Source organism: Sorex araneus, chromosome 4 (genome assembly GCF_027595985.1).
Source record: "Sorex araneus isolate mSorAra2 chromosome 4, mSorAra2.pri, whole genome shotgun sequence".
Taxonomy (NCBI): domain Eukaryota; kingdom Metazoa; phylum Chordata; class Mammalia; order Eulipotyphla; family Soricidae; genus Sorex; species Sorex araneus.
The window spans coordinates 195,051,321-195,123,409 of NC_073305.1; the positions used below are offsets into that span (position 1 = coordinate 195,051,321).

Consider the following 72,089-nt stretch of genomic DNA (forward strand, 5'->3'; position numbering starts at 1 on the left):
CAAAGATACCATAAAGAAAGAGAATTACAGACCAATATCCCTGATGTAAAACAGACGCAAAGATCCTCAACAAAATATTAGCAAATAGAATCCAACGACTCATCAAAAAGATCATTCACCATGACCAAGTAGGATTCATCCCAGGGAAGCAAGAATGGTTTAACATTCGCAAGTCAATCAACATAATTCATCATATCAATAAGAGAAATAATAAAAACCATATGATCATATCAATAGATGCAGAGAAAGCATTTGATAAGATTCAGCGCGCATTTATGATGAAAACTCTCTGCAAAATGGCATCGAAGGAACTTCCTCATATAGTCAAAGCCATCTACCAAAACCCCATGGCAAGTATAATTCTCAATGGGGAAAATCTAAAAGCCTTCCCTCTAAGATCGGGCACAAGGCATGGTTGCCGGCTTTCACCACTCCTATTCAATATAGTACTGGAAGTCTTGGCCATAGAAGTTAGACAAGAAAAAGATATCAAGGGCATGCAGATAGGAATGGAAGAGATCAAGTAATCACTATTTGTAGATGATATGATACTATACTTGAAAAATCCTAAAGACTCTAGAGAAGTAGGCAGGCTACAAAATCAACACCCAAAAGTCCATGGTTTTCTTATATACAAATAATGAAAGAGAATAAAGAGACATTTAAAAAAATCCCATTCACAATAGTACCTCAGAAAATCATGTACCTTGGAATCAGCTTAACCAAAGAGGTGGAGGACCTATACAAGGAAAATTACAAAACACTACTTCAAGAAATAAAAGAGGACACTAGGAAATGGAAACACATCCCCTGCTCATGGACAGGGAGAATTAGCATTATCAAAATGGCATTGCTGCCCAAAGTACTATACAAATTTAATGCAGTCCCTATCAGGATACCCGTGACTTTTTTCAAAGACATAGACAATACACTCCTGAAATTCATATGGAACAATAAACCCCCACGAATAGCTAAGGCAATCCTTGGAAAAAAAGATGGGTGGCGTCACCTTCCCCAACTTCAAACTCTACTACAAAGCAGTAGTAATTAAAACAGCATGGTATTGGGATGAAAACAGACCTACCCACCAATGGAACAGAGTTGAATATCCTATCATAGACCCCCAAATATATGGCCACATAATCTTTGAGAAAGGAGCAAGAAATGTGAAGTGAAACAAGGAAAGCCTATTCAACAAGTGGTGCTGGGAAATTTGGATAGCTACCTGCTAAACAATGAACTCTGACCTTTGTCTAATGCCAGGCACAAAAGTCAGATCAAAGTGGATTACAGACCAAAATATTAGGCATGGATCTATAAGGTACATAGAAGAAAATGTAGGCAGAACTCTCCATGACATTGAAGCTAAAAGCATCTTTAAGGATGAAACAGCACTGGAAGTGGAATGCAAGTGGAAGCAAACATAAACAAATGGGACTAAATCAAACTAAGAAGCCTCTGCACTTCAAAAGAAACAATGACCCAGTAACTCAATTAAAAAAAAAGAAACAGTTACCAAAATACAGAAAGAGCCCACAAAATGAGAAAGAATATTTACCGAATATTCATCTGATAAAGGATAAATATCCAGGAAACACAAGACACTAGAGAATTGTATAAGAAAAAACCCTTCAATTCCATCAAAAAATGGGAAAATTGGAGACACTGTGGAGGCAAGGTGGAATGCTGGTTGGATGCTGTTGGAATATTAAGTACCTGGGACAAATATTATGAAAAACTTTGTAAACCACAGTGTTTCTATAAAGTGCAAAGGGAAGATAATTTTTTAAAGACTATTTAAATACAAGACATTGGGGATTAAGAAAAAAGAAAAAAGAAATGTATACACATATATTACAGGTGTTCACGGAAATGCAACATAAAATACACAGACATGCTCATCTATGTATAACTGTGCGTATAAACTGGTGTATACCCATATATAAGTATATTTGTTGAAATACTATTTAGGCTTCTTATACCTGAGGGATTTAATCAAAACCAAACCATTAAGATTAAGAACACATGTACTTGATGGAACGTTACAGAAACCTGGCATTAACTATTTTGAAACCAATGAGTAATCTATGGAAATATGACATCTTTCAATCTTCAATTTTTGTGGTGCCAGAAATGAACCCTTGTTTTACTTGATGCCAGAACGTGTAGCCCCGGGACAAGCAGAGTCAGGAACAGACGACGTCTGTGTAGTCTAGAAGGAGACAGACTGGACCCGCTATCTGAGCTGGATGCCCACCAGGAAGACAGGAACACACTTCAGCTCTTCATGCCTCTGGAACACTCAAGACTGGGGGGTGACTGCGAATCTGGGTCTTTCTTGAAGGAGCAAAACACACACATCTGACAGGAAACATCAGGAACTGAAGGTCTCGGGGTGGGGGCTGCTACATCGTGGGGCAGCTGGGAAGGGCAACAGCAGATCAGCAAAAACGTGGTAGATGCAGGCCGGCACTGCAGTGCACTCGCACCCTGCAGCCCTGAGTCATCCACATGGACCAGAAACGTCTAACACGGACAGGGAAAGTTCCTGGTTCATCCTGGCCACTGCGACATACTGCTCAGTCACCAGAGTCTGTCCATGTTTATTACACACACACACACACACACACACACACACACACACTCTCATCTCCTTAAGCCGTGCTTCATCTAAACACATGCACAATAGGTTTTCCTTTGGCCTAACATATTAAACTATTCCAAACAGGCGCCCGACAGGCTGTACCGTGAATAAGGTATTTTTCTTGCGTATAGACTCGCAACAAAGTTGAATCCCTGGCAACCCATATGGTCCTCTGACACCTCCAAGAGTGAACCCTGAGAGCAGAGCCAGGAGTAGCCTTGAGCACCCCAAGTGTGGCCGAAAATAAATAGATAAAAAAATAATCATCCCACCTAAAACTGCAAATATCTTTCTTTTCCCAGAACAAATATAAATTTCTGTTCTCCTGTCGGGTGATGTTCATTCTCCTGAGCCTTATGCAACTTTTTATAACCTATCACTAAATACTAAAATAATTGTCACACACATATAAACAAAATTATCTTGGGACAAGATTTCCATGATAGGTTAGGAGAATTAAATTATATGGAAGAAGACTGTGTAAGTTAGATTAGGAGAGTAACTCAGTATTGTCTTCATTTGGAGACAAGGAGAAATGGGGGAGGTCACCAGAGGCATCATTACCTCACTCAGAAAACAAACAGAAATGTGTCCTGTATAAACAGAGCTGAGAGTTTTTAAACCATGGATCGTGATGATAAAAGCAGGATTGTAACAATTACTCAGGCAGGTTTCTGAATTAAATTGCTTTCTCACTCTCATGAAAACAGGGATGAGAATGAGAAACTACATGTGTAAGGAGGCCCAAAAGAAAAAAGTAACCATCAAAATGGATCACCAAAAGATTAACTTGTTCCATTACCTTCTCACAGACTGAGAGCTCCATTCTCCATGTGATCCCATTACACATCACCTCTAACCTGCGGAGAAGTCCACCCATGTCCTTTTGCTTAGGAAACAGGGGCTACCTTCTCACCACACTCTGCATTCCCTCTTCCCACATTAGCAAAAATTTTCTTTTACTACCATCAGATTCATGCCTCTCTTTCTCCCAAGACATACTTCCTGCTAATCTCATGTTCTTCCTTTGAATTCCCCACCCCCCAGGTGCTTTTACAACACCCAGTCTTCTGCAAAATTTATCTCCTAGATTGGTCCAATACTGCTCTCACGTAAGGGATGAGAAAATGAGCTGATCATTCCACATGATACTTTGTTCCTAGGGGAGTCTCCTGGATAAACTCACAAGCCAACAAACTTACCTGGCCTGAGTTTTCCGGAGAGACTGTGGGAAAAGCAAGTATAAAAATGGAAAGGGAATGAGAGAGGAACACACTCGGTGAGTTCAATGACTCCCGTATTGGATACTGGTCATCCAAAGTAGCTTTTTCTGAGACACTGTGAGACATCCTTCTCCAACCCAAGAAATCCCCACTTCCTGGGAGACTGACAGAGAGGACACTGACCACACAGGTATTGTTTACTCTGGTCCTCCAGAGCAGCAGCAGCAACAAGGCAACACACAAAACTGTGCGATGCTCTTACAGTCCCTGGAGGTCACACACACTCTGGTGTGTGACCTCCAGCGACACCCAGCAGACAGATCTAGTAACTGATCTTTAACCTTTCTAAGTAGGGACTTGGAGACCTGCATCTCCTTGCTCTGCTCTGAGTAGGTATCTGCATCCCTCTCTATCCCCATCGTCCATCAGAGCTGGGGCGATGAGGGTCTCCATGAAATTAAAGGCCTCTTTGAAAGACAGCTTTATCATCGAAAGGGGCAGTCAAAGATGGGAGCTAGAGCAAAGTACAGCGGTTAGGGCATTTGCCTTGCACACAACCAACACCCCATATTGAGTTCAATCCCCAACACCCCGTATGTTCTCCTGAAACATGCAGGAGTGATCCCTGAGCACAGAATAAGAAGTAAGCCCTGAGCACCGACAGGTGTGGCCAAAGTAAAAAAAGAAAACCTGTTGTGGATTTGCTGAGTTGGGATCACTCACGGCATCTTTGGATTTATGTCTCCATCGCGATTTGCAAAAACAAGAATTTGATAGTGTTGGTCTTCTCGATCCCTTTCTAGTTACAAGTATGTATCCAGAACAGAAATCACACATCTGGCATGATGCAAGCTATTAGTGAGAGAATAGGAGGGGCATGTGTGTATATGAAACAACCGCTAACCCAGGGGAACGATGATGTCAGCTGAGGCAAACTGAGGCACTAGGGATTTCAACCCAGGGGACCCATTCTGCATCTCTTCCCAACACCAGGGATCAAGGTAACACTGAGAACAGCAACCCCAAAAGGATTCCATTTTGATTACAGGGTCAGGGGACTGAGATACTATGAGCTGCGTGACCCTGAGGACAAGGACTATCTTCTCCAAGGACCCATTAGCCTTGAATACACACACTTCTTAGAATGCTGGCTATGTTTTTGTCTGGGAACTCGATAGCCCCAAATTGCCCAATCCTTTAGAGAACGCAGTGTGAGGAATACCCAGCCTCTGTGCCCACAAGACTCTCATTTCCCCAAGTGCCATAGCGTAGAACAGATGATGCCAAAGACAACATAAACACAGGCCTCAACTGCAGTAGGAACCTGCCACTGGGGAAGTGTTGAGGAGGGAATTGGAACCCCGGGGAAATAGTGGCTGGAAGCAGACACTGCTGGAGAGTGTGGTGCTGGGGTAGGTTCCATTTCATTGTGTCTTCTGTTTCAGCAACATCTTGGTGCTTTCAATGTCGAGGTCATTTTCTAGTATGGTGACATTTATTCCGTGGTATTTAATTCTCTTTTGTACATTTCAAGCACACATTTTATTTTCATTATTTAATAAACACATAATGCCATGCATTGTGATATTATGTGCTTTCATACATGCTGATTATTTGGGCTTGAGGGGTTTTTGTTTGCTCTTTTGGTTTCTGTTTGATTTGGACCACACCAGTCAATGTGGGGGGTGGGTAACTGCAGGCTCTTCACTCAGGAATTACTACTGATAGTGCTTGGGAGACTATATAGGATGCCCAGGATCAAACACACCTTGGTCACATGCAAGGCAAACACCCTAACCACCGCACTATCACTTATGCCCTACGCATGCTGATTATTCGTCATGTTTCAATATATATATATGCACCTCAATAAATCTCTGTATGCTTATTGTAGCATGATAATAAATATACTATGGCATAAAAATAAATCATTCCCTTTTGAGTTGAATGGATTTGTTTTCATGCTTTTATTTTCTTTTAGCTCATCACTTATATATAAGTTCATTACTGATTTTTAAACTGGTTCATAATTGGCCAACAATCCTATAAACTCACAGGTACCACTTTACACTGCTCTCTGTATAGCCGACTCACTGACCCACAGCTGAATTTCCAGTGCAATCACACCTTCTCCGATAGGCCAGCTGCTGATATAATACACCCACACAATCTTTCCTCTATGACCACTGCAGAATCACCAAGTCTTGCAGAATACCAAATTTTGATGTTTTTTGCCGATGTACTTTCTTTTCACTTATGAGTGAAACTATTAAATAATTTTTATTTCTTTTCTTTTTATTGTAGGAGTACTGTTTTTTACTTGGCCGTTGATTAAGCTGATTGAATTGGGCATGAACTCCATATTAATTTTTTAAATTCAGAATGTTGATTTTATTATTTGCCCATGTACTTTCTTTTCACTTATGAGTGAAACTATTAAATAATTTTTATTTCTTTTCTTTTTATTGTAGGAGTACTGTTTTTTACTTGGCCGTTGATTAAGCTGATTGAATTGGGCATGAACTCCATATTAATTTTTTAAATTCAGAATGTTGATTTTATTATTTTATTATTATTTCCCCCTACTTATTGATTCACCGTGAGATACAGTTACAAAGCTTCTATGTTTGAGCTTCAGTCATACAATCATCAAGCACCCATCCCTTCACCAGTGCACATTTTGCACCACCAAATCCCCAGCATTCACTACCCCCGCCGGAATTCAAAACCTTCCCCAGCCTGTGTGGCAGACAATTTCCCCCATACTCTCGACCGACTTCGACCACGAGTGTGGAAAGGTCGGATTGCATCTGAATCTCAACAAGATGACGTTCATGAAAAATGAACTGGGGGCAGTCTCAGGCCAGGGCCAATACCGGTTCGTGCTCCGCCGAGATTCGACCCGGGTGGCCAGGCTTTTGCAGGGCCGCTTTGCTGCTGAACGACCAAAATCCAGAGCCAGGTACATTACTTCTGGCCCCAGCAAGTGCTTGCAGCCATGTCTCCAGACTGTGAACTAAGCTTTTGCTCCATACTACCTCAGGAAGGGAAATGATGCAATTTCTAACATAAATCTCCCTGGACTTAATTACTAAAATACAGAAATCCTAAACTGCGCGACTTTATATCTCTTCATTCTCATCCGTGGAAAACTAATTTTCAAATGCTTCTTTGTCAGTAAGGCCATATTATGGGGGGATAAACTCCAACAAGAATAGTGAGTTCTGTGTTGAAACTCCAACAATAATGAGTTTTGTGTTGAAATATGGAATGTAATCAAGGTAAAGAGAAAATGAAGTGAAATTTATCAGTTATGCAGGTGGGGGAGGGGATGGGGGATGGGAGGTGGGAGGTATACTGGGGTTTTTTTGGTGGTGGAATATGGGCACTGCTGAAGGGACGGGTGTTTGAGAATTGCACAACTGAGACATAAGCCTGAGAACTTTGTAACTTTCCACATTGTGATTCAATAAAAAAAAATTTTTAAAGAAAAAAGAGAAAGAAAAACAAACTGGTCCCTGAAGCTCCATTTGCTCTTAATGGAATGAACATCTCCGAATGCAGCAGCTATGTGTACCTGGGTTGAGAAATCAACATGAGGAACGACTTGGTGCCAGAACTGCACAGTAGGAAGAGAGCAGCGTGGAATGCATTCAAGAGCGTCGAAGAGGTGGTTAAGAGAACAAAGAACCTCCAACTCCAGGCACATCTTTTCGATTCCACTGTTCTTCCTGCACTAACATATGCCTCAGAGACTTGGGCCCTACGCAAACAGAATGAGAATGCTATTAGGGTATCCCAAAGAGGAATTGAAAGAGCTATGCTGGGAATATCATGTCTCTCTCAAGTGAGAGAAGGAATCCGGAGTTCTGACCTCCGTCGATGGTCAAAAATCAGGGATGCTGTCTCATTTGCGAAGCCATCAAAAAACAGTTGGGCTGGTCATGTAATGCGATTCAGATATGACCACTGGACTAGAGCTGTTACCGACTGGATTCCACAAAATGTCAGAAGACCTCATGGCCGCCCACCAACTAGATGGTCAGAATTCTTCGTCAAATCTCTGAATGGACGATTTGAGGCTCTTCCTGTTCCTGGAGCTAGCAGGTATCATTGGGCTGCACTAGCTCGCGACAGGGACAAATGGAGACGTTAATGGCGCCCGCTCGAGAAAATAGAAGATCAACGGGACTACAAGTGATACTTGTAGAGAGAGTTATACTCTCTCTACTTTGGTTACATTTGATATTTCGACACCGGTCCACCACTACTCAGCCTGCCGAAAAGGCAATGCTAGACATCAATTTGTTTTGTACTGCTTGTTATGGATAGAATATAATTTCCAGGAAATTCTGTGTCATTCTCATCTGAGAGCATTAGTTTATAGTCTCTGGGTCTTGGCCAGAGAATCTCAACCCACCCACCTCCAAGATGCACCAGTGAAGACAGCCTGCACTTCTCACTGGGTTCTAGAAGCTGGCAGCTGCCGGGATTTTTAGGTGACAGGTGTAGGGATGATGCCTGCCCCTGTCTGACGCACCCCTCAGACTTGGTTTGGAGATTCTTTTGTATGGCTTTGGAACATGGCTCTTGTTTCCATCTTTCCCAGGGAAATAAACTGTTGGATATGCCCTGCAGGGTGTGTCTGCTCACCCACATTGCTCCACACCACCAGCCCTAACCGGGGCTTTTGGTCTCTTTCGAGATTTGTGGGTCTCTGAAATAAGGCCAATAAATATGCCTGTATAGCTGAGCTGGAGGTGGTTTGTGGGTATCACTCCCACATACCTAACTTTTGGCCATTTAATTTCTGGGTAAGTGTGGCCCCAAGTTGTTGGGGTCTGGCCTAAGTCATAGCAGCAATTTTGGGGTTTTTGGAGGTCTGAAGGAACCATCAGGCTGCTAGTATTTTTTATTTCTTTGGGTACTTTTCCTTCTATTATTATTGATGCGATGTAGTTTAGAAAGTCTTGTACTGACTGAACCAGGTTTGATACCCAACACCATAATGTGCCTTGAGCTTGCCAGAAGTGATTTATAAGTTCAGAGCTGTAAGTCTTTCTCTTCTGTGATATCCCTCTTGGGAGCATATCTAAAGTACTCCTTGAATAAAGGCACACAAACATAAAGCATGGAGATGTGTGTTCACAGGATTGTGTGCAGGGATGTGATTGTGTGCGCTGGCGTGTCTATATTCAGATATGCATGCAGGGATGTGAGTGTGTGCACGATGGCCTGTCTATACTCAGGATTGCGTGCAGAGATGTGAGTGCATATGCACTGGTGCATCCCAATTTAGTCTTTTTTTTTAATTTAATAGTTTATTTTTAATTAGTGAGTCAACGTGAGGGTACAGTTACAGATTTATACATTTTTGTGCTCATGTTTCTCCCGTACAAAGTTTGATAACCCATCCCTTCACCAGTGCCCATTCTCCACCACCAGTAAACCCAACATCCCTCCCCCCCCTCCCCAGTCCTGTCTCCCCCCATCCCACAATGCCACTATGGCAGGGTATTCCCTTTTGTTCACTCTTTCTGATTAGGTGTTGTGGTTTGCAATAAAGGTGTTGAGTGGCCCCAATTTAGTCTTGCTCTCAGATACAACAATCATCGTCTTTGATGATCTCTCCCTAGCACTTTCTTCAGTGCCTTAGCCACATCCTTATTGTGAAGAGTATAAATCAGAGGATTCAAGGCCGGGGTGATGATGCTATAGAACATGGAACCAGCCTTGTCTTGCAGTGGAGTGCACTGGGACCTGGGTCTCATATATGAGAAGATGCAGGTACCAAACCAGAGAGAAACCACAGTCAGATGAGAGCTACAAGTGGCAAAGGCATTTCTCTTACTCCCAGCAGATCGCATCTGAATGATGCTGGAGGATGAAGCCATAGGAGGTAGAGACCAAGAAGATGGGGAAAACAAGAGCCAGAACGGTGCTGATGTAAACCGTCTTCTCATAAATAGTGATGTCTCCACAGATTGATTTCAGAAGAGCTGGAAACTCACAATAGAAGTGGTGGATTGTTCGAGACCCACAGGAAGGGAAGTGCATCAAGATCATGGTGTGAATGAAAGAGTTCATGGATGCTTCCAATCATGACGTGACAGCCATCATCAGAGCCACCCTCTTGCTCATGATAACAGCATAATGCAGTGGGTGACAGATGGCAACATAACGGTCATAGGACATGAGAGTCAGGAGCCACACTTGGCCCCTCCCACTGCCAAGTAGAGGATGTGCTGGGTAGCACAGCCCACGAAGGAGATGGACTTCCTGCCCGACAGGTCGTTGGACGCCATCTTGGGGATGGTGGTGGTGAGGAACATCAGGTCCATGAGGGACAGCTGGCTGAGCAGGAAGTACATGGGGGTTTGCAGCCAGGCGTCAGCACAGATGAGGAAGATGGTCAGGGAGATGCCACTCACAGCAACAAGGGGGACCACCAGGGTCAAGGAGAAAAGAAAGACATGGGTGAGGGAGTCATAGAATAGCCCCCCGAGGATGAAGTCAGCCAGTGAAGACTGATTGATCTGCCTCATCACCCTGCCCAGTCAGGAAGTGAGCATGGATATGAAAAATCCTGAGTTCAGTAACTTAACAATAAGCACTTTTTGATCTAAGAAAGAATTTTTAGAAAGAAAACTGTTCCACCTCTTCTCTCAATTCTAATTATTAAAATAACATTAGCAAGAGAGATAGATCTTCAAAACACATGAAATTCTGAAATGACACTATTCATGGTCTATTTTAATTAATGCCTGGGCCATACCCTGAGAATCTCAGTCCTGACTCCTGTCTCTGTGCTCATGATCACTCCTGCGAGGCAAAGGGTCCATATGAGGTGCAGGGGTCTAAAGGCAGGTCATCACCTGCAAAGTAGGCATCCCATTGGATACACTATGACCCCAGTCCCCTATGGTCTACATATATAGTTTTGATCTTGAGTCACATCACCCTCTGTGTTTGGGCTAGGTGCATGGAGTTTGCTCTGGCAGTGCTAAGGGGACCATGTTTTTGCAGGTGGAACCAGGCATTACCCAGCAAATAAGCCATTCCTTCTGCTCTTTGAGCCAAGATTATGGACTCAGCAAGTTCAAACTCAACACTTAATATATGTTAAACATCAAAAAATTTCTTATCATTAAGTAAGAAATACAGAGGTACATACTCTCACATATTAAAATGAATGAGTTTCTAGACATACTGACATTAACTTTCATATGTATTAAAGTAATCTACAGATAAAATGTAATAGTTATGGGCATTAATTCCTTTTTTTTGTTTTTTTTTGCTTTTTGGGTCACACCTGGAGATGCACAGGGGTTACTCCTGGCTCTGCACTCAGGAATCACCCCTGGCCGTGCTCAGGGGACCATATGGGATGCTGGGATTTGAACCCGGGTTGGCCGCGTGCAAGGCAAACGCCCTACCCGCTGTGCTATCTCTCCAGCCCCATTAATTCCTTTTGATAAAAATTAAAGGGCCTGGGGCTGGAGCAATAGCACATCGTGCAAGCTGTTTGCCTTGCACACGGCTGACCCAGGTTCTATTCCCAGCATCCCATATGGTCCCCTGAGCACCGCCAGGAGTAATTCCTGAGTTCATAGTCAGGAGTAACCCCTGTGCATCACCAGGTGTGACCCAAAAAGAAAAAAATAAGAGAATTACAGAGCCATAGTGATAGTACTGCAAGTAGGGCATTTGCCTTGCACATAGCCAACCCTGGTTCCATACCCAGCATCTCATATGGTCCCTTGAACACCACCAGGAGTAATTCCTGAGTGCAGAGCCAAAAGTAACTCTGAGCATCACTGGGTGCGACCCAAAAATCCAAAAAATATTACAAAAAGTACATACCAAGTATTTTGATCTCTCCTCCTTAACCATAATTTTTTTTTTTTGCTTTTTGGGTCACACCTGGGGATGTGACCCAAAAAGCATAAAAAGCACAGCGGTTACTCCTGGCTCTGCACTCAGGAATTACTCTTGGCGGTGCTCAGGGGACCATATGGGATGCTGGGAATTGAACCTGGGTCAGTCATGTGCAAGGCAAACGCCCTACCCGCTGTGCTATCGCTCCAGCCCCAACCATAATTATTTTTAACATAAATTTAGAGTCAACCTTATATCTGAGTATTTAACACAAGATATGAAAGAGGAGCACAAGTTAGATAGTTGCAGAATATATCTCAACAAAGATAAATAAGAGACTTTATTGATGTCCTCTTATTGTTACTACCTCTTGTTGTTTTATATCCTCTTCTTGGGATAATATTAATATGTTTGGAGTTTTAGACATGAAATTATTGTTTCATCTTAGATAAAAGAAAGCTGGTATTGTCCTTATTAGGCAATTTAGTGTAGTCCAAAAGGTGTGTGTATAGGAAAAAGAGATAAAGAGAGACAGGGGCAGCTGAAGGGGAGGTAGAAAGAGTGAGAAGGAGAGACAGAGACAGAGAGAGGCAAAGAATCAGAATCAGGCTGAAGGGGGAGTTGGTGGTGAGAGGGAAGCTGGGGATGTGGGAAATGTACATTGGTGAAGGGAAGGGTGTTGGAACATTCTATGACTGAAATCCAATCATGAACAACTTTGTAACTGTGCATCTCAGGGTGATTCAATAATAATAATTATTATTATATAAATGATATTTATTATACAATTATTATGTTTTATATATTATATTATCATTACTATTAAACGTAATTATATATATTGTTCATTGTAAGAATTAACCAGACAACAAGCAATAGATATAATTATATTTACTATCAATGATAATATATATAATATATAAAACATAATAATTGTATATTGGAGCGAAAGCACAGAGGGTAGGGCATTTGCCTTGCATTCGGCCAACCTCGGTTTGATTGCTTCATTCCTCTCAGAGATCCTGGCAAGCTACAAAGAGTATCCCACCCATAGAGCCTGGCAAGCTACCCATAGCATATTTGATATGCCAAAAACAGTAACAACAAGTCACACAATGGAGACATTACTGGTGCCTGCTCAAGCAAATCGATGAACAATGGGACGACAATGCTACAGTTGCTATGTCTATTATTGTTATATTATGTTATTATGTAAATTATTATATATTATATATAATAAAGTTATTGTCATTATATTACATATAATATATAAATTACTTATCCAATTATTATATAATGTATATTACAGAAAGGTTTAAAAAAGGTGTATATGAATGCCACATAGACACATATAAAAGCATACACTTATATACTTAAAAGCAAATTAGAAATGAGTCTCCAAATATGAATCAGACAAATAAAATCAAGATTAGAAGGTTTAACTAGGGTAGTAGCTATAGTACAGCAGGTGGGGTACTTTCCTTGCACACAGCCAAGAGAAGTTAGATCCATGGCATCCCATATGGTCCCCCTGAACCCTCTCATAACTGATCTCTGAGCACAGAGTCAGAAGTAAGTCCTGAGCATTGCTTGGAATGATAGGGAAAAAAGCAAATAACAAATTAAAAATAAAACATTTTTGAAATAAAATGTTTAATTAGAAAAATTTCTCAATGGTATTTATTTCAATTTTCACATGAGTACTAATCAGGATGAGAGCTATTATTTATGATGAAACCCACCCAAAATTATTACCAAAATCTCTACCTTCTACCCTCCAAAGAAAATCACACTTCTTGGTGGTTGTTCTTATAAATGTCAATCTCAAATGTCTCTTGAAATTTCAAACATTTCAGATTATAGATGTACATTTTGAAGCAAATAAAAATAGAAGTAAATACATATTACAAAGTGCAATTTTGATCAATAAGAACCAATTATCATATTTCAATCTTTTGGCTCTAAACTCAGCTTGTGAATACTTAAGGCCTAATTTTTTATTAGTTTATTTTTAATTAGAGAGTCATCGTGAGGGTACAGTTACAGATCCATACATCTTTGTGCTCATGTTTCCCCCATACAAAGTTCGATAACCCATCCCTTCACCAGTGCCCATTCTCCACCACCCGTAAACCCAACATCCCTCCCCCCGTCCCCAGTCCCATCTCCCCCGACCCCACCCTGCCACTATGGCAGGGAATTCCCTTTTGTTCTCTCTCTCTGATTAGGTGTTGTGGTTTGCAATAAAGGTGTTGAGTGGCCATTGTGTTCAGTCTCTAGTCTGTATTCGGCCCACATCACCCTTCCCCCACATGACCTCCAACCACATTTTACTTGGTGGTCCCTTCCCTGAGTTACCCAGAATGAGAGACCAGCCTCCAAGCCATGGAGACAACCTCCTGGTACTTATTTCTACTATTCTTGGGCGTTAGTCTTATAGTCTATTATTCTATATTCCACAGATGAGTGCAATCTTTCTATGTCTGTCTCCCTCTTTCTGACTCATTTCACTTAGCATGATACTTTCCATGTTGATCCACTTATATGCAAACGTCATGACCTCATTTTTTCTAACAGCTGCATAGTATTCCATTGTATAGATGTACCAGAGTTTCTTCAACCAGTCATCTGTTCTAGGGCACTCGGGTTTTTTTCCAGATTCTGGCTATTGTAAACAGTGCTGCGGTGAACATATAAGTGCATATGTCACTTCGACTATACTTTTTGGTTTTTCTGGGATATATTCCCAGCAGTGGTATTGCTGGGTCAAATGGGAGCTCAACCTCTAGGTTTTTGAGAATCGTCCATACTGTTTTCCAAAAGGGCTGAACTAGCCGGCATTCCCACCAGCAGTGTAGAAGGGTCCCTTTCTCCCCACATCCTCTCCAACAGCGGTTGCTTTTGTTCTTTTGGATGTGTGCTAGTCTCTGTGGTGTGAGGTGGTATCTCATGGTTGTTTTGATCTGCATCTCTCTGACGATTAGTGATGTAGAGCATTTTTTCATGTGCCTTTTGGCCATTCGTATCTCTTCCTTGGGAAAGTTTCTGTTCATTTCTTCGCCCCATTTTTTGATGGGGTTGGATGTTTTCTTCTTGTAGAGTTCAACCAGTGCTTTATATACCATTGATATTAACCCCTTATCTGATGGGTATTGTGTAAATATCCTTTCCCATTCTGTAGATAGTCTTTGTATTCTGGTCACTGTATCTTTTGCAGTGCAGAAACTTTTTAGTTTAATGTAGTCCCATTTGTTGATCTCTGTTTTTACTAGATTGTTTAGTTCCGTGTCATCTTTGAAGATACCTTTATCTTCAATATCGTAGAGGGTTTGCCGACCTTGTCTTCAATGTACCTTATGGTTTGTGGTCTGATGTTGAGGTCTTTAATCCATTTTGATCTGACTTTTGTGCATGGTGTTAAGACCTAATTTAACTCCTGTCATTCTAATGTAATACTAAGAGCCACACGTGCCTCTTTGACTTTAGTACCACATCCTTCCCTCTCTCCCCTTCACTTATCTACACTTATTTATGCCTTTCTTCCTCTTTAGGATGTGCCCTTTTTCACAATCTTATCTGGAATCCTCGGTTTTCTCTGCCTTCTCAGACACTCTGCTCCTGGACTGACCAACATCAATTTCTAGCGAAAATGACAAGGGAACAAACTGACAGTGCCACCACATACTCTAGTTCTAAAACACTTCCTGGATCACTCATCCCCTGACCTTCACTTACCTGGCAGTCACAGTGAGCAGAACAAGCAGAAAAGTGAAACCAGAGGAGGATGGATCCACCCTGAGTCACATATTGCCTAGTGATCATGCTAAGAAGCCTTTTCCCAGGCTGCTCTACTGTCTTCCTTCACTAAGCCCAGAAATCTCAACTACTGAGGGCATTTCAGAGAGGAGATTGTCCACACAGCCATTGTTTCATGTGACCATAAGAAGACCAAGAGCACCATATGGAACTTTGTGATGCTCTTATAATCTGAACTCAGATTTTGACCTCTCTCAGCACCCAGCAGGAAAGAGGAACTAACTGAACTTCTTTACCCTACTGATAGGAACTTGGAATCATACATGCCCTTCCACTGACTCAACATAGATCTGCATGCCCACTCTCTCCGAACAGAGCATAAAAGCTCAGTCACGGAGAAGATCCATGAATGTCACCTAAGAGTGCCTTGATGCCAGATCAATTCGTGCAGACTCAAAAAAAGGTTTGTTTGAGTTTTCAGCTTTGTTGCATCACTGAGGGTTTGCTCTGCTTGCTTAGCTTAGTCTAGAATAAGACAAGAATTGGGCTCGAGCCCTGCGGACTTAGAATAAGTTCCTTGCATACTGCATGGATGTTTCCTTAGCAAAACTCACAGAGTTTCCAATGAGGACAGACTTAGCTGGACTCAGTCAAGAAAGGGAAAGAGGGGAATCACTTGTGAGATAGGAAACATCTGCTTACCCAGAGCACCAGGCTGTCAGCTATTGCTAATTGTGGACACTAAATATCTGACCAGAGGGATTCCAGCGCAGGGACACATCCTGAACCTCTGCTGGAGACCCAGTCCTCAAGATGCCAATTAGACTTGCCCTGGGCACTGAGCTAAGCATTCCCAAAGGGCTTTTTCTGCAAGTTTTTCTGGGAGCTGGGCGATGAGACATTTTTGTGTGTGACAAGAAAAATAACATGGGAATATCTTTTCCAAAGTCCATTTCTCCATGGAGATAAACAAATTACAATGTCCCTGGTTAGATTTTCATCCTGAGATTAACGGGGAAGATGTGAGGTGTCTATCATCTTAAATTACTGGTCATGTTTTTCCTCTAGAATTTTTGTTGGTTTGGGGCCACTTCTAAAGATACCTATAATTTTTTTTGCCTCTCTGGATATATTCTCAGAAGTAGTGTTGCTGGGTCAAATGGGAGCTCAATTTCTTATTTTTTGAGAAGTGACCATACTGTTTTCTAAAAAAGCTGAACCAGTCGGCATTCCCACCAGCAGTGTAGGAGGGTCCCTTTTTCCCCACATCCATGCCAACATCGGTTGCTTTTTTCTTTTGGATGTGTGCAAGTCTCTGTGGGGTGAGGTGGTACCTCATAGTTTTTTTATCTGATTTCTCTGATGGTTAGTGATGAAGAGCATTTTTTATGTGACTTTTTGCCATTCATATTTCTTCCTTGAGAAAGTTTCTGTTCATTTCCATCCCCCATTTTTTTATGGGGTTGGGTGCTTTCTTCTTGTAGATTTCAACCAGTCAAAATGACATCTGCACTCGAATGTTCATTGCAGCACTGTTTACAATAGCCAGAATCTGGAAAAAACCTGAGTGCCCGAGAACAGAAGACTGGTTAAAGAAACTTTGGTATATCTACACAATGGAATACTATGCTGTTGTTAGAAAAGATGAAGTCATGAAATTTGCATATAAGTGGATCAAGATGGAAAGTATCATGCTAAGTGAAATGAGTCAGAAAGAGAGAGACAGACATAGAAAGACTGCACTCATCTGTGGAATATAAAATAACAGATTAGGAGACTAACAGCCAAGAATAGCAGAGAGAAGTACCAGGAGGTTGCCTCCAAGGCTTAGAAGCTGGCCCCACATGCTGGAGGAAAGGGCAGCTCATATCAAGAAGGGAAAACCAGGTAAAGTGTGGTTTGAGGACCTGCACAGAATGGGAGATGCACTATGAAAATAGAATATAGACCAAACACGATGGTCACGTAGTGCCTCTGTGGCAAACCACAACACCCAAAAGGAGAGAGAGAGAGCAAGGGGGAATGCCCTGTCACAGAGGTGGGGTGGGGGAATGGGAGGGTGGGAGGGATACTGGGAATGTTGGTGGAAGGGACTGGGAACTGGCGGAGGGATATAAACAAAATGCAAACATGAAAGTTTACAAGTTTGTAACTGTAACTCATGGTGATTCACTAATACAAAAAAAAAAAAAGATACCTATACTTTAGTCCTTGCTCAGGGGTCACTCCTGATGGGTGCAGTGGGGCTCAGCGAACAATATGTGGAGTCTGAAATTAGACCCAGATTGGACACTTGCATGACCAACAACCTACCCACTGAGGTACATCTCTGGCCCCAGGTTTTACTCTAAAGACCTTCAGGAATCTTTAGCCTTTACTTTAATGAGCACACAGTTAACATCTCACCAACAGCGTGAATTTTCTCTGCATCCTCACCTATAGAGTGTTAGTTTTTTTCCTTTTTGATGTAAACTATTTAACAGGTCTGAGATAGTTGCTCATTAGCAATTTTGTTTGTGTTTTCCTGATATGTGGCAACGAATATCTTTTCAAATACCTGTTGGCCCCTGTGTCTTCTTTGCAAAAGTTAAGATCATGATCTAATTGAATTATTTTGCTTGTTGCTGTCGAGTTTTCTTAAGAGAATTTAATGAAGAGGACACCCTTTTTCTCTTGGATAGTTTAGCCTCCTGTGTAAGCTGTTCATGTGTGTGTGTGTGTGTGTGTGTGTGTGTGCGCGCGCGTTGATTTCTGGACTCTCAGTTCTTTTCCTTTCATCTGTGTGACAGATTTCTTGCAATTTTCTTTTATCTGTGTTACAGATTTCTTGCAATAACCATATTGTTTGGATAACTGAAGGGAGGGTCTTTTAGAATCTTGAATTCTAGGCATAGGAAATCTCTATTTTCGTTTCTTTGCTCAAGATGGCTTTGACCAATTGTGTTCTTTTTATGTCTGCATACAAATTGCAGTACTGTTTGTTCTGTTCATGTAAAAATTAAATGCCACTGAAAATTTCATAGAGATTCTACTGACTCTGGTTACGGACAGAAGGCTACTTTAAAATGTTCATTCTGGGGCCAGAGCGATAGCACAGTGGGTAGGGCGTTTGCCTTGCACGCGGGTTCTATCCCCGGCATCCCATGTGGTCCCCCAAGCACTGCCAGGAGTGATTCCTGAGTGCAAAGCCAAGAGGAACCCTTGAGCATCGCTGGGTGTGACACAAAAAGCAAGAAAAAAAAACTAAATAAAATTAAATGTTCATTCTTTCAATCCAAGAACACAGGCTGTCCTTTCATTTCTTCACTTTCTTCAGGTTTTTTCAATAGATTGTTAACTCTTCGAGGTCCATATATTTTACTTTCCTGACGAAATTTTGTTCTAGGTGTTTAATTTTTTTAAATAGAAATGGAATTGTTTTGTTTTTCTTTCTTCCTCCAATATTATGTTTCTGTGTAGAAATGCAGCAGATTTTTGGCAATTGATTTTGTAATCTGATACCTTTCTGCACTTGTCCATCATTTCTAGCAGCTTTTACGAGTTCTTACATTTTACCTCTGCATATTATCATGACATTTGAAAATAGTGAGACATTCACTACTTTCCAAATTTTGCATAATTTATATTTCCGTTTCATTTGGTTAGGACTTACAACATATTGAATAATAGTGGTGAAGTGAATATCCTTTTCTTTTTTTTTCCTTTTCTTAATCTGAATTTGAGAGTACAATTTTCAGTAGGTTTGTCACAAATGAGTTTTATTATGAGGAATTATGTTTCTTGTCTTCCCGTGTTGGGCTGGAGAGATAGCACAGTGGTAGGGCGTTTGCCTTGCACACCGCCCACCCGGGTTCGAAATGATTACATAATTTTTATTCTTAACTCTGGAGATTGAGTTGTGAGGTTGGCACTGGGGGCTGGGTCTCACACATGAGTGAAGTCCCACGGAACCCAGGTAATGAGGAACTTTGTGACTTTAGACTCTGGGCTCAATGGGACCCAGGAGCAGAGATCCTCTGCCTGCTTCCCCCGTCTCCAGCGACCCAGGGATCATGGCCACAAGTCACCTCCTGCTGGCACCAGGTAATCTCCTCATCGGCCACCGTCCAGAACTCATGGCTGCTTCTCCTTGAAGGGAGCATAAAATGAGGCACAGATAACCATGCCACTGGACTCTACACCAGGTTGTTTTCACTCAGAGTGTCCCAGAGGGGGACGGGTGAGAGCCTTCCCCTCCCCAAGGCACAAGCCCCACCAACTTACCTCCACAAGCCAACCACCACCATGCTCCAGGCCACTTTCCACAGGCTCCAGCTGAGCTTCACATATGAGTGAACATATTTCTGCACACATCATAAGACACTCCCTACTCATTTTTCCATAATTACCACACCATATTTGATGGGGTTCAGACAGTATCAACAAATCATAGAGGAAAATATATATTATGCCTGACTGGGAACACCTGTAAAGGTGATTAGAGGCCACCCCAAAAGCCTCCATCCCTCTCAACCCAGTAAGCTACCAAGAGTATCCACCCGCACAGCAGAGCCTGACATGCTACCCATGGCGTACTCGATATGCCAAAAGCAGTAACAATGATGGTTCTCATCCCCTGGACCCTGAAGAGCCCCCAATATGCCATCGGGCTACACTAGCATGTGACAGGAACCAATGGAGATGTTATTGGCGCCCACTCCAGCAAATCGATGAACAACAGGATGACAGTGATACCATGATACTGTGATATACTCTGGAGATATATAGTGCACTACACTAATTGATGTACTTGTGTTAAACCATACTTGCATCCCTAGAATAAGTTTCACTTATTTTTGGTGTATTATTTGTGGTGATGGTGCGCAGTCATGTGACTATACTTTTTATTTATAATTTTTGGGGGTTGGGGCAATACCAACTGTCCTCAGGGCTTACCCTTGGCTCTGTGCCCAGAGATCACTCCTTATGGGGCTCAGGGGACTTTATGGGGTCCCGGGGATTGAACCCAGGTTGAGCACATGCAAGGTAAGTACCTTACATGCTGTACTATCTCTCGAACCTCTATTTTTAAAATAAAGTTATAAACATAGGAAAATTTGAGATGATATTCATATCAGTAGCATTATCAGGGTGATGAGAATCAAAGCCAATGAAAATGCAAAGAATAGAGAGGAGGGCACACACATACACATGCATAATGTTCAGTATGGGGCTGGAGCTATAATACAGCAAATAGGGTGCTTGCCTACCTTGTGGTCACCCAGGGTTTAATACAAAGCATGTTGGATGGTCTCATGAGCACCGGCAGGAGTCATTTCTGAGCACAGAGCCAGGAGTAACCTCTGAACGTCACCAGGTGTGGCCCAAAAAACAAAAACATGCTAAGTTTAACAAAGACAAAAATCATTGTTTTTTGTTCACTGATAAATACCTGGTAGAGCAGGAACTCAATAATTATTGAAAATATAACACATGAATCATTAATGTGCATGTATGCAAACTATATATTCCCCCTCCTGAACCCTATGATTCACAACATTTTGAAGATCTAACACATTTTAGTTCAGACCTACAAATATTCTCTGATTGCACATCTTGAATATGCTTTTACTAATGAAAAGAAACATGTGGAAAGATTCCAACTGCTGCTAGTAATTCACAGACTGTTGGGATCTCAGAAGCCAGCCTGAGACCCTGGCCAAAGTCCCTGCCCTTACAAGCAGGAGCAGGCTCTCTTCAAACAGAGTCCTAAGTCCCTGTGCCAGCACTCCACCCAGAAAGGTGCCCTGGTTGAGGAGATAATGGGATGAAACTTGAAAGTCACCACTCGAGAGCCACCTTCTAAGACTCCTAACCCAGAGGTATGCTTTTTGCAGTTTTGTGGCTCATAGATAATCATGGGAAGCGGGCATTACTGGCACACCCTAGGCCCAGGTAAGATCTGGAGCTTCTGAGTGCGAAACGGACCCTCTGCTCCTAAAGACTTTGATTACAGAGGTCTTCTAACCCATTTTGGCACCCAAAGCTGCTTCTTACAGACATGCATCTAGACTGTGAACTGAGCTAAAATATCAGAAATCCAAAACTGCGCGGCCTCGAGAGCAGCCGCACAAGTTTATAGAGTCTTCATTCTCAGCAATGAAAAGAAATTATTAAATGATGCCTTTTCAGCAGGCCTGATTGTTGGGGGAAATTCCAAACAATAATAGTGAGTTCTTTATTAAAATATTGAATGTATACGAAGTATAGAGAGAATAAGGTGAGGATCATCAGCCACTTAGGTGGGGACTGGGTGGGAGGGGGGTATTTGGGGGTTTCTGGTGGTGGGACGTGTGCACTGGTGCACTGGTGAAGGGATGGGGGTTCAATCATTATATGACTAAGACTTAAACCTGAAAGCTTTGTATTTTTTTTCACGGTGATTCAATAAAATAAAAACTTAAAAAAAAGAGAGAGAGAGTCAGAAAGTTAGTACAGTGGGCATATGGTTTCCTGTACCTTGCCAGGAGTGATTCCTGAGCACAGAACCAAGAGTAAGCCCTGAATATAGATACATGTGAACCAAAAACAAAAAATAAACAAAGAAACAAAACTGATCATGGGTTTTTAATTTAATTTAATTTAATTTTTATAAAGTTGTTCACAGTAATCCATCACATTCAATATTCAAGTGCCAATCCCACCACCATTGCACGTTCCCACAACCATATTTCAAATGTTTCCACCCCAAATCCCAAATCCTACCCCCAAAGCAGAACCAAAATAATTCATTTTGTATTGTTCATTATGAATTATCTGCTAACAGTGGTCCCAAAAAATTTCCTTAGAGGAAAGTGTGTGAAAAGTGTTGTATTCCACCCTGCAGTCATTAAGCCCTTGTATAAGAGATTACCAACATGTTTGTTAAAGGTTGAACCTTGTGTGCCCATAAATAAATAAATAATATATACACACATATGTGTGTATATATGTAGAAAAATAATAACAAATAAATAAATTAAATGTAGGCAGATGTTAGTTCTTAGCAATGGAAAACAAATTATCAAATGCTTCCTTTTCAAAAAAGGTCTGACTTTACGGGGGAGAAACTCCAAACAATAATAGTGAGTTTTTTGTTGAAATATTGAATGTAATCAAAGTAAAGTGAGATGTATCAGTTACACAGATGGGGTGGGGGTCTGGGGAAGTGGTGGGGAGGAGGGGAGGTATACTGTAATTCTTGGTGGTGGAATATGTACATTGGTGAAGGGATGGGTGTTCGAGCATTGTATAACTGAGACTTAAAACTGAAAGCTTTGTAACTTTCCACATGGTGATTCAATAAAAGTATAAATTATTTTTTTTAAAAGTCACCACTTATCTGAAGCTAGCATGCCCGACCTTGAGACGCAGGGAACATAAATCATTAGCTAACGTCTGTAAAGGGCCCAGCAAAATGTTTATGTCAAGAGTTGATAATCAGGTGTCCATAGTATCCACACCACTCTAAAGTTTGACTATAAAAATCAGTGTGTAAGAGCCAATAAAATGAGAGTTGCTTGACCTCCAACTCTCCTTCCTCTTTGTGGCTCTTTCTCGGTGGCAGCAGTGGGGGCGGCCGCGGTGCGCAGTGGGTCAGGGCAGAGGCTTCTCCCTCTCCCACTCCCTCTCCTACAGAGAGTAAGTCCGATGGCTGGGGGATCCTACCCCAGTTTGCCAGGGTCGACTGGCCAGGACCCTGACATCTGGCACACTGAACAGGGACGGCATGGACGTGGACAGCACGGACATCGTTGGAACAAGGTATGATCCCCTGATAACCCCGAATCCATGCAATAAATAGGCGACTGCATTGGAGACACCAGGCTGGTAATTCAGGCAGAGGGAATGAACTGGAGCTAGAGCTCTGCCCCCAATAGTAAGGCAGACTATCAGAAGAGTCCTCCTCGGTGGTGAGCAACGCGGCCCGGAAAATGCTCCGGACCCGAATTGGGGCCAGCAACACCAGGGAGCCGGACGGAGGAGGTGCAGCCCGCACACCTTCTACAAATGGAGCCCTGGAGACACTGAGCAGCAACTAACATGGCTCCAGGATTCGGGACTGGGACACATCCGAGCCGTGCGGCCGCGTACACGGCCGCGCAACCTTTTCTAAAACCTGAAAACATACAATCTTTTAATGGAAAACTAATTATCAAATGCTTCCTTATTAGGGTTATCTTGTTTGGGGGTATAACTCCCACAACAATAGTGAGTTTTGTGTTGAAATATGGAACGTAATCAAGGTGAAGAGAAAATGAAGTGAAATTCATCAGTTATACAGTTGGGGTGGGGGGGTGTATACCGGGGATTTTGGTGGTGGAATATGGGCACTGGTGAAGGGATGGTGCTTGAATACGGTATAACTGAGACATAAACCTGAGAACTTTGTAATTTTCCACATGGTGATAAAATTTTAAAATAAAAATAAAAAAAAACAGAAGAGTCCTCCTCGGGCCAGGACTGATTTGGTCAGTTCTTTATTTTTCGCTTCTCCCCCTGCCTATGGGGTACCAACATCTGTCTCGTATATCTGTATTTCGCCACACGATTTTGGCTTACTTATCATCTTTTTCCTGGCATATTTTTTATTATTGCTGTGTGTATTTTCGAATGTTGCTTTCATTAGGCCAGCAGCAACTGCCATTCTCCCCACGGGCACGGGTCGAGCACTTAAATGCCACTAGGGCACTTATAGCTAGAAGACTCCCATGATAGAATTTGGGGGTCAGAGCCATGAGCCCCAGATGAACTCGCTTCCCCAGCAGAAGAAAAACTGTGCAACTGGCAGGAACTCATTAACAAGCATCCATCCGTCACAATTTATTGCAGCCACTGCTGAGCCTCTCCTCTATATTCTTTCCTCTGCCTCAGTGGTCTCCTAGTGGGACCATCATCTATCCTAAACTTCTTGACCCTACTAGATTCCCTAATATCATGGGCAACTCCATTCAGAAAGTGCATCACCCGGCTCTGAAAACTCTACATTATCTGCTAAAGAGTCGGGGGCTAGAATTCTCTGAAGATAGGGCAGCTAAGATCTGGGGCGCTATCCTTGAGATAGCTCCATGGGTGCCTCTTCTCCTGGGGACCTCTTCTCCTGGGACACCTGGGATCAGGTAGAAAAGCTTTTCAGGGGACACACAGAAAAAAACAGGCAAAATTCCCCCACCAGGTTTGCATGCAACAATAGCAGCTTTATTTTTTTTAATTTATTTATTTTTTAATTAGTGAATCACAGTGAGGGTACAGTTACAGATTTATACATTTTTGTGCTCATGTTTCCCTCATACAAAGTTTGAGAACCCATCCCTTCACCAGTGCCCATTCTCCACCACAAGTAAACCCAACATCCCTCCCACCCACCCCCAATCCCATCTCCCCCCACCCCACCCTGCCACAGTGGCAGGGTATTCCCTTTTGTTCTCTCTCTCTAATTAGGTGTTATGGTTTGCAATAAAGGTGTTGAGTAGCCATTGTGTTCAGTGTCTAGTCTACAATCAGTACGCATCACCCTTCTCCCACGTGGCCTCCAAACACATTTTACTTGGTGTTCCCTTCTCTATCTGAGTTGCCCTCTCCCCAAACTGTAAGGCAGCTTCCAAGCCATGGAGTCAACCTCCTGGTACTAATTTCTACTATTCTTGAGTGTTAGTCTCCTACTCTGTTATTTTATATTCCACAGATAAGTGCAATCTTTCTATGTCTGTCTCTCTCTTTCAGACTCATTTCACTTAGCATGATACTTTCCATGCTGATCCACTTATACGCAAAGTTCATGACCTCATTTTTTCTAACAGCTGCATAGTATTCTATTGTGTAGATGTACCAAAGTTTCTTCAACCAGTCATCTGTTCTAGGGCACTCGGGTTTTTTCCAATTTCTGGCTATTGTAAGTAGTGCAGATGTCATTTCGACTATAATTTTTTGCTTCTCTGGGATATATTCCCAGAAGTGGTATTGCTGGGTCAAATGGGAGCTCAATTTCTAATTTTTTGAGAAGCGTCCATATTGTTTTCCAAAAGGGCTGAACCAGTCGGCATTCCCACCAGCAGTGTAGAAGGGTCCCTTTCTCCCCACATCCTCTCCAACAGCGGTTGCTTTTGTTCTTTTCGATGTGTGCCATTCACTGTGGTGTGAGATGTTATCTCATGGTTGTTTTGATCTGCATCCCCCTGATGATTAGCCATGTAGAGCACTTTTTCATGTGCCTTTTGGCCATTCGTATCTCTTCCTTGGAAAAGTTTCTGTTCATTTCTTCGCCCCATTTTCTGAAGGGGTTGGATATTTTATTCTTGTAGAGTTCAACCAGTGCTTTATATACCCTTGATATCAACCCCTTATCTGATAGGTATTGGGTAAATATCCTTTCCCATTCTGTAGATTGTCTTTGTATTCTAGTCACAATATCTTTTGCGGCAAAGAAGCTTTTTAGTTTAATGTAGTCCCATTTGTTGATCTCTGTTTCCACTTGGTTGGCCAGTGCATGCAACAATAGCAGCTTTAAAAGCATGTATCTGGGGGAAAAGAGAGTGGGCCTCTCCAGATACTAAACAAGCAGCTGTCACAGGGCCGCCCCTTACTGATCAGGACATAGAAGATGAGATAGCTGGAGAAATTCATGGGGGAGATAGACCTGAGCCTGTTCGCCCCACTGCCCCTCCTGCCCCTCCAGAAGGACCCTCTATTACCTTTTTCCACCCAGAACTGGAGAGGGACTATTGGAAACCCCGCTGAGCCTTCCCGGTTAATCTCAACCCCAGGTAGCCCGGCCGTCAGCTTGGTATCCATGGGAACCTGGGGACTTGAAAGAGCTAAAAAAGGCAGTGGCTGAGGATGGGCCCAACTCCCTGTGGGCTGACACCATCCTTCAAGGGCTAGCCCATCAGCCCTGCACTACTGCTGACTGGAGAGCTCTGTATAGAGCAGTGCTCCCCAGTTCCCAGTTCATAAGGTAGGGCCAGATGAGAGATATGAATGGACAGTACTGTCCCAAGGCATGGCATATAGCCCCTCCTTTTGTCAACAGTATGTGGCATCATTATTGAGACCCATACGAGAGATGAAAGACATAGTTCTGTACATCTACATGGATGATGTCATCCTAGGGAGCCCCAACGAGGCCACCGTTAGCCGGACTTATCAGAAACTCCAGGAGCTCTTGAAAGAAGGAGGTTTGGACATCGCCCCTGATAAGGTTCAGAAGGTGGCCCCTTTATCCATCCTTGGCACTATGCTCTGGCTCTACCATGCTACTCCTCTAAAGCCCCAGCTCAGTGTACAAGAAACCTATACTCTCCCTGAGCTGCAAAGACTCTTAGGAGAGATTAACTGGCTCCGGGTGTGGATCCCTATCTCCTCAGGACAGCTTGCCGCCTTGTTCTCAGTATTGAGAGGAAGAGAGCTGGCAGATGTTATTGAACTTGGGAGGGCCTGGAGAAAGAGCTGTGCTAGGAGAGGTTCAGAGGGCTTTGGACAGAGCTTCGCTAAGCAGGTTTGACTCCAAAAAAAGAGCTAGAGCTCTGGATAATTGCAGGCAAAGGAACTCTGTTAGCAGTAATCGTCCAGGAAGGAGACCCCCTCCAGTGGGTACACCTGTCACTTGGGGGATGTCCCAGAGTTTATTCCCCTAGGGATCAGATGGCTGACCTAATCCAATGAGGCAGGGACCTAGTACTTCGGCATTATGCCCAAGAGCCAAATACAATAATTGTTCCCTCCCGGTTTGGAGACCTGCAATGGGTAATGCGTAACAATGATAGGGTGGCAGTAGCCCTTGAAAGGTTCAAAGGAAAGATCGATTGCCACTATGGGCCATATAGATGGGTATCCGCCTTTTCCCGCCTAGACTGGAAAGATCCTACTTTATTTCAAAACAAACCCATAAAGGGTGGTATAGCAGTGTACACAAATGGTGGACAGAGAGGAGCAGCCATTATCATTAGAGGGGCTGAGGTTATCTCTTACTTACATGAGTGCACTGGCGCAGCACAATTCAAAGAACTCTTTGCTGTGGTCATAGCCTTACAGAAAGTTCCACAGCCTATGAACTTGTTTACAGATTCTTTACATTTAGCTAATTTACTGCCAGGCCTACCATTTTCTTATATCAGGCTAAATGACAAACCCATTACACCGCTTATGATCCAGGCAAGTACTGAATTGCAAAAAAAAAAGAACACCCTCTTTTCACCTGAGAGAGCACCAAGGACTGCCTGGGCTGTTATCTGAGGGAAACTCCCAAGCTGACCAATTTGCCTCGTAAGTGAAGTGGCAAGATAGGCCAGGAGATCAGGCTGAGGCCCTACATCAACTTACCCACGTTAATTGGAGAGGGCTGAAGGCACATTTTCCAAATATAGCTTTGTCAGAGCTAAAGCGAATTGTCAGGACTTGCCCCTCCTGCAAGCCCTTTTTACAAATCTCGCCTTTGCAAGGGCCCGTGGTCAACCCAAGTGGGTTCAAGCCCAACACCCTTTGGCAAATGGATGTTAACTACTATGCATCATATGGCAAACAAAAATACATCTTTGTGAGTGTGGATACATGCTCTAAGGTCTGCTGGGCTACTGCCCACACCGGAGAAAGGGCAAAGCACACCATCTCCCATTACCTATAGTGCTTTGCCACCCTGGGGCTACCAGCTAAAGTTAAAACTGATAATGTCCCCTGCTTCACTAGTAAAACATTTCAGAAATTCCTGAAAAAAATGGGACATCCACCATTCTACTGGTATCCCATACAACCCACAGGGCCAAGCAATTGTACAGTGATGTAATCAAATCCTGAAAAGACAGGTTTTAAAACAAAAAGGGGGAGCCAGCCCTCACCAGGAGTTAGGGCTTGCACTCTTCACACTAAATATATTTCATTTTTCAAAAGAAGATTCCCGCACGCCTTTTCACTGGCACTGGCAACAACAGGAGGCACAACCAGAGATTCTGGTCCAATGGAAGATCGATTCACAGGGCAATGGAGAGGCCCAGACCCACTCATTACTTCGGGTTGAGGTTTTGGGTGTGTGTTCCCTCTTTCTGAGCCCCAACCTATCTGGGTTCCTGCAAGGACCCTCAAATATGTAGATCCAGACAATACCCAGGGGTGTGATGGCGCCCCGGAGGAAGATATCCCTTCTGCTTAAGCTCTAGATGGCAATCCCCTTCTGGACCATGATATTCCTTGTGGTCACCGTGGATTCTGTGGGACATCAGCCGTACAATCTCACCTGGGAGCTCAGCCGATTGGGGAGCGACAGCGTGGTGTTCTCAATCACAGAATAACATCCGGTTGGGACCTGGTTCCCCAAGATTAGATTCGAACTATGTGACCTGATAGAGCACGAGTGGGATATGTCTATCCAAAACCCAAGACCACTGGACTATGGGTGCCAAGGTCCAGGGCCTAATGTGGGGATCCAGAGGCACTATTTTTATGTGTGCCTTGGAACAAGAAACCATGGGAAATGTGGGGGTGTATCAGACTACTTTTGCAAAAGCTGGGACTGTGTTAGTACTGGACATATAGGCTGACAGCCACCATACAAGGATGACCTTATTAAGGTTACAAAGAAATGGGCTGGAACAAATTGGGGAAAATGTAGGGGAAAGTGTTTACCTGTAGAAGTGAGCTTTATTGAGATAGGGAAGAAGGCTACCAGCTGGTACTCAGGAAATACCTGGGGACTTATATTGTATGCCACAGGTACTGACCTGGGTGTGGTGTTTATGCTGAAATTTAATGTTACCGCTTGAATTGCCTGCTAATGTTGGCCCAAATAAGACACTCCCTGTACTTCCTGCACTCCCTGCGTGGTTACCAGCACCCTCTGCATAGCCACCCACTCCCAGACCTACCCCAATCTTTGCTACAAAGCAAATGCAAATACCTACTCCCAGGCCTACCCAGACCCCTGCTATGAAGCAAACGCAAATGCCCACTTCTGAACATACCCCGGTTCCTGTTACAAAGCTCGAACATTAGCACCCACCTCAAATCTTATTTCTAAATCAACCACCCCAAAACTCTCCTCTCGAGACCCCATGATTAACATCATAGAAGGTAGTTATGAACTCCTTAATGCTTCTGCCCCAAACTTACCCTGTTCCTGCTGGCTATGTCTTACTGCACGTCTTCCCTTTTATGAGGCCATTGGATTGAACAGCAAAGTCATCTTCTCCAGTGAGCCTAACCCAAAGCAATGTGCTTGGGGAGGTGATAGAGGGGAAAATCACCATACAGGGAGTTAGGGGGAACAATCCCAATAGAACAGCAGCATCTGTGTGCCAATGGGGTAGGAACCAATATTGAGTCAGAAAAATGGATAATTCCACCTCCATCTGGATTTTGGGCATGTTCTTGTACTGGTATAACCACTTGTCCGTCTACTGCTGTTATTGAAAATTTGGATGAATTTTGTGTGGCAGTTACTGTGCTCCCCCGAATCCTTTACTATGAAGGAGACTCTCTACCCCCACTGATAACCTCAGAAGAGGGAGGTGATAACCACACTAACCATAGCCACGCTGTTTGGAATTGGACTGGCGGGAGCCAGGACCGGTATCGCTTCACTCGCGACCCAGTAGAGCAGATTCTCATCCCTCCTAGCAGCCATCGATGAGGACATGGAGAGGATCGAGACCTCCACCAATCATCTTGAGAAATCCCTGACGTCCCTGTCAGAAGTGGTGTTGCAGAACAGGAAATGACTGGACTTATTAATGTTGTAACAGGGGGGTTGTGCGCCGCATTAGGGGAAGAGTGTTGTTTTTAAGATGACCACACTGGAGTTGTACATGATTCTATGGCTATGTTGAGAGATGGATTTGCTAAGCAAAAGAGGGAGCGTGAGGCACAAGAAGGATGGTTTGAGAGATGGTTTAGCATGTCACCCTGGCTTACCACACTTGTGTCTTCCCTGCCTAGACCAGTCATTTTGCTATTGCTACTTGTAACACTTGGGCCATGTATTATAAACCGCCTTGTTCAGATGATAAGAACCCGATTTGGAGCCGTGGTGATGCTCAGCCATGCAATAGATAAACTTGCAGACCCTCGACCAGAAGATGCAGCTTGGGTGCATGTAGCCATGGAAGGAGTGCGTGAGTGTGCCACATAGCCACCACAGAGGTAGCAACACTAGGTCAGAGAGCCAGAGATGGGTAAGATCTCATGGAGGCAACCTAAGACAGGCCCGACCCCTAAGGCCCTGTGCCAGCCCTCCACCCAGAAAGGCGCCCTGGTTGAGGAGATAATGGAATGAAACTTGAAAGTCACCACTTGTGTGAAGCTAGCATGCCAGATCTTGAGAGGCAGGGAACATAAATCATTAGATAACATCTGTAAAGGGCACAGCAAAATGTTTATGTCAAGAGTTGTAACCAGAAAGAAAAAATGAAGTGAAATTCATTAGTTATACAGTAGGGGGTAGGGGGTGGGGGCGGGGGGTATACTGGGGTTTCGGGTGGTGGAATATGGGCACTGGTGAAGGGATGGGTGTTTGAATATTGTATAACTGACATATAAACCTGAGAACTTTGTAACTTTCCACATGGTGATTTAATAAAAATTTTAAAAAAAAATGAAAAAAAAAGAGTTGTAACCAGGTGTCCATAGTATTCACACCACCCTAAAGTTTGACTATAAAAATCAGTGTGTAAGAGCCAATAAAATGAGAGTTGTTTGACCTCCAACTCTCCCCCTTCTGTGTGGTTCTTTCTCAGTGGCGGCGATGTGGGTGGCCACGGTGTGCAGAGGGTCAGGGCAGAGACTTGTCCTTCTCCCACTCCCTCTCCTATAGAGAGTAAGTCCGGTGGCTGGGGGATCCTACCCCAGTTTGCCAGGGTCAACTGGCCAGGATCCTGACAACAGACTATCCTTGCCACTGTAAATTCTCATTCAAAACGATCTAAATTATTTCTATATTGCCCTTTCTGAACTGTTCACTGAATCTTTGTGTGACAGAAAACTTTTATGGGTTTTTATTTGGGGTGTTTCTTTTATCGGTTTTGTTTTGTTTGCGGCCAACCTGGCAACTACTCCTGGCTCTGCACTCAGCAATGAAGAAATTATTCCTTGTGGTGCTCAGAGGACCACATGAGATTCCTGGGATCAAACCTGGGCATACGCAAGGCAAGCGCCTACTCACTGTACTACATCTCACTAAATCTTATGTCTTAACCTAACCCCCAATATTGGAGGTGAGGGCCCTTGGAAGATGATTAAGTCATCAGTAGAATTAGGTCCTTGGAAGGGGATTTTCTTGGGGCTGGAGCAATAAAACAGCAGGTGGAGTGTTTGCCTAGCACGCAGACAACCTGGGTTCAATTCCTAGCATCTGCATCTATTATGGTCCCCTAAGCACTGCCAGGAGTTAATTCCTGAGTGCATGAGCCAGGAGTAACCCCTGTGCATAGCCAGGTGTTACAACCCCACAAAAAGGGGGGCTTTTCTCATTACTTCAACCATGAGAGAGATGTCCAGGTTGAACCATGAGTTTACACTCACGAGACACAATACTCAGACTCCAACTTTTAAAAAACATAACTAGTATTTTCTGCTTCACCTGTCTCTCAAGATTTGTAAAAGCACTTGTAATAAAATATCTGAAAACTTTAACTTTTGGTATGGCCATAGATTCATATGTGTCTAAAGAGCTACAGAAAAAACTGTGTGTGACCCTACCCCCAGGTTCTTTTGGGTTTTCCAACCTTAAAAATTGTTTAGAAATAAAAAAACGGGGCCAGAGCAATAGTACAGCGGGGAAGACATCTGCCTTGCATGCAGCTGACCGGGATTTGATCCCCAGCATCTCTTGTAGTCTCCTGAGCAAAGCCAGGATTAATTCCTAAGTGCAAAACCAAGAGTAATACCTGAAGATCACTGGGTGTGACCCAAAAACAAAAAACAAAAAGAAGTGAAAACTAATTGTGCTTTATGCTGCCAATATAAAGGACAAGTTTAGTATAATGGCACAACAAATAACATGATAGTCTATGAGACTGAGATCCCCAAAACCAAGTTAGAATACAAGAATTGTGTATTTACCACCTTACTTTTAAGCAATTGGAGGACATCTTGATACCAAACTCTAAAATCTTAAGGCTTATCCAGATTGAGAATCTTACAGTATTCTACTCAGTACACAAGGCAACTACAACTATAGTATTTAAACGACCACATGTCTCCCCAGCACCCTCTTCACAGCCTTAGCCACATCCTTGTTGCGGAGAGTATAAATCATAGGATTCAGGGCCGGGGTGATGATGCTATAGAACACGGAACCAACCTTATCTTGCAGTGGAGTGCGCTGGGATCTGGGTCTCATATATGAGAAGATGCAGGTACCAAACCAGAGAGAAACCACAGTCAGATGAGAGCTACAAGTGGCAACGGCATTTCTCTTACTCCCAGCAGATCTCATCTGAATGACACTGTGTATGATGAAGCCATAGGAGATAGAGACCAAGAGGATGGGGAAGAGGAGGAGCAGAACAGTGCTGATGTACTCTGTCTTCTCATAAACAGTGATGTCTCCACAGACCAATTGCACAACAGCAGGAAACTCACAGTAGAAGTGGTGGATTGTTCGAGACCCACAGAAAGAGAAGTGCATCAAGATCATGGTGTGAATGAAGGAGTTCATGGATGCTGCCAACCATGATATGATAGCCATCATCAGAGCCACCTTCCTGCTCATGATAACAGCATAATGCAGTGGGTGACAGATGGCAACATAACGGTCATAGGACATGAGAGTCAGGAGCACACATTCAGCCCCTCCCACTGCCAAATAGACAAAGTGCTGGGTAGCACAGCCCACGAAGGAGATGGACTTCTTGCCCGACAGGTAGTTGGCAGCCATCTTGGGGATGATGGTGATGAGGACCATCAGGTCCATGAGGGAGAGCTGGCTGAGCAGGAAGTACATGGGAGTGTGCAGCCGACGGTCAGCACAGATGAGGAGAATGGTCAGGGAGTTGCCACTCAGAGCAACAAGGGCAACCACCAGGGTCAAGGAGAAAAGAAAGACGTGGGTGAGGGAGTCATCGAAGAGCCCTTCGAGGATGAAGTCAGCCAGCGAGGACTGATTGCTCTGCCTCATCGCCCTGCCCAGTCCTTTGGACACAGGAAGTGGAGATAAAAATTATACATATCAGAAATCTCAGATTTAGTATACTTAACACCAGGTACTTTTTATTCTGAAAGTTTTGAAAGGAGAGTGTTTCTATTATTATCCAACAATTCTAAATTAAAACATCATAAAGAGACAGAACCTAACTTGTTTTTCTCACAGGAAATTCAGAAATTCCAGTGTTTATGGACTCCTTATTTAAGTCTCAGGTCACACCATCCAGTGTTTGGAGGATACTCTCAGTTCCATGCAGAGGGATGCTCTACCAGTGCTCCAGTGTTCCTGCTGTTCCCGGTGCTGGAACCTAGGGCTCTAGCAATCAAGAGCTGCCCTCTAAACTTCCGCCCAAGTTTATAAACTCTAAAGTAGCAAGCTACAACTAGTTCCTTATCATTAAACATGAACTATATATATACACACATATGTACACATTGATACATGCAGAAACCCATATATAATATAATTTCTAAGCATATATGCATGTTAATTTTATATGTGTTCTGTGCATTAAATCTACACACATACATTTTTGCTTATTATATCAATCAGGACTCAACCTGAAAATTGAACCACTAAGAAATCTTAAATATTTGTGACTGGAGGGATAGTAGAGTGGATATGGCACTTGCCCTCCATGTAGCCAATACATGTTCAATTTCCAACAGCCCATCTAGTCCCCCAAACACCATCAGGAGTGATCTCTGAGCACAAAGCCAGGAATACTCACTGAGCACAGCTGTGTGTGGCCCAAAACCAAAAAACAAAGTAAATATTCATTTTACATATTCATTTAATAGTATACACTGAACGTTACCTCTAGGGACTGTGATCTGGTTAAGAATCTATGTAATGCAGTCTACAGTCCTCCGCTCTACCAGCTGAGCTATTAAAGGGGAAGGGCTGAAGCGATAGCACAGCGGTTGGGCGTTCGCCTTTCACGCCGACCAGAGTTCGATTCCTCCGTCCCTCTCAGAGAGCCCGACAAGCTACCGAGAGTATCGAGCCCGCCGCAGAGCCTGGCAAGCTACCCGTGCGTATTGAATATGTTAAAAACAGTAACAATAAGTCATTGAGAGGCAATAAGTCTCTCAATGAGAGACATTACTGGTGCCCGCTCGAGCAAATCGATGAGCAAGAGGATGACAGTGACAGTGACAGTAATGCAGTCATTTCTCTTAATTGAATCACTGTGAGATAGACCATCCAAAAGCTACTCATTATTGGGTTCCAGACATACAATGTTCCAACTCCCATCCCTCCACCTGTGTCCATTACCCATACCAATGTCCCAATATCCCCTGCATTTCACCCTACCTGCCTCTACTCTATGTCAGGTACCTCTCTCTCTCTCTCTCTCTCTTTCCTTCTCCTCCCTCTTCAATGCAGTCACCTCTGTGTCTGGTGCTAGAGGTCAGAGTCTGTGGGACTGGCAATGGGAAGGGATGATGAATCTGTGTGATAGATCAAGGACATGCTGGAGCCCCCATGCATGAGCTATCACCATCAAGGGCAGACTAGACCAGTTTCTACTGCCCCTCACTTGTTGCTGTGGTTATCACACAGAAGCAGGGCCCTTCCTAACTGGACGCAACACACACATTGATCGGTGGTAGGAGAGATAAAAAGTGCCCAGGGGGTAGGGACAGTATTGGCAGAGCTGGCTGCTACTCAACACCAATGAGTTGGGCAGGAAAATGGTCAGCAAGGAGTGGAAATGACAGAAATACTGTATTCCTTCTGCCCTCTGAATCCCTTCAAGCATCTCCCCGTGCTCACCTGAACCAGAAACAATCAAACAAACGAGAAAAAAAAACAGGAAGCCTGGGAAATGTAGCTTGCCCTAGCCAGACTAAAATACTGCAAAGGTCTTTGAGCCATTTCATGCCAAACTGGGACACACACACACACACACACACACACACACATTAACACACTTCTCCTTCAACCATATGTCATCTCAAAATAAACGTAATCAATTCATCCTTTTTTCATTACACAACTATTCTACATATGAACAAAATATAATATTGTCTTTCTCAGAAGATAATACAAAGTATGTGTATTATCTGTGGTTGATGTTCTTCTTGTCCTGTCTTATTCAGGACATTTATTCTTGTCCTGTTTTGATTATCTATAACTTAAAAACAAAAAAAATTGGTATACATATTTATAATATACTCAGATGGAAACAAGGAAGAAATAGTCTCTATGATGTATGTAGAATGGCTCCCATATGGAAGCACAAGCACATCCTGTGGATGTCCGTCAGAGCTCTTTCTAGTCACTCTTGTTAATGCTCAAAACAATATAACCATGGCACTGGGAGGAGGCTGTGTAAGTGCTCAGCAACATGGACTTCCACTCACCCGAGCAATCTCACTGGACTCTGATGGAATCCCAATCTGCCCGTTGCGAAGAACAACACTTATCCCAGATATGGAATCATTCCTGTAGGCATCAGCCAGTTACTGAGTGCATGGGAGCTTGCTATCCGGGAAGAGAAACTAATTGCAAGAGACATCTTTTCCTGGAAATGTATTTGTCTCTTTTGAGTGCAGTGCTTCTGTCACAGTACAAGCCTTGGATCGGTGGAATGTTTTGTTCGCCATAATGACATTCCATGAAGCATTGCTTCTAATTAAGAACCCACTTCACAACATCTGATGTCTGTGACTTGGTTCCTGATCCTGTGGTTCTCTCGTCTTAACATGTTCTCCATCATCCTGAAACAGTATTTGACAGAACAGAGGAAAGACCTTTGAGGTATAATTATAGCAACAGCTAGTTGAAAACAATTACTTTCAGATCAGTGTCATTTCGGAGATAATACAAGCATGAGAAGTCTATTGACTGGTATGAATTATTCTGGTTAGTTGAAATTGGGTTGGAGATAAGTAACAACCTGGAATGCAGGCATCTTTCTAGGATGCTTGTCTGTAATCCAAAGTACTGAGATGAAAGTTAGCAGAAAAATGACAATCAATACACACAGAACAGTTAGTGGCACTCATACTTCAGGAATGAAGACCTGGATCACCCAACCAGAAAAAAAAGAATACGGGTAACTGTGGACAAAGGGATTAAGGAATGGATTGTCAAAGAACATATGAATAACACCAACAATAAAACCTGAGCAGCTGCAGAAACTAAAGTGCAACAGCTACATGCATTTCCCCCAGTTTGGATAAGACTTATATATGCGTGTCACTTATTTTTGCTGTCTTGCCCCAACCATAATTTTTAACATAAATTTTATTAATTATTGAAAACCTCATATCTGAATACTTAGCAAAATATATAAAGGGGATATAAATGGAATCAATTCAGAATTAATTGATAAATAAGGGATTTTTTATATAACTATTGGTGAAGAGGTAGTGTGTTTTATATCCCCTACTTGGGAAAATGTGAAACTGGGAGAAGCGTTTTACTTGAGATTGTTGTCTCATGCTAAGTGCAAAGACAGCTTGATACTGCCTATATTTGGTGAATAAGTGTGGTCAAAGAGGTGTGTATCAATGTCACATTGACACATACAAAGAAACCTATGTACCTGGAAAAAAGCAAGAACTATGTCCTGGGTAGAAATGAGAGTCTCTGAATATGAATCGGGTCAATAAAACAAAGATTATGATACTTAACCAGACAAATTTTCCAAATACTCTTTACTACAATTGTCACATAAATACTAATCAGACTGAGTGCTAAACAGCACTGAGTGCTAAACATCCTAAACAGGATGAAATCCACCTGAAACTGTAAATTATGACCAAAATAGACACTCTATAATTCTTTGTCATTTTCTGCATAAACTTCTCCTGAGACCTGATGCATCCTAGGTTATATGTTTACATTTTGAAACAAAAATAGAAGAATTTTTATTCTTCAGACAATAATTTGGCTGCTACAAAAGAGGGCTAATGTATCACTCTTCGTCTATCTGCTGCCAAAAAAATCTTGTGGCTATGTAAGAGCTCATTTTCCCTGACACCTGCCTCCCCCTCTTACTCTCATCCAGCTGAGAAAGCCACCCACGTTCCTTGAACTTAGGGCCATATTCTCCCTTCTCTTCCCTCCGATGGTCTCCATCATCTCTGTAGATTTCTATATCAAACTGATTTGTGACCTGGAAATGACCTTTTTCTCTGCCTTCTCAGGTAGCTTTCCTCTGAACGGACCAACCTCACTTTCTGACCTAACCAATTAGAAAGCAAGTTGGCAGTGCCAGGTTCTAAAATTAGTTTCCTGGAGACCCCTCTCCAACCTCAACTTACCTGAGATTTGCTCTGCAATACGATAGGCAGGGAGCTGGCTATGCCCACATTAACTCATAGACTGGCCTTTGACCATGCAAGGAAACCTTTTCTGAGGTTGCTCATCTACCTTCCTTCTCCAACCACAGAAATCTCCATTAATGGGGAACTGTCCTGGAGGAGATTGTTGTCCACACAGACATTTTTTATACTAATTTCTTGGGAGCAGGTTACCACCAGGACAACAAAACATGATACTGTGTGATGCTCTTATAATATGGTCCCAGATTTTGACCTCCCTCGGAACTCAGTAGGAACTTGGAACTAACTGAACTTCTTTAAACTCTGCTAGAAGGAGCCTGGAATCAAACCTAAACTTAGTCCAACTCTCTCTAGGCAAGAAGAACACTGAGGCCTTGGACAATGAGAATGTCCATAAATGCTACCTAGTAGAGATGTCTTAATGCCAAGTTTATCATCAATGAGTGCAGAATCAAAAGAAAGGTTGTTCTGAATTTTTGGCTTTGCTCGATCTCTGAAGCTTTCTCTGCTTAGATTCATCTAGAATAAGACAAGAATTGGACTCGAGCCCTGCAGACTTAGAATAAGTTCCTTGCTCACTGCATGGATGTTTCCTTAGCAAAAGTTACAGAGTTTACAATGAGGACAGACTTAGCTGGACTCAGCCAAGGAGAAGAAGGAGGGAATCACTTGTGAGATAGGAAGCAGCTGCTTACCCAGAGCACCAGGCTGTCTGTCAGCTATGGCTAATTGTGGACACTAAATATCTGACCAGAGGGATTCCAGCACAGGGACACATCCTGAACCTCTGCTGGAGACCCAGTCCTCAAGATGCCAATTAGACTTTCCATGAGTACTGAGTTAAGTGTTCCCAAAGGGCTTTTTCTGCAGGTTGTGCTAGGGAGCTGGGCAATGAGACATTTCTGGTATGTGGCAGCAAGAAGGAAAACTTGCTGGAAAACTTGGAAATATCCTCTCCAAAGTCCATTTCTTCAGGGGAGAAACAATTTCTAATGTTCCTGGTTAGATTTTCATCTTGGGAGTCACAAGGAACATGTGACATATCTATTATCTTAAGTTACTAGTCATTTTTTTATTCTAGACTTCTTAATAAATGTAAGTGATAGATCCTTCATCAGAACATAAAAACGCTTGATTTTGCTCTAAAACATTCCTTTGTACATGGCCCAGAGAAATAGGACAGGGGCTTAGGTGCTTAGCTTGCATCCCACCAGTTGTGGTTTGATCCCCCGCCCAGAGGCAAACCAAAAAGATCCCTTATATGTACACATCATATTGATGCCACAGGAGCTAACTTTAACACTTCCATTATACATCAGAGGAAGTAATGAACCAAGGAATGAAGCACTTCGACTTGAAGCCCTGATCAGGAAAAAGTCTGAAATCCAAAATCGTCACATGAGATGGATCAATTTTATTATCCAAAGAGCTACTTGCATTTATTAAAAAGAATTCCAATTGCAATAGACATATAGCAGAACCTCCACTGTAAAAAACTTTTTTAATAAACTCTTTTTAATCAACACTACTATGCACTCTTACACTCAAAAGAATTGAGCCCTGGTGAATATTTCAATACCCATTTTATCATCTGCTTCATGAAACTTCTACTCTAATAGAACCCTAAATGCAGCTGAAATTTTACCTTTTCTTGGGCTTTTTTAAGATATAAAAATTCTTATCGACAGCCTCATGAGTAAAAAATAACAAAATACATAGAATATATTTCCTCATAAAAAAATCTAAAAGTTGAAAATATTGCAACCAAAATGTATTGGGTAGCCTGTTATGTCAGATCTTAACTGCCAATAAATTACCTGCAATCAAGAGAGAAAATAAACAAAGAGCTACTTGCTGGGTAATTTCCATCCTGGCCCATCAGAGCACAGTTTTGATCTTCTTCTCCAACATCAGTCCATTGCAAGTAGCTGTGTAGTGTCCTACTCGGAAATTCCTTTTTTCCAAATCCAGAGTGAAACTGACTGCCAAGTTCTCCCTGTGATACAAGCCAGGAATCAGCCATTTTCCTGTTTCTTTTCTAGAAGGTGCTGCTCTGGCTGTTTTTCTCTTCATGGTTCCCTTCAGTCCAGGTTGGGCCTGGAAGATTCCCAGGTGCTATTACTGGCAGGGGTGAGGAAAGTGTATATTCTACTTGCCCCTTGGGGTACCAGACCTAAGACCAGGCTGCCTGTAGCTGTGGGCACGCTTCAGGATGCCCTGTGGATGCCAGGGGTTGACAAGGAGGTCAATCTAGATTAACTTTACCCCTTGTCCTTTCCAGGGGGAATGGCCAGTGGGGAGTGCTTCTGATCCTTTTCTGTATTACCTGGGTCCAGCACTTAAGAAGACCCTCCACAGCCGCACCCCATCTTTGGCTGTGTGGACGCTGGAGGTTTCAAAGGATTCTTCAGTCTCAGCCCCCTGCTCTAGGCTAGAAAACCTAGCAGTTGACAGTTCAGTCTCTAATGCAAATCTGTTTTGTTGGGGAGCCACCAATGAAGGGCTGGGGCGTGGCTCACTGGGAGAGCTTTGCCTTTGCTCCTATGAGGCCCTGGGTCTAATGCTGACACCTAGTGGTCCAACTAAACACTCATTTCCGGCCACAGGTCTAGGTATGAGCCAGGCCCTCTCCCAGCACGCAGCTCCTTTGTTTTACAAACGTTGATTGATTTACACCACTCACCAGTTGCCCCAGATTTAAGTATCTTTCCTTTGCTTCTTATTTTTTAAAATCTCACTGTATCTGTAAAGATTGAGTTCCCAAAATCCTGAGGCCCCTGCTCAGTCTTAATAAAAGCAGAATCTCAGACTACTCAGAGCAAGAATCCCAAAGAGGAGTCCTGTTGTAATCCTGCCTTAAAGGAGGAAACGCCAATGAGAAAATCAAAAGGGTGAGTGCAACCAGTAATTTCTCGACATTGACATTATCTTCAATACACTGAGATCCACATAAAACACATCTGGGTGTAGAATTCTCTCAGCAGAGTCTTATTCTGGAATACTTCTTGGTTGTTCCACTTGTTTGAGGGGGAACAAAGATGTAGTGTTTCTCAGGGGTTGAGATAATGTCTTGCATCCTCACATGAGTGTGCCCTGAGTTCAATCCCCATCACCACCAGAAAAATAAAAATCATAAAATTTATTTGTTTGGATCTTATAAAAGAAAATTAACCTCTAGTTTACTGTCAGTGGTGTATTTTCTTCAGTGAAATCTGGAAAGATCCTCTTGAGAGATCATGGCAAAATATGAAAATTTCTCTTATCCCAACAAGTGTAAGAAAACTGCAGCAGCAGATAAGGGAAAAACTTGTGATGCAGGTTGAAGCTCATAAAAGAAAAGTCATGGCATGTCACGGGCTTGAAGTCAAACGGTTTGAAGCAGGACCAGAGTAAGTGACATAAGGGGCCTAGGGTGTAGTGAGCAGGCCTTCACCATATAGCTTGCAGTCAAATATTTGCATAAACAGGTTGAGAAAGCCATTTTACAAGAACCTGAGACTGGGACATTTTTACAAGAGCAGGATGATTAGCCAACAGGAACAGATAGATCAACCCTCTGGATATCTATTGGGTTTTTCTTTTTCTTTTTTTTTTTTTTTTGGCTTTCTAGTACATTTATTTGCGCCTTTCCTGAGTATGAACATAGATCAGGACCTCCTACCATGGCCTGGTCAGCCAACAGGCCAAGAACCCAGGGATCAGTCTGTTTTCCCGCTATAGACTACATTATTTAAAAAAATAAACTTTACAATAATACTTTTTTCTCTCATCTGTTGGGCATTACTTTGATAATTTTGTTTCTTTAAAAAAAGGAAAGAAAAATGAATCATGTTACATGGAAGTCTTGAAAAAGTTACTTCCTTTCATAGTATTAAAACTAGAATATTATGTTCATCTAACTGCTATTGTAGAAAACAGGTTCTAGATTTCACCCTTCATCTAAAGTCATTTTTGTTATATGTAAGGTTTTTTTTTTTGATGTTGATGTTCTTTTTGTTGCATTTAGAATCTGTTCCTCCGCCATTTAAATTTTCTTTTACTTACATTAAAAAAAAAAAGGAAAGAAAGGGGAAAACACATGATATATGTATATGGGTGTATATACATATATGTTGGGAGCCTTTGGATATCTATTGTTATCTCCCCTAGTTGTCCCAGGTGCCATTAGTTATTTCTAGTTTTACCTTAAGGCCGTGACGCAAGTAGATTGAAGCCTAAGCATACATAAGCGCTGTGGAGTTACAATAAAGTAGCTTTTGCTCACCTCTCTCTGTATGTGTGTATGTGTGTGTGTGTGTGTGTGTCTCCCGTCTCCCGATCACTCTCACACCCTCTCCTAGTGAACCCCGTTATCCGGTTCCGCGGGTTGGGTCGGGTGGCGCCCAACGTGGGCCGACGCACGAGGGACCCCTTTGAAGAGCACCACTGGAGAAGTGCCCATGTTCATAGAAGTCACCACTGTAGGAGTGGGCGAGGACTTCGGGAAAGGCAAGAGGTGATTATCCCCTATTTGTTTCAACCTAGATCTGGAATAGACTAGGTGGTCGGAAGACGGGTCTAAAAGAAAAGCTAAGGCAATTCCTTCCTTTTCCATCTTCCATTTTCCCCCACCTATAGGGTGCTTGACATCTATTCCTTTCGTTTGCTTTTCACCACAAAACCTTGGCATTTTTGTTATAGTGCTTTTACCTTTCTTCGTTATCCTCTTTGTGTGCCTTTTCGAACGTTGTTTTCACTAGTCATCAGTTCCGTTATCTTCCCTGTGGGCACAGGTCGGGCATTTAAACGCCACTAGTGTGCCTGCCGTTAGAAATCTGCCGTGACAGGATTAGAGGGTCACAGCTTCGAATCCCAGATAAATTCGCGTCCCCTGAAGAAGAAAAATTGTGCATCGAATAGGTACTCGTTATTAAGCATCTCATTTGTCAATTTATATTTGGATGTTGGTGACTCTTCTCACTCTTACTTTCTTTGCTCTTACCTTTTTATGTCTGTCATGGGACAAGGATTATCAGTCGGAGAAAAATTCATAATCGATCTAAAAACAGCATTAAAAACTAGAGGAGTAAAAGTTAAAAAGAAAGACTTGGTCCAATTTTTTACATTTCTTGATGATTTCTGCCCTTGGTTTCCTCAAGAGGGCACTATCAATGAGAGGCGTTGGAAAAGGGTAAGAGACGCCCTTCAGTACTTCTATATGACGTTTGTGCCTGAAAGGGCTCACATCACCATCTATAATTATTGGTCACTGATTAATGAGATCCTAAGTGTTAGGGTATGGCACCCTGATATACAGAGAGCAGTAACAACTTGTCAGGGCTATTTAGAGGAGAGAAAACCTAGGTCTTCCTCGTCTTCCTTCAAATAAAATCAAGTCCTAGTCTTAAGTCCCTCCACTCTAATGGCCCTGACTCTAAAGGCTGTTTCTATCACCATGCTGCCCATTCACAATCCTGTAATTAAATCCAAGACCTTGAGTCAGGAACCAGCAGTATTCCATTCCATATGTCAAATTCCTCCTGATCAACTTCCCCCTGATGAAGAGGCAGAATTGGAAACAGAGGCCGCCCATTATACTCATCTTGACCGGCCTCCTTTCTTCCAACAATCTCCTCCATATAACTTTCCTGCCTTCCAGCTTCCCAAGGCTATGTTGGGTCATAAATGCCCACAGGGAGTCATGCCCCCTCAGCTACTATCCCAGCCGATGAGCCACAACCTGTCCTTTTCTTCCTCCCCTCCCTGACTTTGGTCAAGCCAAAAAAACCTCGTCTCACATATAAAGGTGCTACGAGAGGCGATTCCATTAAAAAAGGAACATAACTCTCGAGTGGCAGAACTTCGGCCCTCGATCTTGAGCTCACAGAGCCGTCAAAGGTTCTGGCCAAGTCTGACTCTTCAAAACTTGCCCGAGAGTCACCAGGAAAGAACATGGTGGGACTGTTCCCTGAACAGCCAAGTGTTAAGCAATCTAGTACTCCCGCTTTGCAGGTCTTTCCTGTAAAAGAAATAATTAAACAAGAAGGCGAGGGAGAAGACAGACATGAGATAGCCCAAAGGGAATATCATTGCTTGGGCTTTAATACTTTTAAGGAGTTGAAGTACCTCCACTACCCAGTCACTGCCACACTTGAGGCCGCTCTCCAGAGACTTGGGCCAAACCTCACGCATGAGTGAAGCCCCACAAAACCAGGTAAGCAGAACTTTGTGACCTTGGACTCTAGGCTCAATGAGACCCAAAAACAAGATCCTCTATCTGCCTCCTCCAATCTCCAGCACCTTAGGGAGGGGGTCAAACCCAGAACCCCCACCCTACACAAGCCAGATAAAAACCTCACCAGCCAACCCCCACTATATCACTACCCAGCCACTGCCACACTCCAGGCCACTCTCTGGACCATATGACACTCACCATAAGACACTTAAATATCCATTTTCCATAATTCCTGCACCATATTTAATAAGGTTCAAATATGGTGTGAACCACGGGAACACCTCTAAGGGAGATTGGAGGCCACCCTACATGCCTCCATCCCTCTCGGAGAGCCCAGCAAGCTACCGAAAGTACCCCACCCACATGGCAGAGCCTGGCAAGCTACCCGTGGCATATTCTATATACCAAAAACAGTAACAACAATTGGCCTCATTTACCTGACACCGAAAGAGCCCCCAATATGACAGCGTTAAGAAAGATGAGCAAGGAGAGGCTGAAAAAATATCAGGGATAAACTAGACTGTCAAAACAAAGAAAGACTAAAATGACTGTGTGTACTGTCAGTGCACATATGCTGGCATCGAAAGCATCCATCTAGGACCTGATGGTGGAAGTGCAGAAGATCAAGTACAATGTCATTGGTCTGACTGAAATGAGAAGACATCGATCACATCACGCCGTTTTCGACACTGGAGAAAAATTGTTCCTTGGAACATGCGACAACAGAGGCATCAGGGGCATTGGTGTCCTTGTCAACACGAACTTGGCCATGAGCATTGATTCATTCGAAACCCTAACAACCCGAATTGGATGATTATGCTCGAATAGATGTAGCTCACTGCTGGAAGTTTCTATCTTTGTAATCTACACACCAACATCCACCTACGATGAAGAAGAAATTGAGAAGTTCTACATGGAACTGGAGAAGTACTATAAAGAAGACCACACCTTCTACAAGATCATTGTTGGTGATTTTAATGCCAAGATAGGAACAAGAAGGTCGCCTGAAGAACTCCACATTGGGACCCATGACTTAGAATGGAACGATCAGGGTGAGAGACTGTCTGAGTTCATCATGTCGACCAAGACCATCCATGGTAAGTCACAGTTCCAAAAGGCCCAATCTAAACACTGGATATGGGAGTCTCCCAGTGGACAGTTTAACAATGAAATTGACCACATCATATTCAATCGAAGGTTTTGCCTGACCAATGTCGCTGTTGTCGCAAAATTCAAAACGGGATCTGACCACCATCTCCTTCGTGTAAAATTCTACTTCACAGAGCAGGGAGAAAAGCCTGCAAAATTTAAATCTAAGAAGACAACTCCCAGAATGACCACCAACTGGGAGCTCTTTGACACTATTGCAGCAACGTGGGAAGATGCCATCCTTGACAACATCGATGAGGAATACGATCGAATGGTTCAGCACCTCCATGTCTGCGCGAAGAATGCTGAGTGAGAAAGCCACAAAAAGACACCTGTCTTCAGAAACTCTCGAGCTCATTTGTCAACGCGCTTTGGCGAGAGCCTCAGGCAACCACAAGCTAACGTCTGAGCTCACAAAGCTGTGCAGAGAAGATATAAAGGAAGACCTCAAAGAGAGAAGAGCAGTAGTGTTGGTCGATGCTGCAGAAGCCGGGAAAAGTATTTGCAATGCTCGCCTGTCCTTTGCCAACTACAAGACCAAGATGACTGCCTTCTGACGTCCTGATGGATCTATCAGAAATCTTCCAGAAAGGCAATGAAGAGGATTTTTCATGACTTCTACTCAGATCTCTTCGACAGCCATGTCCACCTACCAAATTCCACAGGATGGATATGTCGTTCTCAACATCCTCCCTTCCCAAATCTGACACCATTTCATCAGTAAAGATGCGTACAGCACCCAGTCCAGACAAGGTCAGACCCGAACACCTGAAGAATCTGCCGCAAGTACTATCAATACACTGGCTCGATCTTCACACGCTATCTGTCTGAATGCAAGGTTCCATCCCAGTGGAAAACCAGCAGAACTGTTCTGTTGTACAAGAAGGGAGACATCCACAACATCAGCAACTATCACCAAATCTGCCTGCTGTCTGTCATCTACAAGTTGTTCACTTGTATCATCCGGAATGGAATAGGCAGAACACTAGATGAAGGACAACCATGCAAGCAAGCCGGGTTCCGAAAAGGATTCAGCATGATAGACCATATCCACACAGTGACCAAAACTCATTGAATTTTCGAGAGAGTTCAAGATGCCGCTCTGTCTAACGTTCATCGACTTAAAGAAGGCCTTCAATTCTGTTGACACTGAAGCAGTCATTGAAGCCCTAGCCAAACAGGGCGTTCAAACTCAGTACATCAAGATACTCCGCGAGCTGTATTATGGATTCACCACCAGGATCTCACCATTCTACAAGGAAGTGATCATTGACATAAAGAGAGGGGTTGGACAGGGCGATACCATTTCACTGAAACTCTTCAGTACCACCCTCGAGAAACTCATGCGACGACTGGAATTGGAAGGAATAGGAGTGAAGATAGACGGTCGGCAACTACACCATCTCTGATGACATCATTCTCATAACGCCAAACATTAGCCCAGCAGCACAAATGCTGGCTGACTTTGACCACGAGTGTGGAAAGGTCAGACTGCAGCTGAACCTCAACAAGACAGTGCTCATGAAAAACAAACTAGTCCCTGAAGTTCCATTTGCTCTCAATGGAATGAACTTCTCCGAATGCAGCAGCTATGTGTACCTGGGTCGAGAACTCAACATGAGGAATGACTTGGCACCAGAACTGCATAGGAGGAAGAGAGCAGCATGGAACACATTCAAGAGTGTCAAAGAAGTGATTAAGAGGATAAAGGACCTCCAACTTCGGGCACATCTTTTTGATTCCGGCACTCTTCCTACACTAACGTATGCATCAGAGACCTTGGCCCTACGCAAACAGGATGAGAACACTATTCAAGTCTCACACAGAGGAATTGAAAGAGCTATGCTAGGAGTATCACGTCTCACTCAAGTGAGAGAAGGAATCCTGAGTTCCGATCTCCATTGATAGTCAAGAATCAGGGATGCTGTCTTGTTTGCCAAAACGTCAAAACTCAGATGGGCCAGACATGTGATGCAATTCAGAGACATCCCAGCTCAGAGAAGACCACAGGACTAGAGCTGTTACCGACTGGATTCCACGGAACATCAAAATACCACATGGCTGCCCACCAAGAGATGGTCAGACTTCTATGTCAAAACCCTGAATGAACGATTTGAGGCTCTTCCTGTTCCTGGATGAGCAGATATCATTGGGCTACACTAGCATGCAACAGGGACAAATGGAGACGTTACTGGCACCCACTCAAGAATACAAAGATCAACAGGAAGACAAGTGATACAAGTGATACAAGGAGTTGAAGGCAGCTGTAACAGTATGGCCCCGTAGCCCCTTTTACTCTCTAAATCCTTGATCCTAGGAGATCATATTTATCTGCGGGCCTGATAGCCCCATAACCCATAAAATGTTAAACAGTGGCTTTATACCAGGAGCAGGCATGGGAAGAGAATTGCAGGGAATGACGGATCCTATTGACCCCAGGCCCAACAATGGCAGAAGTGGATTGGGAAATTTTTAATAAAGGCCACCGACACTCCTGCACCCCATGCAGACAAAATAATCTGGAAATCTGATGATCCAGTATGGGTTGATCAGTGGCCTTTGACCAGCCATAAGCTGGCAGCTGCAGAGCAGTTAGTGCAGGAACAACTCTCCGCAGGCCATATAGAGCCCACCACTTGTCCTTGGAACACCCCCATTTTTGTAATAAAAAAGAAATCAGGCAATTGGCGATTGCTTCAAGATTTAAGATAAATAAACAGAACCATGGTGATCTTTGGAGCCCTGCAACCTGGCTTGCCTTCCCCAGTTGCTATCCCCAGCTCTTATAAAAAAATTGTTATTGATTTAAAAGGCTGCTTTTTCTCTATCCCCTTACATCCCACAGACAGGAACAAATTGCCTCCGGAAAGTACAGACCATTGAGCCCTTTTCTTTCCTAAGATTTGACTTAAAAGGGGCCAGGTCCTGGTCCAGAAAACTCAAATAAGAACCTCACATTTAAAAACTCTTAATAATTTTCAAAAATTGTTAGGAGATATATATAGTCTTAGACCTTATTTGCACATTACCTCTGGGGATCTTAAACCTCTGTTTGATATAGTAAAGGGTGATCCGAACTCTGCCTCTCCAAGAGAAATGACATCAGAGGGCCTGCAGCAAAGGCCTCTATCTTCTTTATCGTATCATGAGGTTACATTAAGAGCATTCCTCATATCCTCTTTTACAGGTTGTGAAATGGAAAACACCAGGACTCTATATTTTGGATTAACAATTCCTTCCTTTGGAATTTACAGGTGCCTCAGTTTCCGAAGGAGGAAGGAATGACTTTTTTTTTTGCTTTTTGGGTCACACCCGGTGATGCACTGGGGTCACTCCTGGCTCTGCACTCAGGAATTACTCCTGGCTGTGATCAGGGGACCATATGGGATGCTGGGAATCGAACCCGGGTTGGCCGCGTGCAAGGCAAACGCCCTACCGGCCGTGCTATCTCTCCAGCCCCTAGGACTCTATATATCAGATTAACAATTCCTTCCTTTTACCCTATCCTTGGAATTCACAGGTGTCTCAGTTTCCGAAGGAGGAAGGAATGATTTTTTTTTTTTTTTTTTTGCTTTTTGGGTCACACCCGGCGATGCACAGGGGTTACTCCTGGCTTTGCACTCCAGAATTACTCCTGGCGGTGTTCGGGGAACCATTGGGATGCTGGGAATCGAACTCGGGTCGGCCACGTGCAAGGTAAAAGTCTACCCATGTGCTATTGCTCCAGCCCCAAGAAAGGAATGACTTTTAATAGGAACACCTTTTCATTTCTCTCTAGGATATCCATTTGTATTGGAGCTCCCCGTGTCACTTTCTCTACCCTTAGGCATGGAGATGTACCAAACCCCTATGGTCGAAGCCTCTGATAACTTTAAAAAACTGTTTTTTCCAAACATAAGCTAGGTCACACATATATGGCTATCAGTGAGCTGACCAGAGAATGGCTGCATTCCCCTGCTGAAGAACTCCTGACAGAAGTTGTGATGCTCCTGATCCAGTGCTCCCTGCCTGATCCAGTGCTTCATGAAGTTCATCAGACTCTTATAGCTGCTCCCCTGGGACTCATTGCTGTGACCACTACTGCTGCTGTTGCAGAAACAACTTTTCAAATTTTGATCCGGACACTTCATTTCCTCAAAAATGTGACTAAATGACTCTGATCAGCCCTGGACAGTGCAGGACAATTGGGCACTTTACAACAAGCACTGGTCTGGGTTCAGGGATGGACTGAAGTTTTAGTACAACTAATGAGCCTTTTGTGTTTGGAATTATTCTTCTATTTCAAAGTTTTGTGATTCTGTAAACAAAAAAGGGGGAGGTGGGATGTAGGGTGTCATTGGTATGTCCTGTTCCCCTTGCCACAGGAAGCTTAGGTTTATCACAGTGCTCCCGAGGCACTTCCATTCCACTGTGTTTATCTGTAAACGCCTCCCTATGCTCTCTTCCCCAACCGGTCTATCACCTTTTAGCCTAATCAGACTCTGTTAACTCGTAAGGTCAGATTCCCCAGAAATCTATGATTTTAGATGTCTGAGTGAAATACTGCCTTTCTCCTCTCCTTATGTCTTTTGAATAGTTTACTTTAAAGCAATGTTCTTTTCGTATGGAAAAAGGAAGACAGTTAATATTATGCCTTTATAACTTGGGATTTAGTTGGCTTTTAATATTATTCATTCCTGGGCATCTGCTTTCTCGACTTAAGCCTCAGTTTCCCTTAGTTCTTGGCACCCCAAAAGCAGGGTCCCATCGAGGGCCTGGAACATCGAAAAAAGACAGTGAGAGTAGGAACAAAGTTGGTTTCAAACCTGGTTCTCCACTTCCCTTTGGATAACTACTCTGTTACTCACCATCCTCGGCCCTTTAATTGGATTACTGCTATTAATTTTCTACAGGCCATGGGCCTTTAGATGCCTGACTACCTTCGGTAAACAACAATTAGACTCTTTGCAAGCTAAGCCCATACAAGTTTACTACCATCGACTAGATCTAGAGTATAGGGGATATGTTGAGGAGCCTAGTGCCTTGATAGATGCCCTATAAGCTTGAAAATTCCTGTCTACCGACGCCCGCTAGCATTTGGGGCCAGCACTCGTTCTCCAAGCTGGGCACCTTCAAAGAACAGAATGGTTTATCTGCAGGCAAGGAGTTCCCCACTATTATTAGGAATTGATAACAAACCCTTGCCAAAGAGCACGCCTATCTGCATGTAGGCTAGGCCCCAAGAACATCTCCCCCATACAAAAGTGGGTCCAATTTCGCTTGGGTCTGACTTCGACCCTGGAGGAGGATAGGCCTCTACTCTCCTTTTCTGGATCATGTCCTATTGGAGCTACACTGGCTCTAAGAAAAAGAAAGGGAGGAGATGTGGTGAGCGGGCCTTCAGCATATATCTTGCAGTCAAGCATTTGCATAAACAGTTTGAGAAAGCCATTTTACAAGAACAGGAGGACTGGGACATTTTTACAAGAGCATGATGGTTAGCTAAGAGGAACAGACAGATCAGCCTTATGGATATCTACTGTTATCTCCCCTTTTTGCCCCGGATGCCATTAGTCACTTCTAGTTTTACCTTAAGGCCAAGTCCAAAATAGATTGAAGCCTAAGCATACTAAGCGCTGTGGAGTTACAATAAAGTAACTTTTGCTCACCTCTTTCTGTATGTGTGTGTGTGTGTTTTTCTCCCCTCTCCCTATCACTCTCGCACTCTCTCCTCGTGAACCCCGTTATCTGATTCCGTAGGTCGGGACACTAGGGTACCACATTTTTATTTTATTTTTTAATTTTTTTTCTTTTTTGAATCACACCCGGCAGTGCACAGGGGTTACTCCTAGGTTTACTCTCAGGAATTACTCCTGGAGATGCTTAGGGGACCATATGGGAAGCTGGAGATTGAACCCAGGTTGGCCACCTGCAAGACAAATGCCCAACCTGGTTTGTGCTATCGCTCCAGCACCTGCTGTACCACATTTAAGAAGTCCTCAGTCTCGGGGACACGCAGGAACGTATGGACCTGGAAGCAAGTCTTTCATGCACATCCCCATTTGCCTCAGCCTCACCCTGGACTCTAGAGTGTGGTCCCTGCTCTCTGTAGCCACCTAGAACCTAATGGAGTTAACTAAGTTCCTCTACACCTCACTTACCATAAGATGGGTTGATCCTGACTGCCTACTTCCCAAAATTTTGTATTAGAATTCAGGAAGTTATACTGGATGCTATCAAGTGAATGACCTGATATAATATGGATATCACTTCACTTGTATCACTTGTCATCCCATTGATCTTCAATTTGCTGAAGCGGGCGCCAGTAACGTCTCCATTTGTCCCTGTTGCATGCTAGTGTAACTCAATGATATCTGCTTGTTCCAGGAACAGGAAGAGCCTAAAATCATTCATTCAGGGATTTGACGAAGAAATCTGACCATCTAGTGGTGGGCGGCCAACGAGGTCTTCTGACATTTTGTGGAATCCAGTCGGTAACAGCTCTAGTCCACCAGTCGTCTCTGAATCGCATTACATGACCAGCCCATCTGATTTTTGATGCCTTGGCAAAAGAGACAGCATCCCTGATTTTTGACCATCAATGGAGGTCAGAACTCCAGATTCCTTCTCTTTTTTGAGTGAGACATGATATTCCCAGCATAGCTCTTTCAATTCCTCTTTGGGATACCCTAATAGCATTCTCATCCTGTTTGTGTAGGGCCCAGGTCTCTGAGGCATATGTTAGTGCAGGAAGAACGGTGGAATAGAAAAGATGTGCCTGGAGTCGGAGGTTCTTCGTTCTCTTAACCACCTCTTCGACGCTCTTAAATGCATTCCACGCTGCTCTCTTCCTCCTGCGCAGTTCTGGCACCAAGTCGTTCCTCATGTTGATTTCTCAACCTAGGTACACATAGCTGCTGCATTCGGAGAAGTTCATTCCATTGAGAGCAAATGGAGCTTCAGGAACCAGTTCGTTTTTCATGAACATCATCTTGTTGAGAGTCAGCTGCAATTCGACCTTTCCACACTCGTGGTCGAAGTCTGCTAGCATTTGTGCCAGTTGGCTACTGTTTGGTGTTATGAGAACGATGTTATCAGAGAAGAGGAGGTGGTGTAATTGCCGACCATCTATCTTCACTCCCATTCCTTCCCATTCCAGTCATCGCATGATGTTCTCGAGGGCAGCACTGAAGAGTTTCGGTGAAATGGTATCACCCTGCCGAAACCCTCTCTTTATATCAATGATAACTTCCTTGTAGAATGGTGAGATCCTGGTGGTGAATCTACAATATAGCTCGAGGAGGATTTTGATATACTGAGTTTGAACGCCCTGTTTGGCCAGGGCTTCGATGACTGCCTCAGTCTCAACAGAATTGAAGGCCTTCTTTAAGTCGATGAACATTAGACAAAGCGGCATCTTGAAGTCTTGCGAAACTTCAATGAGTTTGGTCACTGTGTGGATATGGTCTATTGTGCTGAATCCCCTTCAGAACCTGGCTTGCTCGCATCGTTGTCCTTCATCCAGTGTTCTGCCTATTCTATTCAGGATGACATGAGTGAACAACTTGTAGACGACAGACAGCAGGCAAATTGAACAATAGTTGCCGGTGTCGTGGATGTCTCCCTTCTTGTACAACAGAACGGTCCTACTTGTTTTCCACTGGGACGGAACCTTGCATTCAGACAGGTAGCGTGTGAAGAGTCTGGCCAGTGTATTGATGAGTACTGGCGGCAGATTCTTCAGGTGTTCGGGTCTGACCTTGTCCAAACCAGGTGCTGTTTATGTTTTTACCAGCGAAATGGTGTGTCGGATTTCAGAAGGGAGAATGTTGGGAACAACATATCCATCCTGTGGAATTTGGTATCTGGGCAGGTGGACATGGCTGTCAAAGAGATCTGAGTAGAAGCCGTGAATAATTTTCTCCATTGCCTTTCTGAAGGATGTGATAGATCTATTGGGACGTCGGAGGCCAGTCATCTTGGTCTTGTATTTGGCGAAGGACAGGCGAGCATTGCGAATACTTTTCCCGGCTTCTGCTGCACTGGCCAACACTGCTGCTCTTCTCTCTTTGAGGTCTTCCTTTATCGAATCTCTGCACAGCTTTGTGAGCTTGGACGTTAGCTTGTGGTTGCCTGAGGCTCATGCCAAACCATGTTGACGAATGAGCTCGAGAGTTTCTGCAGACAGGTGTCTTTTTGTGGCTTTCTCACTCTTGACATTCTTCACACAGAAATGGAGGTGCTGAATCAGTTGATCATATTCCTTGTCGATGTTGTCAAGAACGGCATCTTCCAACGTTGCTGCAATAGTGCCAAAGAGCTCCCAGTTGGTTATTCTGGGAGTTGTCTTCTTAGACTTAAATTTTGCAGGCTTTTCTCCCTGCTCTGTGAAGTAGAATTTTGCACGAAGGAGAAGGTGGTCTGATCCCGTTTGGAATTTGGGGACAACAGCGACATCGGTCAGGCAAAACCTTCTATTGAATATGATGTGGTCAATTTAATTGTGGAACTGTCCACCGGGAGACTCCCATGTCCAGTGTTTAGATTCAGCCTTCTGGAACTGTGAGTTACCATGAATGATCTTGGTCGACATGATGAATTCAGACAGTCTCTCACCCCGATCGTTCTGTTCTGGGCCATGTGTCCCAATGTGGATTTCTTCAGGTGACCTTCTCGGACCTATCTTGGCATTAAAATCACCAGCAATGATCTTGTAGAAAGTGCGGTCTTCTTTATAGAACTTCTCCAGTTCCTTGTAGAACCTCCCAATTTCTTCATCATAGTTGGACCCAGCCACTGCCACCCTCCAGGTTGCTCTCAGGACACTTGGGCCGAATCTCATGCACGAGTGAAGCCCCGCAAAGCCAGGTAAGCAGAACTTTACAACCTTAGCTCTAGGTTCAACGAGACCTGGAAGCAAGATCCTCTGTCTGCCTACTCCAATCTCTGGTATCTGAGGGAGGGGTCCAACCCAGACGCCCCACCCTACCCAAAGATAAATATCTCACTGGCCAACCCCCACTACATCCACTACCCAGCCTCTGCCACCCTCCAGGTTGCTCTCTGCACCGCGCTGACACAGCATAATACACTTAATACCTATTATTCCCGCACCATATTTGATAGGGTTCACATTTGGTGTGGACCATGGTAACACCTCTAAGGGCGATTGGAGGCCACCCTAAAAGCCTTCGTCCCTCTTGGAGAGCCCTGCAAGCTACCGAGAGTATTGAGCCTGCATGGCTAGTCTTGACGACTAGCAAGCTACCCGTCACGTATTCGATATGCCAGCAACAGTAACAGCAATTGGCCTCATTCACCTGTCACCGAAAGAGCCCCCAATACAGCAGCGTTAAGAAAGATGAGCAAAGAGAGGCTGAAAAAATATCAGGGACAAACTAGACTGCCAAAACGAAGAAAGACTAAAATGATTGTCTGTACTTTCAACACAGGGACACTGGCATCAGAAGCATCCATCGAGGACCTGATGGTGCAAGAGCAGAAGAGCAAGTACGACATCATTGGTCTGACCGAAAGGAGGAGAAATCACGCCATTTCAGACACTGGAGAAGAATTGTTCCTCAGAACATGCGAAAACAGAGGCATTGGTGGCATTGGTGTCCTTGTCAACACAAACTTGGCCATGAGCATTGATTCATTCGAATGCCTAACAACCCGAGTTGGACGATTACGCTTGAATAGATGTGGCTCACTGCCTGCAGTTTCTATTTTCATCGTCTAAGCACCAACTTCCAACTACGATGAAGAAGAAATTGAGAGGTTCTACATATCATGGGTGCAAATTAAAATTAGATTTTTTAAAGCCTCACTCCCTTCTGCCCCCCTTTAAATAAAGAGGTGATGGGAGAAATTCTGTATATGACAAACCACATTTTTCATTAGTAGGACTTTGAAGTCAGCATTAAAGTTTTGAGTTTGAAGAAAGTTAGGGATGAAAATGTAAATTTGAAGTGGCAAACCCATTATGAAATGAAAATAGATAAAGGAGGTCTGGGAGCTAATGTTCAGAAAACCTAGCAATAAGAAGTCAAATATTGAAAATTTCAGGCAAAATAGAGAGAAAATAAAGGACAAATGATTTTAGCGTTTTGGAGTGGTGTTCAGATTCCCAGGGTACATGCATAATTATCACTGTCAACCCTTGCTGGATGAAGAGAATTGAATGCTGCTTATGGCAGTATGGAAGCATTTGTGATGTGGTTCATACCAATAACAATAATAAAGGGAAGAGAATAAAAGCCAACTGGAGTGAGATTGGCAGAGAGCAGACACACTTACGTGCTAAAAATCACGTTAAGTTGGACAAGAGCAAAAGACATTGTCTTTAAGCAATGGTATGGCACCTGGTTGAGTGTAGGAGCACAATAAAAGTTGTAAAATGTAACTCATAATACATTTATTATGAATCTGCATGCATACAAAATATATTCTTTTCTTCACCGCTGAACTTTTACTAAAGTTCAAAAAAACTCTGCAAATTATCTCATATCATTTGTTGGATATCAACTCTAAGTGTTTTAGGCTTCACTGGTGAATTACCCCATTCTTCCTCCCAGAGAAGCTTACCATGCCCTTGCTAACATCCCTAATTTGGTTAAAGTCTATCTTCAACCTTCCCTTTGTGTTGGATATTAACCCTAAGTGCTTTTGACTTCATCAGTGAATTGCCCCCTTTCTTCCTCCCAGAGGAGCTTAACATGCTCTTGCTATCATCCCTAACTTAGTTAAAGTTTGTCTTTTACCTTTCCCTTGTATTTTACCTCTCATTGTCACAGTTCCACAAGTCAGTCTTGATTACTTATAAGCCAAAAGTTTCTGGTAATTCTGGTAATTTGAAGTGCTGTATATTTGTACCTGCCTTTCTATTTCCCCTGTAGCCTTTTTATATTTTACTATAGAGAAATGTTCTTTGGTTAAATTAGTGCTATGCTCCTAATATTTGGGAGCTGATTGGTTCTAAAATATATCTGCTCCTGGGCATAATTACTTGATCATAATTACTTAACTCAGGTTTCAGTTGCTGTAGCTTCTAATACCCTAGAAAAGAGTGGGACTGGGATGGACCCGGGATGAGAGGCAAATCTACCCGGCATCAAAATGGCACATTCTAGAAAGTATGGTCTGAGGCAAGCTGTTACAACTTGATAAGAGACAGGACCCCCATGGGGACGGACAAGTTGAACTGGCCTGAGGACTTAGTCTGGGATTTATGGTAAAAGCTTTGCTTGCTCTCAGAGCCAGAAGAACTAAGTGTTGGGATCTTTGTCTCTTACTGTCTTTATCCAAACAACTGCAAGTGTTGATAATGTTGATAACTTATACAACTAGAGGGGAAGATAAAAGCAATACAGATATCCCTGGGAGATAATATCTTTTTTTTTTTTATCACACTCAGCGATGCACAGGGGTTATTCCTGGCTCTACACTGAGGAATTACCCCTGGCATTTCTCGGGGGACTATATGGGTTTCTAGGAATAGAATCTGGATCTGCCACTTGCAAGGCAAACGCCCTACCCACTGTGCTATACCATCAGCCCCCAGATTGTCTTCTTGAGTTGATCTCCCCAAGACAATTTCCTCTGCCAAATGGTTATCCATGTAAACGATCAATCACACCTATGTCTTTACCTCAACCCCCTTTCAGATGTTCTATAAGTATGCTAGTAACTCTGCATTAAACAGGCCATTTCCACTGTGGTCCCCTTCTCCATTGCTCTGTCTCTCTGTAGAGGAGACCTGGGGAGGTGGGGAGGCAGGGAGGCGGCTCTGGGCCACCTAACACACAAATGCAGCAGAAGCAGCCCCCACAAATTACTTTGTGAACTCACAATTATCCATACTTGCTTAAAAAGCTGCCTTCAGTGTTTCTTTTCCATGCTTTGTCATTAAGCAATACATTCTATTGCTATGTAATATATGTATAATACATCAATATTTTCTATGTAAATATTCTCTGGGGACATACCAGACATCTGTTTTTGATGAGAATAATAATGAGAAAAATAATGAGAAAGGGTTATCATGAAGACTTTTTTTGCTTTTCAAACTATCACTGCCAATATCTGTTTTCTTTTAAAGTTAAATTGGTTTGGGGCTGGAGCGATAGCACAGCGGGTAGGGCATTTGCCTTGCACGTGGCCAACCCAGGTTCGATTCCCAGCATCCCATATGGTCCCCTGAGCACTGCCAGGGGTAATTCCTGACTACAAAGTCAGGAGTGACCCCTGTGCATCGCCAGATGTGACCTAAAAAAGCAAAAAATAAAATAAAATAAAGGAAGCCGTTCCCAAATCAGAAAAACATTTTTTTAAAAAATTAAAAATACAGTTAACGTGGGTTTTTTTTGGGGGGGTAGCAACAGGCTGTAATCAGGACTTTCCCAAGTCCTATACTCAGAGATCACTCCTTATGGTCCTTGGAGGACCATATGGAGTGCAGGATATTGAACCTGGGAGAATTACATGCAAGGCAAATGCCCTGACCTCTGTACTATTGCTCTGGCCCCTAAGGTAATTTTTATTTGATTTTTTTATTCTTCCCTAGTTATATAGAAGCTTACTGAACTGTACTTTGCATATAATGAAAATTTGTGTAATCCCCAGACTCCTGTGTTTTAGCCTCATCCACAATATCATATTGTGGGAGGGGGGCATTTAAGAAGGTGGTTAACTCTTATACAGAGCCAGTGTTTAATAAGGGGGCTCTTTATTCCATCTCCCACAGAAGGAGATCTTCATCTTGAAACCTGAAGTTTTTCTCACTGGATGTCAAATCTTCCATCACCAAGATCTCGGGTCTCCCAGTCCACAGACTATTTACAAACAAATACTGGTTATTCAAAATCTAAAAGCACAAATAAGTAACACAAATAAGTAACTGCAGTGCTTAGACACTTAGACACTGAATTTTTATTTAACACATTATTATTTTTATTTATTTATTTTTTATTGAATCACCGTGAGATACAATTTGAGTTTCAGTCATACAATGACCCATCCTTCCACCAGTGTGTATTCTCTACCACCAATGTTTCCAGTGTACACCCCCTTCCCACCTCTCCCCCTGCCTCTATGATAGACAATTTCCCCCATACTCCCTCTTTACTTTGGGGCATTATGGTTTGCAATATAGATACTTCATGAAAGGCTATCACGTTTGGTTTTTTATCTACTTTCAGCACACATCTCCCATCCTGAATGAGCCCTCCAATCATCACTGACTTAGTCATCCCTTCTCTATTCCAGCTGCCTTCTCCCCAGCTCATGAGGCAGGCTTCCAATAAGGAAGAATATTCCTGGAGGAATATTCCTGGCCCTTGTGTCTACTGTCCTTGGGTGTCAGACTCATATTGTGTTATATTCCACAAATGAGTGCAGTCATTCTATGTCTGTCCCTCTCTTTCTGAGTCATTTCACTTGGCATGGTTGATTAGCAATATAGAGGATTTTATCATGTGCCTTTTGGCCATTTGTATTTCTTTTTTGAGGAAGCTTCTGTTCATTTATTCTCCACATTTTTTGATGGGGTTGACTTTTTTTCTTGTACAATTCTACTAGTGTTTTGTATATCCTGGATATTAATCCCTTATCAGATAGGTATTGGGTAAATATTCTTTCCCATTCTGTGTGTTTTGTCTATATTTTGGTCACTGTTTCTTTTGAGGTGCAGAAGCTTCTTAGTTTGATGTAATCCCATTTGTTTATGTTTGTTTCCATTTGCTTGGTGGTTGGTGTTTCATCATTAAAGATGCTTTTAGTTTCAATATCATGGTGGTCCTCTAGCAAAATCTTTAATACTTCCCAAGTGAATTATGTTTGCAATGTGACACAAACAAGTTCACACTTTGCCATCTTGGCCCAGATGACACCTTTTGAAACAGAATGCAGTTAGGTGAAGGAGATATTCCACACTAAATATTTCATTTCCTCATCAGGATGTTCCCACTAATCTGCTGACCCAGTTTTTCTAGCCCAGCTGATGTTTGCAATGATGGTGTTAGCACATTATTTTTAAACATTGAGGAACATCAGCGTTCTGGACTCTTGAAAATTTACACAAATTAATTGAGGAGCAGACAACATTCAACTCCTATCCTCAGAGGACCCAGAAGTTAGTCATTGTATTACAGCATCTCTCCCTAGCACTTTCCTCATTGCCTTAGCTATATCCTTATTGCGGAGAGTATAAATCAGAGGATTCAGGGTCGGGGTGATGATGCTATAGAACACGGAACCAACCTTCTCTTGCAGTGGAGTGCGCTGGGATCTGGGTCTCATATATGAGAAGATGGAGGCACCAAACCAGAGAGAAACCACGGTGAGGTGAGAACTACAAGTGGCAAAGGCATTTCTCTTGCTCCCAGTCGAACACATCTGAATGATACTGTGGAGGATGAAGGCATAAGATGTGGAGACAAAGAGGATGGGGAGGAGGGTGAATAAAACAGTGCTTATGTACACTGTGGTCTCATAAACAGAGATGTCTCCACATATCAATCTCACAATAGCAGGAAACTCGCAGTAGAAGTGGTGAATTGTTCGAGACCCACAGAAAGGGAAGTTCATCAAGATTACGGTGTGAATGAAGGAGTTCATAGATGCTGCTAACCATGACGTGACAGCCATCATCAGAGCCACCCTTCTGCTCATGATAAGAGCATAATGCAGTGGGTGACAGATGGCAACATAACGGTCATAGGACATGAGAGTCAGGAGGACACACTCGGCCCCTCCCGCTACCACGTAGAGGAAGTGCTGGATAGCACAGCCCACGAAGGAGATGGACTTCCTGCCCGACAGGTAGTTGGCAGCCATCTTGGGGATGGTGGTGATGAGGAACATCAGGTCCATGAGGGAGAGCTGGCTGAGCAGGAAGTACATGGGGGTGTGCAGCCAACGGTCAGCACAAATGAGGAGGATGGTGAGGGTGTTACTACTCACTGCAACAAGGTATACCATCATAGTCAAGGAGAAAAGAAAGACGTGGGTGAGGGAGTCATCGAAGAGCCCTTCGAGGATAAAGTCGGCCAGCGAGGACTGATTACTCTGCCTCATCACCCCTTCTTAGTCGGTCCCTGAAGAAATAGGATGTGGACATGGATAGATGAATATGAGAATTCTGAGATTCAGCATATCTGACAAGAAACTTCTTTGACCTTAAGAGGAAAATTTGTGTGCTGGAGTGATAATATAGTGGGTAGGACACTTCGCTTAATCAACTTTGCCCTTACCCCAAATTATTCCTCAAACCTCTCCAGAAGCAACACCTGAGCCAGAGCCAGGAGAAAACACTGAGCATTGCCAGATGTGGCACAAAAATAAATTCGTACTTTTTCCTAATTATTGGATAGCTAAGTTTATTGAAATACTATAATTTTTAAGACAGCTTAAAATATCCCTTTCACAACAACAATAACTCTAGATATCAGAGTATTTAGAGTCCTGAACTGTCTGAAGTATCTAACTTCAAGAAAATAAGACATTCTTCTTAGCAAAAAATAAATAAATGGAGCCAAAAAAGTCCACACTCCGCAATTGCCACCATGCTCCTGGCTGGAACCCACTGCTAGCTCGAACCTCATCCAGAAATTAATCCACTTAAAAATTCAGGTAGGCCATCTCATCCAGTACCAGCCTGGGTCTGGGCTCCTTCCGGGAGCCGCATTTTAACCAGTTCCAAGGAGAGCCAGTTTTCAGCCTTGGTCTGGGAGGGACGGGAATTGAGGGACAATGCACGCACTGAAGCTGAAACGTTTGCATTCCTCTGCCATCTCATCCAGGTACCAGCTTGGGTGAGGGCTCCTTCCCAGAGAGTTATACTCTCCCCTCCATATCCCACAAGTACCTTAAGTTACTCTCTTAGCTGGAACTTTCACTACGTTAGCTTAACCACCAGAAACACATTAGCCAATATCTTATTAAGCCCACCTCAATTAATACTGCATCATAAGGAGAATTGTAACAGTGAGTGTGAAGGGCTGAGCCACATAGTTCACTATGGTAAAGTAATGCAGATCCCCACCAAGCTCACATGTTGAAGAGGCGAGCCCAGAACACCCCAACAGCAATGCAGTGCTAAAAAACCTCCCTGACAAGGAATTTAGAAGGGAGCTTCTGAGGATGCTTAGGGAACTAAAAGAAACAATGGATAACAATACCAATAAAATCCAAGAGGATTTGAAGGTAGAAATGCGGAAAATACAAACAAAACTACAAACAAAATGTCAGACCTGAAAAACCTGGTAGGAGAATTAAAAAACTCAGTGGACAGCCTCAGCAGCAGAGTAACAGCTGCTGAGGACAGAATCAGTGAGCTCGAAGATGAAGTCCAGAGACTCTCCAGAAAAGAAGAGAAAATGGAAAAGAGACTGACAATCCAGGAACAGATGGCAAGAGAAGATCGGAATGAACACAAGAGGAGTAATATAAGAATTATTGGAGTCCCAGAGGGACAGAAAGACCCTGATGAAGAAGAAACTGTCAAAGACATCATTGCTACGATGTTCTCAGAGCTGAAGAAAACATGCAACCACATTCAGGTGGCCCAAAGGGTACCAGATAGAAGAAATCCAAATAGAAATACCCCAGGACACATCATGATTAAAATGACAAAAACCTTAGATAGAAACAAAATCCTGAAATCAGCAAGATCAAAGAAAGAAATTGCCAATAAAAAGCATCCTTAAGATTCACAGCTGACTTGTCTGATGAAACCCTCACGGCCCGAAAACAGTGGTGGGATATAGTGAAAAAACTCAATTGAAATAAATGCCTCACCAAAACTACTTTACCCGGCTAGACTCTCACTCATAACAGAAGAAACAACACACACTTTCACAGATAAACAACATCTCAGGATCTTCATAGATACAAAACCATGGTTACAAGAACAACTGGATGGGCTACTTTAAGACAAGACAGGACCCTCAAATACACCAAACTTCAGCAGAAAAATGGGACAAAACCCCATAACAATAATCTCTCTCAAATCAATGGGTTAAACGCACCAATTAAAAGACACGGGATGGATTAGAAAATTTAACCCAACATTCTGCTGCCTGCAAGAAACACATCTCAACAGTCAAAGCAAAGAAGGCTCAAAGTCAAAGGCTTGAAAACAATCCTACAGCTGAACAACTCCCATAAAAAGGCAGGGGTAGCCATCCTAGTATCAGACCACAGTGATTTCAGACTGAAGAAGGTCACAAGAGACAGTGAAGGTCATTTCTTATTGATAAAGGGATCTGTACAACAGGAAGAACTAACAATACTAAATATATATGTACCTAATGAGGGACCAGCAAAGTACTTAAAATAACTACTCAGAGACTTGAAGAAAGACATTGATAGCAACACAATACTAGTGGGAGACTTCAACACCGCTTTATTACCTCTTAATAGATCAATCCGACTCTAGCTTAGCAAGGACATATTGCATCTGAGGGAAGAAATGGAATAAAGGGGCTTAGTAGATATATACAGAACATTAATCCTCAAAAAGCTGAATATACATTCTTCTCAAGTGTGCATGGAACATTCTCCAAGACAGACCACATGCTGAGCAACAAAACATATATCCATGAAATTAAGAAGATAGAGATTGTATCAATGATCTTCTCAGACCATGATGCACTGAAATTAGAAATAAATCACCCACACAAATAGAAAATGAAATCGAACACCTAGTTATTAAATAGCATACTATTGGAAAACGAGTGGTTTAGAGAGGAAATCAAAAGATTCCTAGAAATGAATAAAATGAGGACACAAGTTACCAAAACTTATGAGACACAGCAAAAGCTATGTTAAGAGGAAAGTTTATAGCTCTACAAGCATTCCTCAAGAAGGAAGAGTGAGCCCACATAAGTAACCTAACTTCACAACTTAAGAGCTTGGAGAATCACCAACAAAAGGAACCCAATCCAAACAGGAGGAAGGAAATAATAAAGCTCAGAGCAGAAATTAATGAGATGGAAACCCTAAAAACAATTCAAAAGATCAATGAAACCAAGAGCTGGTTCTTTGAGAAAATAAACAAGATCGATAAAGCAAGACTCGCCAAAAAAAGGGATAGAGAAAACCCCAATAAACCAAATCAGAAATGAAAAGGGGTACATTACAACAGAAATTACAGAAATTCAAAGGATCCTCAGCGATTACTTTGAGAATCTTTATGCCACGAAACACAGAAACCTCGAGGAAATGGATAAATTCCTAAACTCCTATAACCTCTCAAGGCTGAACCAAGAAGACCTGGAATATCTGAACAGACCTATCACCATCAAGGAAATTGAAATGGTAATAAAAAGTCTCCCCAAGCACAAAAGCGCTGGCCCAGATGGATTCTCTAGTGAATTCTTCCAAACCTTTAAAGAGGAATCACTTCCAATCCTCTTTAAGCTTTTCCAAGAAACTGAAGTATCAAAAACACTTCCAAACAGTTTCTATGAAGGAAATATCAACCTTAAACCAAAAGCAGACAAAGATACCATAAAGAAAGAGAATTACAGACAGAGATCCCTGATGAACACAGACGCAAAGATCCTCAACAAAATATTAGCAAATAGAATCCAAGGACTCATCAGAAAGATGATACACCATGATCAAGTAGGATTCATACCAGGGAAGTAAGGATGGTTTAACATTCCCAAGTCAATCAACATAATTCATCATATCAATAAGAGAAATAATAAAAACAATATGATCATATCAATAGATGCAGAGAAAGCATCTAATAAGATTCAGCACGCATTCCCATGCCTGCCCAGGAGGGGAAAGGTATTTCTCTCTCGCGCCTCTTCCTTGCCGGGGGTGAAGGGCATGGTGACCACCATATTATGATGACCACAGATGGGATTTACGAACAGCAGCAATAGGACGCAAGGGTGCTCTTGGGAAGGTGGGCAGCACCAGCCACGCCTGCCACTGAGATGTGATCCTGGGGGCCGCACGTGCAAGCGGCCTCTCCGCAGCTGCAGGAACGTGACTCCAGAGGCCAGTTAAACTACTTTTGGAATGTCTTCAGACTGAGAACTAAGCCGAGGCCTCATGCCTGCCCAAGAGGGGAAAGGTATTTCTTTCTCTCGCCTCTTTCTTGCTGGGAGTGAAGGCCGTGGTGACCGCCATATTATGACGACCACAGATGAGAGTTACAAGCTTGCAATGATCCAATATCTGGAAGAAATCTCCCTGGACTTAGTTGCTAAAGTACAGAAATCCAAAACCTAATATCTCTTCACAACAGGTCTGACTCTAGTGGGGTACTCCTAACAATAATAGTGAGGTTTTTGTTGAAATATTGAATGTAACCAAAGTAAATAGAAAGTAAAGTGAAATTTATCAGTTATGGGGCAGGGGGGTGTGGGATGGTAGGTGTACTGGTTTGTTTGTTTTTTTGGTGGTGGAATATGGGCACTGGTGAAAGGATAGTTGTTTCAGCATTGTATAACTGAGACTTAAGCCTGAAAGCATTGTATTTTCCACATGGTGATTCAATAAAACAAAATTTTTATTAAAAAAAAAAAGATTCAGCACGTGTTTATGATGAAAACTCTCAGTAAAATGGGCATCAAAGGTACTTTCCTCAATATAGTCAAAGCCATCTACCAAAAGCCATAGCAAGTATAAATCTCAATGGGGAAAATCTAAAAGCCTTCCCTCTAAGATCGGGCACAAGGCAAGGTTGCCCACTTTCGCCACTCCTATTCAATAGTACTGGAAGTCCTGGCCATAGAAGTTAGACAAGAAAAAGATATCAAGGGCATACAGGTAGGAAAGGAAGAGGTCAAGTTATCACTTTTTGCAGATGATATGATACTATACTTGAAAATCCTAAAGACTCTACAGAAAAAATCCTAGAAACAATAGGTCAATATAGTAAAGTGGCAGGCTACAAAATCAACACCCAAAAGTCCATGGCTTTCTTATATACAAATAATGAAAGAGAAGAAAGAGACATTAAAAAAAAAAACAATCCTGTTCACAATAGTACCTCAGAAAATCATGTACCTTGGAATCAGCTTAACCAAAGAGGTGCAGGACCTATACAAGGAAAATTATAAAACACTATTTCAAGAAATAAAAGAGGACACTAGGAAATGGAAACACATCCCCTGCTCATGGACAGGGAGAATTAACATTATCAAAATGGCAATACTGCCCAAAGCACTATACAAATTTAATGCAGTCTCTATCAGGATACCCATGACTTTTTTCAAAGAAATAGACAAGACACTCCTGAAATTCATATGGAACAATAAACCCCCATGAATAGCTAAAGCAATCCTTTAGCTATTGGAAAAAAAGATGGGTGGTGTCACCTTCCCCAACTTCAAACTCTACTACAAAGCAGTAGTAATTAAAACAGAATGGTATTGGGATAAAAACAGACCTGCAGACCAATGGAACAGAGTTGAATATCCTGTTGTAGACCCCCAAGTATATGTCCACTTAATCTCTGAGAAAGGAGCAAGAAATGTGAAGTGGAACAAGGAGAGCCTCTTCAACAAGTGATGCTGGGAAAACTGGATAGCTACCTGCAAAAAAATGAACTCTGACCTCTGTCTAATGCCAGGCACAAAAGTCAGATCAAAGTGGATTAAAGACCTAAATATCAGACATGAATCTATAGGGTACATAGAAGAAAATGTAGGCATAACTCTCCATGACATTGAAGTTAAAAGCATCTTTAAGGATAAAACAGCACTGACCATGCAAGTGGAAGCAAACATAAGCAAATGGGACAACATCAAACTAAGAAGCTTCTGCACTTCAAAAGAAACAGTGACCTGATAACTCAATTTAAAAAAAAAGAAACAGTGACCAAAATACAGAAAGAGCCCACAAAATGAGAAAGAATATTTACCCAATATCCATCTGATAAAGGATTAATATCCAGGATATACAAGACACTAGTAGAATTGTATAAAAAAAAACCCTCCAATCCCATCAAAAAATGGGAGAAGAAATGAACAGAAATTGTCTCAAAAAAGAAATACAAATGGCCAAAAGGCACATGAAAAAATGCTCCACGTCGCTAGTCATCAGGGAGATGCAAATCAAAACAACAATGTGATATCATCTCACACCACAGAGACTGGCACACATACCAAAAAACAAAAGTAACCAGTGCTAGCATGGATGTGGGGGGAAAAGGGATGCTCCTTCACTCTTGGTGGGAATGTCGACTGGTCCAGCCAGTCAATATGGACAGTCCTTCAAAAATTAGAAATTGAGCTTCCATATGACCCCGCAATACCACTTCTGAGAATATATCTCGAGGATGCAAAAAATCACAGTAGAAATGACATCTGTACCTATATATTCATTGCAGCATTGTTCACAATAGCCAAAATCTGGAAACAACCCAAGTGCCCTAAAACAGATGACTGTCAAAGAAACTTTGGTACATCTACACAATGGAATACTGTGCATCTGTTATGAGTGATGAAGTCATGAAATTTGCTTACAAATTTATAGACATGGAGAGTATCATGCTAAGTGAAATGAGTCAGAAAGAGAGGGACAGACATAGAATGACTGCACTCTATGTGTGGCATGTAGAATAATATCACATGAGGCTGACACCCAAGGACAGTAGATATAAGGGCCAGGAGGATTGCCCCATAGCAGGAAGACTGCTTCATGAGTGGAGGGGAGAAGGCAGATGGAATAGAGAATGGATCACTAAGAAAATCATGGCTGGAGAAACCAGTTGGGATGGGAGATGCATGCTGAAAGTAGGTAATAGACCAAACATAATGAACTCAGTGTCTGTGTTCAAGCCATAATGCCCAAAAGTAGAGAGAGAGTATGGGGAATATTGTCTGCCACGGAAGCAGGAGGAGGGTGGGAAAGGGGGGTATACCCGGGATATCAGTGGAAGGGAATGTGCACTGGTGCAGGGATGGGTGTTTGATCATTGTGAGATTGTAACCCAAACATGAAAGCTTGTAAATATCTCACGATGATTCAGTAAAATAAAATTTTTTTAAAAATTCAGTTATGCGGGTTTTGTGGCTTAAATCTCCACGCTTTCACAGAATCGAGGATGTCCTACCTCCCCCATCTTTCTGTATTTCCAAAGCCCTGAAAGTCATGATGTGAACCATCTCCAACGCCAAATAAGCTCATTCACCAGCTATGATCCAGAGACCTATAAATACATCTCAAAAAAACCAACAAGTTGCAGAAATTAGCCAACCCTGCACAAGGCTGAGTCACTCTGGGCACCTTGGAGGGGGTGGATCAACCAGTGCCTGCCCATACAGCCCTGGCAGCCAAAAACTGCCACACTCCACAAATGTCAGCATGTTCCAGGCCAGACTTCACTGCTTTGGTCAGACCTCACCCAGAAATTAATCTGCTGAAAAACTCAGGTATGTGGGTTTTGTGACTGAAATCATCAGGCTTTCAGGGAGTCAGGAATGGGCTACCTCCCCTGATATCCCTGTAGATCCAGAAGCCCCGGCAGCCCCAAAGCTACCTTCCAGTTAAAAATTCAACTCTAGCTCTATCACCCATTTAAAACTTTTGGATTTCCTGGAGCACATGCGCAACATCTCAAACTCTACAACACTGATAAACCAAGAGTCGCATATCCTATTAACTGGAAATATACTGTAGAAGGCAACCAATCCTGATTTTAAAAATATCAGTACATGTTACAACATGTAACAACATCTTAGTAGTCTCTTGTACAAGGTCTTAATGTCTTCATGGGGAGATACATCTATCCTCACTAACTTTCTTCTAAGAAAGTATTTTTATCATTCTGTTAGCAAATTATTGATAACAAGCAATATAAAATAAATTAGTGAGAGCCTGCTATAAGAGCAGGCTTAAGTGGTGGTCGGGAAAATTGGAGACAATGTGGAGGCAAGGTGGAATGGTGGTTGGATGCTGTTGGAATATTGAGTCCCTGGAACAAATATTATGAAAAACTTTATAAACCACGGTGTTTCTATAAAGTACAAGGGAAGATAATTTTTTTAAGACTATTTAAATACAAGACATTGGGTATTAAGAAAAAAGAAAAAAGAAATGTATACACATGTATTACAAGTCTTCACGGAAATGTAACATAAAATGCACAGACATATGCTCATCTAGGTATAACCGTGCATGTATAATGTTGTATACCCATATATAAGTACATTTGTTGAAATACTATTTAGGCTTCTTATATCTGAAGGATTTAATCAAACACAAACCATCAAGATTAAGCACAAATGTACTTGATGGAACGTTACAGAAACTAGCATTAACTATTTTGATACCAGTGACTAATCTATGGAAATCTGACATCTTTCGATCTTCAATTTTTGTGATTCCAAAAATGAACCCTTGTTTTACTTGATGCCAGAACGAGTAGTCCCGGGACAGGCAGAGTCAGGAACAGACAACGTCTGTATAGTCTAGGAGGAGACAGACTGGACCCCACTGCCTGAGCTGGACGCCCACCAGGAAGACAGGAGCACACTTCAGCTCTTCATGTCTCTGGAGCACTCAAGACTGGGTGGTGACTAGGAATCTGGGTCTTTCTTAAAGGAGAAAACACACACATCTGACAGGAAACGTCAGGAGCCGAAGGTCAGGGGAGGGGAGGCTGCTACATCATGGGGCGGCTGGGAGGAGCTACCGCAGATCAGCAAAAAACGTGGAAGATGCAGGCAGACACTGCTGTGCACTCTGCACTCTGCATCCCTGAGTCATCCACATGGATCAGAAATATCTAACACGGATAGGGAAAGTCCTGGTCACTGCGACATATTGCTCTGAGTCTGTCCATGCTTATTACACACACACACACACACACACACACACACACACACACACACTACTCCTTAAGGCATGCTTCATCTAAACACATGCACAATAGGTTATCCTTTGGCCTAACACATTAAACTCTCCCACACAGGGGCCCAACAGGCTGTACAGTGGGTAAGGTATTTGTCTTGAGTATAGACTCACTGACAACGAAGTTGAATCCCTGACAACCCGTATGGTCCTCTGAGGCCTTCAAGAGTGAACCCTGAGTGCAGAGCCAGGAATAGCCCTGAGCACCACCTAGTGTGGCCGAAAATAAATAGATAAATATCCCATCTAAAACTGCAAATTTCTTTCTTTCTTTTCCCAGAACAAATATAAATTTCTGTTCTCCTGTGGGGTGATGTTCATTCTCCTGAGCCTTATGCAACTTTTATAACCTATCACTAAATACTAAAATAATTGTCATACACATATAACCAAAATAGTCTTGGGACAATATCCCCGTGATAGGTTAGGAGAATTTCATTATATGGAAGAAGACTGTGTCAGTTAGGTTAAGAAAGTAACTCAGTATTGTCTTCATTTGGAGACAAGGAGAAATTGGGGGGCGGGGTCCCCAGACGCATCATTACCTCACCCAGAAAACAAACAGAAATGTGTCCTGTATAAACAGAGCTGACAGTTTCAAACCATGGATCATGCTGATAAAACCAGGATTGTAATGATTACCGAGGCAGGTTTCTGAATTAAATTGCAATTTCAGTCTCATGAGAACAGGGATCAAAATGAGAAACTGATATGTGTGATGAGGCCCAACAGAAAAAATAACAATCAAAATGGATCACCAAAGGCTTAGCCTGTTCCTTTACCTTCTCACAGACTGAGAGCTCCATTCTCCATGTGATCCCATTACACATCACCTCTAACCTGCCGAGAACTCCACCCATGTCCTTTTGCTTAGGAAACAGGGACTTCCCTCTCACCCACTCTGCATCCCTCTTCCCTCCTTAGCAAAAGTTTTCTTTTTCTACCATCTGATTCATGCCTCTCTTTCTCTCGAGTCATACTTCCTGCTACTCTCATGTTCATCCTTTGAACTCCCCACCCCACAGTGGCTTTTCCCCCACCCCAGTCTTCTGGAAAATTTCCCTCTTAGATTGGTCCAATACCAATCTCACTTAAGGGATGAGAAAATGAGCTGATCATTCCACATGATACCTCGTTCCAAATGGGAGTCTCCTGGACAAACTCACAAGCCAAACAAACTTACCTGGCCTGGGTTCTCCAGAGAGACTAGGAACAGCAAGTATAAAAATGCAATGGGGATGAGAGTGGACCACACTCGGTGAGTTCAATGACTCCCATATTGGCTACTGGTCACCCAAAGTAGCTTTTTCTGAGATGCTGTGAGACACCCCTCTCCAAGCTGAGGAATCCCCACTTGCTGGGAGACTAGCAGAGAGGACACTTCCCACACAGGTATTGCTTTCTCTGGTCCTCCACAGCAGCAGCAGCAAGTCAACACACAAAACTGTGCAATGCTCTTACAATCCGGGCTCTCCTGTGTGACTTCCAGCAGACAGATCTAGTAACTGATCTTTAACCGTTCTAAGTAGGGACTTGGAGTTCTGCATCTCCTTGCTCTGCCTCTGGGTGGGTATCTGCATCCCTCTATATCCCCACTACCCCATCAGAGCTGGGGCGATTAGGGTCTCCATGAGCTTAAAGGCTGCTTTTAAAGACAGTTTTATCATCCAAAGGGGCAATAAAAGATAGAAGCTAGATCGAAGTACAGCGGTTAGGGCATTCGCCTTGCACACAACCAACCTGAGGTCAATCCCCAGCACCCCATATGGTCTCCTGAACCCTGTCAGGAGTGATCCCTGAGCACAGAACAAGAAGTAAACCCTGAGCACCAACAGGTGTGGCCAAAATAAAAATAGAAAACCTGTTGTGGATTTGCTGAGTTGGGATAACTCACGGCATCCTCCTTGGATTTATCTCTCCATCCCGATTGACAAAAACTAGAATTTGATAGTGTTGGAGTTCTCGATCCCTTCCTAGTTACAAGGATGTATCCTTAGCAGAAATCACACGTCTGGCATGACGCGAGCTATTAACGAGAGAAGAGGAGGGGCGGTGTGTATATGAAACAGCCGCTAACCCTGGGGAACAATGATGTCAGATGAGGCAAACTGAGGCACTAGGGATTTCAACCCAGGGGACCCATCCTGCATCTCTTCCCGACACCAGGACTCAAGGTGCCACTGAGAACAGCAACCCCAAAAAGCTTTCCTTGTTGTTACAGTGTCAGGGGAGTGCAATATTATGAGCTGCGTGACCCTGAGGAGAAGGAATATCTTTTCCAAGGGCCCATTAGCCATGAATATACACACTTCTTAGAATGCTGGCTATGTTTTTGTCTTGGAACTCGATAGCTCCAAATTGCCCAATCCTTTAGAGAAGACAGTGTGAGGAAGACCCAGCCTCTGTGCCCACAAGACTCTCATTTCCCCAGGTGTCATAGTGCAGATCAGATGATGCCAAAGACAACAGAAACACAGACCTCATCTTCAGTAGGAACCTGCCACTGGGGGAGTGTTGGGGAGGGAATTGGGACCCTGGGGAAATAGTGGCAGGAAGGAGACATGGGTGGAGGGTGTGGTACTGGGGTAGGTTCCATTTCATTGTGTCTTCTGTTTCAGCAACATCTTGGTTCTTTCAATGTCGAGGTCATTTTCTACTATGGTGGCATTTGTTCCATGGCATTTAATTCTCTTTTGTACATTTCAAGCACACATTTTATTTTCATTATTTAATAAACACATAGTGTCTTGCATTGTGATATTATGTGCTTTTATACAAGCTGATTATTTAGTCTTGAAGGGGTTTTGTTTGTTCATTTGGTCTTGGACCACACCAGTCAATGTCGGGGGGTTATTCCAGGCTTTGCACTCAGGTATTACTCCTGACAGTGCTTTGGAAACTATATAGGATGCCCAGGATCAAACCC

General features: G+C 42.9%; 2 protein-coding genes and 1 pseudogene across 2 annotated transcripts; all 3 read right to left on the reverse strand.

The window, feature by feature from the left end:
• Window positions 1–9,476: 9,476 nt before the first annotated feature.
• On the reverse strand, window positions 9,477–10,412 carry LOC129404272 (olfactory receptor 2AE1-like; annotated as a pseudogene).
• Window positions 10,413–32,683: 22,271 nt separating this feature from the next.
• LOC129404397 (olfactory receptor 2AE1-like) lies at window positions 32,684–33,619 on the reverse strand. The gene has a single exon (XM_055136776.1). The coding sequence runs from the start codon at window positions 33,617–33,619 to the stop codon at window positions 32,684–32,686; it is 936 nt and encodes a 311-aa protein (XP_054992751.1).
• Window positions 33,620–59,422: 25,803 nt separating this feature from the next.
• On the reverse strand, window positions 59,423–60,361 carry LOC105943315 (olfactory receptor 2AE1-like). The gene has a single exon (XM_012934704.1). It carries the CDS (start codon window positions 60,359–60,361, stop codon window positions 59,423–59,425), a length of 939 nt encoding a protein of 312 aa, XP_012790158.1.
• Window positions 60,362–72,089: the final 11,728 nt, after the last annotated feature.

Coding starts and splice junctions, on each gene's coding strand:
- LOC129404397 (XM_055136776.1), bottom strand. CDS start 33,619: ATGAGGCAGAGCAATCAGTCCTCGCTGGCTGACTTCATCCTCGAAGGG.
- LOC105943315 (XM_012934704.1), bottom strand. CDS start 60,361: ATGAGGCAGAGTAATCAGTCCTCGCTGGCCGACTTTATCCTCGAAGGG.